The sequence below is a fragment of the Ptychodera flava genome, chromosome 8 (genome assembly GCF_041260155.1).
Source record: "Ptychodera flava strain L36383 chromosome 8, AS_Pfla_20210202, whole genome shotgun sequence".
Lineage (NCBI taxonomy): Eukaryota > Metazoa > Hemichordata > Enteropneusta > Ptychoderidae > Ptychodera > Ptychodera flava.
Window position 1 is genome coordinate 25,864,736 of NC_091935.1, and position 60,948 is coordinate 25,925,683.

The window sequence follows — 60,948 nt, forward strand, 5'->3', positions numbered from 1 at the left end:
ATCACCACTAATAACAATAGTTATAGGCCAAACCATGGCAGTGAAAGGGTTAACTTTCAGACTTTCACCAGACTGAGTGCACCCTCTCAGTCAATTTGATGTGCACAGACTCAAAAAAGTATATTCTCTTTGATTCAATAAAATTTATGCATAACTGATACATCTATTAAAGTGGGGCTGAGTCACAGTATTTTCAAGACATTCTTTAATTGACTCAAAGATATCTGAAATGTCATAAATTGCAGAAGACAAACAGGTCTTGCTATGTCTAATAAAAAAATGACGAGTTGATGTGTACATTGAATTGGTTATGAATGTGTAGGATCAAAGGCAACAGAACTTGCTGTTGGAAAATATCAAGAACTGAAAATTTGGAAAGCATGCATCAATGTCTGACTAGAATAAAATGCAGAATGTTATTTGATGGAAAATAATACTTACATATTTGTCATCAGGTAAATCTCATTCAAGGATTCATTGATTCGATCTGAGGGTTAAACCACATTTTATGTCAAAATCATGATGTGAGAGATAGGTCACCAGAGAAATAAAATTATGGCTTGCATGCAGGGTGAAAATGTAATGCGTATGACAGTTGTTCACATAAAAAATAGACGACATTATGAATAGTTCTGATGTAAAGATTGAAAATTTGCAAACTGAAGAAGTGTTTATCATGTGACATGCAGAATCTTGGGAATAAGGTCACAGATTTGACTGAATTCAGTTTTACATGTAACTTACTATAAGAGTAAATGTCTATATGACTTCAACATTGTGAAATACAATATAGAATGTGAGTTTGCTTTGTGATAACTGTCGATATCATCACACTTACCGTTCATTTTTATCTGTAAAAATCAATAAAAAACAGAAATAACATCAGATATTTGAAGTAAAATCTCTGGAAAGTTTGAGACATTATTACAAACCTAGGTACAGTTGGCAGAATATTGTTAACAGATAAGATGTGGAGGATTACTCTGAAGTAAAATACTCTATGTTGATCTAAGTGGATTGTGATATGGTAACACAGATCTCTGCTAATATTCAACATATAGTTGAATCAGAACTATTGTACACTTTAATTTTTCAAACATTACACAAAGTAATCCTCAGAGAATTGAAACCCTGTCCAGCATCATAAATTCATTCCCTATCAGAACATTTCACAAATTTAGAGTATCAAACAATATCATGACATATCGACACATACGTACCAGATCTGCTGTTGTGAAATTGAGGGTGCTCTTGACCTTGGCGACCTTGATGAAGACACTTGGTAAGCTAGACATGGCCACTGTGTTGTCCTTACCAGAGTACATTTGAATGAAGAACCCACGTGTGCTGTTGTAACTGATCTTCAACGGCAGATTGTGTTTCTCACTCAGCTGTTTCACCATTTCTGATAAATTTTTAAATGATAAAAATTGGTTTTAATCTGTTTGACTTTGGTGACATATGCACTTAAGAACATCCATATTTTGTCATTCTGTCTGCGATGTATTTAGGATCAAGGCAATGTGCAGTGTGCCTGATGAGCTAAATTATAAATTAACGCATTACCACAGAACCACAGATCATGGAGCAAAAGTATACATAGCAAATGTTCCACATACTTGCAATATTTCTAATGTGTTGTTAATGCCATTGTAATCATTTATTTATTCCAAAATATATTACATATCTAAAATTTACACTTTGATTTTCTTTGTACCTGAATTTCTCTGTTTTGAAGACTGCATAAAAAAATGAATATTTGAATGTCTTGTTTAATGTTACATGACATTTTACCTGCAATATCATCCACTATTTCTGTGTAGGTACGCCTGGCAACATCCAACAGACCTGAAAAGTATAAACACACACAAAGTGGTGATCGACATCAAATACATATCTCTCTGTACCACACATTGCATGCACTGTAATATCTAGTTGAAGAACTGTACCATAAAGATATATAATCTTCCCTGCAACTTTTACATGAAATGTTTCAAATTAGTATAATTAGTATATAACCCTTGTCACAACTTTTATCATGTAATGTTTCATATATGTATATAGATAACCTTAGTTGCAATTTTTATGTGTAAATACTGAAATATCACATGAATGACAGATATCTTTCACATATTCAAGACATTTTTAAGTAATGTATGTCTTTTTAATGGTCTATAAAGTCAAGTGGTATCCTTTGCTCCCATATTTTGATATTTTCTACTCTACTTCTGCGCATTACTTTTCAGTGTTAACTAATCCATTTATTTCAAAACAAAGTTGAAGACCTGATACAAATTACAGTTATACAAATTTACCGTTGATGTTCGGTTTGACAGCGAAGCATTTCTGGGTTCTCATATTCAGGGTTCCTTTCTGATATCTTGTGTCTGCATGGATCACTGTCTGCAGTTTCTCCAACACTGCAGAAAACCTCGCATCTCCTAAACACTATGGTTCAAAAACCAGTGAGAACAGCTAAGTTTCTAAACTGTTAATGTAAGGGGTCAATGGTGTGCCCATATTAATTGCCTAAGATTTTCCTTCTTCATAAACAAGAAATTAAATTAACATTGTAAAGAAAGTCAGCATATTGAAACTGATGGCCAACATGCTGACAAAATATGGAAACTGAGGATGTATGATTGGGTGAGAAATATATCACAACAGCTAGTACATGTGTATTACATTTAAGTATGACATATTTTCTATTTCTCTACAAAATCGCAGTTGGTGCAGTCCTGTAGCGGAGACCAGCAAATACCTGACTTGGATAAAATGGCAACAGTATTATCATACACTGTCTTGATTTTGATGGGAGAGAAATTCTACCAGATCACACACCAAATAATGCATTGTGACCAGTAATGAAGAAAGACAGATGTAACATCACTTCTCCCCATCTTCAGTTATCTGGTCTACAGGTCATTGTGACCAACTATACATCATAGAGACGTACTACCTCTTAGTGGGGAAGGGATCCCCTGACTGGCAAATTTTGTCACAAAATATTGCTTTTTATGGCAACAGAGAGTGTTACTCTTGGTGTCTATGCAGTGAAAAGGGAAGAGTTAAACATTCAAAAAGGCATAAAAAATGTAAGTGACAGTTTCATCACTTTGGGGTGTTTTGCTCTCACCGAATGGTAAGCTTTAAAGAGCTGATTGGTGGAGTCATTCAGTGCAGCTTGGAGTGGTTCTACCAACTCTAAGGTGTGTTTCAGATAGATTACACATGTTATCCGACTGTCAGCTGTCTTGATGTTCTCTTGCTTTGGAATCTGAACACACAGAGACAGCAGATGATCAACGTCAACAAACCTACTCAGTACTGGGAAGAACAAAATAGAAATAAAGAAAAATATGCATGAACACTGGGATGTCAATGAGTTTTACTCTCATTGCAAAAGCAACTTGACCCCCTAGCATTGTAGTAATTTGTAAAATTGTTCAGTGGGCCAAGCATTCTTCAGTCTTGTCTCCTTTTCAAACATTTCTCTTTATTCTGTCACAAAAAAGTTTGTAGCTGTTGTACCATATTACTTTCCACAGAAAAGTACATTATGAAGTTGTGGTGTGATGAAACAATTTCTAAAACAACATGGTGGATGACTACCATAAAAAAACTGTGATTGCTTGTACATGTACTATTGAACGATACTCCAATTTTGTGACCTATGATTGTTACCTGGCCATGAGGGCAAGTGCACTAGTAATTGTTTCCTGGGGACCTATTGGTCACCTTGAATACAGTCTGTACATATTAAATTGGTTAATGGGGAGTACGTGATATGCGGTTTCAGGTTTTTTCTGAGGTTTTGCTGTTTGATTTATTTGAAAACCTACCAGACTGGAGATTATAAAACATCTCCTCATTTTCCGTCAGTTCTGTCACACAGTCTTGGCGTAAGGTTATGGTTTCAAGATCTGTGGGGATATAGTGACAGTAGTGTAGACTCAGACATGTCTAACTCAATACACCAGGGTATTCATGTAAGAGTTTTGATTAAAAGAGAGGTACAACAACCATATTTGAACTTAAAATTGCAAACACATTGTAATCAAAGTCATGATTGGATAGAGATGATAAAATTTCAATTATTCTTTCATCATTACATTTACAGAAACATTCCAAGCTTCTAAATTATGTATGAAGGAAACCAGTATCATTCACAAGCTCTACTTTGCAGTCACAGCACAATGACAGTGGCTAAATCTCACTTTCAAAAGATGACCAAAGATGTATTATACTTACCACTAGGTGGCTGTAAGATGTTTGATCGTAACATTCGAGCTGTGCAAGAAATCACAAAAGTGCATGTGAAATTAAAAAGAAACAGTCTGAGGTCAACAAAGAGAGTAAATATGGACACAAAGAAAAGATACATGTAAATTTTCCTGACTGCAGTTTTCCAAAACAAAAGTGTACCTGTACCCTTTCATCAGTAGACATTTCATTCTATATTGATTGAGATAATTGCTAGTCTAAGAGGATATTCAACACATATGTGAAAAAAGCCACCAAACATAGGACAAGTAGGTATTGGTAGGTTTTATGCATTTTTAAAACAATCTTGAGTACAACACCATAGAAGTTGCTGTACATGGGAAAGTTATATTGACCCTATCAGCGAGTGAATGACATTAATGTACCATAGGCATCAACAGTTGCACAATCTGGGCAGGACTTGATGTTAACTTAGAGCTAAAACCATAGCAATGTCCATACATAGCATGCACACTATACTTCTAAAAATATCCTAGCTGGATTTGATACTGACCTCCCATGGGTGTCTTTGTATAGTTCAGAATGCCATACAATGTATGGTCGCTCTTGATATCACCAATGTTCTGAATTAATTCCAGATTAGTAGCAGTGCCAATGTCTGCAATGTACGGTATTAGTGAAAATACACAATTATTAGGAGCTTCTACAGTGATGAAAATTCGAGATTGTTGAATTGGTCAACCACATACAGATCAACTCCACTCTATATTTCAGAATTTCACTTTCACAAGAAATATTAAAAAATAGCTGAAGAGTCTGATTTCACAATAATGATGCTGCAAAACATGTAAAGTTACCTGAAATTCTTCAATTCAAAGAGCTACTTGACTACTGCATGTTTCACTGTACATATACCATTTGTCGCAGTAGTATTTATCATTTACATAATAATGTACAAATCCTTTTTTGAATTTTGTTTACTTTCTCATCTCAATCAATTTTTCTACATGAATCAGACCCATCAACTATTTAGGTATTGTGAAGGGCGTAAATACCAAAATATACAACTTCTTTCATAAAATCTTCTTCAAAAAATAAAAGTACCATGCATAAACAGTGACACATTAATAGTTGCACAGTCTGGGCAGGACTTGAAGTTATCTTAATGCTAAAACTACAGTATTGAGTACACGTTGTAGAAGTTAAAATATAAACTGTAATAGCTTCACCAAAACCAAAACTGATAAGGTAGTGTGTGCCTTGATAGTGAAAGACTTAAACTTTTGCTCAAACTTTCCTTAATGAAACTTACAACCATTCAGGTACTAAATCAGGAAAAACATCTAGGGTTACTGTGCAAAGTTTAGGTACTAGCATAACAAATTACCTAACATTTCCTGATATTTGAAATTCGAAATGGCTGCCATCCCTACGTCAACTCCATGGGGAAAAACACGCTTTTAAATTTTTAAAAAATGAAAGACATTGAAAAATTTTCCTTTGTCTTGAGCTTCAAAATGAACCCACACAAGTGGTATGTCACAAAGTAATGACGAAATTACAGAGTCTGAATAGCTGTCCCCAACGCGCAATTAAAGGTATACAGTCACCATAATCTGAATATGCCCATATATGGTCAAAGGGACGTTCCTTGGTATTCAAAATGCCCATGTGAGGGCGCTGTTTAAAAAGCGGCCAACCACTTAAAATCTGTGATTGGTTAGATTTTCTCTTTCCATGGTAACTGTGGCAAAATAGGAACTGGTGGCAGTATACCTTTAAACTACCTTAATGCATATTTCATCTTTCATTCTACACCAACGACTAACTTTAGAAATTAGGGTCAAATGTATTTGAATCTAATGGGAAAACAAGAACAAACTTTATGCAAACAATTTACATTTTTATTTAAATAACAGCTTTTTAAAACTTGCATACAAGGTATCAATAACAGTGATTAATCTCAGCATATTGGCTATCCTCAGATTGCACTCAATGACATGCTAGATATACAATGTGGTGTATCCACAAAAGACTATAACCAAAAATTCTTTAACCCTAATTATATAAAAATACTGACCTAGCTAACATCAATTAAAATGGTAATACTTGCTGAACCCTGACTTGATTAAAGTACTTGCCTAACATCATTGTCTGCTCACTACCCCTGAACACCACTTTTAGAGAGTTTGGTGCAAACACTACATTCTGGATAAATTCTATATACTTCAACAAGGCTGCAGTTGTAGCTAAACAGTAATACCTGCCGACAGAAACAATGGAATAACTGGTACTGCAATGACATAAGACAGACACTAAACGTAATTCGAGGTACTGTTAAACTGCATGAATTATTTCACAGGAATGGTACTAGTGACGTGTGTTTGAGTAAATACTGCAATACAAAGCATTTCAAATCTTTGTTGAGTGACAGCAGATGTGATCCGATTTCACTTACTTAGCATTGACCTCCATCTCCACTGTTTTGTATTCGGCCACACACAGATGTTTGATATACTGCAAACCTAATGAAACAACGAAATATGAATCCCCTGAGAGGTCAGTTACAAACTGAGATTAAAAATCAAGATATCTATTCCAGAAGAAAATGGAAAGGAAATAAACAATTCCAGTTTTTGAATCTAAAGAACATCTTTAGTAATTTGTGTTAAAATACATTTCTATGGAACAAGTTTATGAAGTGATTTTAAACAGAAATAGGTGTATGTCCTATAGAATTTATATTTCACCACTACTACCTGCAGAGATTTATTTTGCCTTCCAGCAAATCAAGTGGTAGTATTATGTTATTTCACTAGTACTTTACATGACAACTAACCATAAAACATATTTTTAGCTACGCATGCCTTTTAGCTGATACAGCTAGAGATAAGGGTACGCTCATTTAAGATGCAGCCAATTCACACATTTCCTTACATTAACAATGTTTTGTCAGCTACATTAAGAACCAAGTAATTCAATTCGAATTCAATTTTGCTAAAAATCATATAGCCAATAGAAATGTTTTACAATATGTTCTGCCAAATGATTGCTTGTAAATTCAAATCACATACGACATAGTATTATAAGTGGGTTGTACCACACCTTTGCTTTCATTGAAGTATTTTCTCTGCACAGTAGAGATGTTGGTGCCTTGGAACTGATCTGATATCAACTTGAATAATTTGGTCATGTTACCACTATCACATACAGTACTTGGCATTATAATCTGGAAATACAAATGAATAAATAAATAAATAAATGAAAACTAAATATTACAAAGAAAATACCAGTATACTAACATGCATATAGATATGTATCTACAGTATGAATTATACATGCATATAGATATGTATCTACAGTATGAAATATATATACATATAGTAGTTGTAGATGTGTATCAGTACCCATACATACATAAATGCCTACATACATATATACATACATATATACATACATACATACATACATACATACATACAGACAGACAAACAGACAGACATACATACATACATACATACATACATACATACATACATACATACATACATACAGACATACATACATACATACATACATACATACAAACAGACAGACATACATACATACATACATACATACATACATATATGAAAACGCTAATTCTTTCAAATGATAAAGTTGGACCATCTAATCAGAAAATGATTGTATAAGTGAAATTTTGTGTTGCTGATATCTGCAAAGAATCAGTGTTTGATTGAACTCATATTTCTGGATATTGAAACCATTCTTGAATAGTGATTTTCTACTAATTCTGCTGCAACATCAATGGCATTCAAGCAGTAAAGCTCTTCTCTCAAGAAGTCGAGCACTATTTGTCCAAAATGGAAATAACAATCAACATGCTGAGCCATGCTACAAAATGAAAGCATAGTTTGTTAAACGTGCCAGCTGGACAGAATGCCTAAAGAAAGAATGGCCATGGTTGCCTATAGCAACATCAGCAACATTACTTGATACTTGGTGCACTGTTGGTGGAATTTGCACTCTATGCTGTAATGAGCAGCTCAAACTAATGGTGTTCATTCCGTATTATGTGAAGATGAAGTCACAAATACATGCTAGAAGATAGCAATGTCAATAGAAAACTGCACTGAAATAATCCTTGGATCAATTGTTTGCATTAATTAGCACAGATAAGTACAGACCTGTAAACTTTTCGAAAAAAACAGCAAAAGTTCATGAATATATTTTAGCAGGATTCAACTTGAACTTGTTGGGAGCACTGCAAAATCAGGTAACACTCAATGTCAATAAAGTGGTTGATGCCACTGTTTTGAAAAGTTGTATCTAAAAACGTACATGATCAACTGGTAGGGATTATTAACGGGATCCTCTGGGCAGATTTGTTGAAGGGATCAACAGGGAAGGATTATTGAAGGGATCAAAAGAGAAGGATTCTTGAAGGGATTAACTGGGCAGGATTATTGATGGGATCAACGGGGGAAGGATTATTGGAGGGATCAAAAGAGAAGGATTATTGATGGGATAACTGGGCCGGATTATTGGAGGGATCAAAAGAGAAGGATTATTAATGGGATTAACTAGGCAGGAGTATGATAGGATCAACGGAGAAGGATTATTGAAGGGATTAACTGGGCAGGATTATTGAAGGGATCAACTGGGCGGGATTATTGAAGGGATCAACTGGGCAGGATTATTGAAGGGATCAAAAGAGAAGGATTATTGATGGGATTAACTGGGCAGGATTATTTAAGGCATTAACTGGGCAGGATTATTGAAGGGATCATATGGGCAGGATTGTTGAAGGACAACTGTGTTGGCTACAATGCCATCGCCCACCCATTAGGGTAATGCTTGAGCTATTTATCTCAGCTCCCAAATGAAAAGTACTGATTATATTAGTATCAATGTCACCTTAATAACTTGTATGTTGTGAATGGAGCATGTACCCAAGGGCAAAGATCCAATTAATATGCAGACAGAAGTTATGGGTGGTCATTAGACCATGCGGGACTGAAACTGTCAACACTGACTCTCATTTGGAAATGGTTAGTATAGTGCAAATTGCTCTCCTCAGAGTAATACAGCCAGAGGGGGTAAAGTGATCATATAGATCTTCAGTGAAAGAAGCAAATTAAGAAAACAAATAATGAAAATTTATACATCTTTCCTTTTGTACTTTATATTTGTTGAGGATACCCATTGAAATCATTTGCAATGAAGCGTTAGGCTAGCTGGTAGTTTTATACAGAGGTAGGCATATTGATAGCCCTGGGCCCATTAGCACTGCATGTGAAAGCCAGGTCCTGTATGCGGATCAACGCTCATGTTGCTTCTTATACCACTGCCACGTACCCATCAATAGAAAAAATAATGGTGAGCACCCAGCTATTTATGACATATTCTTGTTATAAATTGCAGACTAAACAAAATCTGTGGGTGCAGTAGATGCGTGTCAGGTTTATTTGATAGTAACCTTGGTCATTCAGCAAGTTTGAATGAATCTAACCAGAGTAGGGTATATTCAGTCATCATTTTGGTTTACTTTCATTTCTTTTCATAATCGCATAAATCCGGTCATGTTCTTTAGAAGTAGTTGCTTCAAATTGCTGCATTTCCACCATTTTTTCTATGGGTGATCCAAGGGGTTATGAAAAGCAACAAGAGCATGTCAAACCCTATAAAACTGCTTTGCGCACCGCCACTTGATCCACGGCTGAAACCAGGAAAAATCTGGAAAAACAACCGGCACCTATGAGAGTAATGATGATTTTTGCCACAGACTTGATAATTCAAAACTCAACCGATAAGTTCTTTATTTACTCTGAATACTATGCTGTGAATATTGTATGATGCATACCGTATGTTTTCTGTAACAAATAGTGGTCACAATGGTGAACAGAGAATAGAAAATAATCAATCAATGTTTGCTTTTAATGTTATAGGCAGGTTTTATGAGATGGAAAGTAAACTTGAGAAGTAGAGATCCACCTGAATCAACAGAAAAAAATGGAATTAAATTAAGAAGTTTGCAATTACCAAAATAAAACTCTAAGGTCCAATTCTACTGCTGTTCAATTCTACTGACAATTTTGAAATACTGTTTTTAGAACTCATGATCCCCTTTGTCACATTATTCACTACAAACACATCTAAGATAACAAATATAATTATACTTTGTTCATGACAAAATCAGCTTACATCTGCTCGTTAGCCACGCCAGTGGCTTTTACACTGTCCCGGAGGAGTTCAATGGCATTAACATAGTGTCATTGACTCCACCCAACAAGCTTGGGGTCTCGTTCACAAACCTTGCATCGCAGAGTAGGGTGACAGACTATCATGAATTTTAAACAAATGGAAATGGACACGTTTTCACCTTTTTTTCTCCAGGTATCTTAAAACATTAAACTTACAATGGTTTGAAGAGAAATCAAACACTATTCATGTTTCAGAGACGTAAAGTCAAAGTACAAATACTGCCCTAAAAGAAATGATTATCCCTGGAAAGAATCAACCTATCAAAGCATTTGACATTCAACTGATAGAGCACACATGTTTGTCAAATTCACCTAGCATCACTATTGGGCTACATGATTGGACAATTGAAACTGTGTGTCAGCCCTCTGAAGTTTAACTCTTGGGCTACATGATTGGACGATTGAAACTGCTTGTCTTAATATTGTGGAGTATCAACTTTCTGCTTTAGACAAGTCTGAACTCACATGACATGCTGGTGTGTAATTTTCTTTTTTCATACTTACACTGTAACTAGTTCGATTGAACTGCATGAAAACTCCAAATGCACATACAACACAGGCAGCTCCTCACAATGTGAGTAATTATTTTAGTGTCATATAATATGATAGTTGATGGAAACATCTGTTCATTTACAGTCCCATTATAATCACCGGGTGTCCAATGTTCTCAATAGGTTTTCAAAATCAGAAAATTATGTCATTTCAACACTTTCTATTCTGAATAAGTCAATTTCTTTCCTTCAAAGGTCACATTCCCACACTTTGTATTTGAATTCAACAGTCAATTTCTTACCTCTCAATATCACATTCCAACACTTTTTATTCTGAATAAAGTCAATGTCTTACCTCCAAAGGCTGCAGTATCTGTAGCTTGGTCATTACACGCACATAAGTCTGTGTATCTGAAAACTGTACAAGCAGATGCAATAATAATCCATTTTATCTTAGATACATTACTTACAAAATACACATCTACGGATATCCTTAAATGTGATGTGTTACTTGTACTTTTGTTTTATAGTTGAGATGTGACATTTTGATAATACTTGCATATTCTACTACAGACTGTAAGCACGTCTAGGAGACGTGATACACAATTGAGGCATACACAACAGGGGTACCTCTGTAAGGGTGGAAACAAGATAAATGTTACCAGGATTCCCTGGTTGTGTTAAACGGGTCTATGGTAAAATTGGGTAGAGGCATATGTTTCAGTGTCTCAGCCTAACACTGTACGTCACTGTGACTGGCTGTACTGAAAGTCTGCCCTAACTATCACTCAGCTGTAAATTTTTTCAACTGAAAGGGCAAACCGTACACAGAAAGTACCTGTGATACGATGAGTTCTGGTTTCTTCAAATCAATACTAGCCATGCCAATTTCTCCCCTGGCTTGTCCCCGGCCTTCCACAATTGCTGAAATTTAAGAAATATGAAAAAAAGAGATTGAATATACAGTTTTAGCCATGACAGCAGTGTCTTTCCTTAAAAACCCTACCCACTCAGGTAAGAGAAAGCAGCAATGCTTATGTCACAGTATTTTGCCAGTAACCATCCACTTTTAGGTTTCCTATATTTAAATCTTCAACAAAGTGATGATGCATATCAACAATACTTCTTTCATTCTGGTACCATACGGTATATGTCACTAAAAACTTCATGACTTGCAATAGTTATGACTTTGAACATAATTGGCTATTGTGATAGTCGTTATAGTAACACGCAGCCATCTTGGTGGACAAATCTACATTTTGAACAATGACACCCAGCCTTTCAGCAGTGTTAAGGGAAATTTCTTCCACTTAAAGTGTTGAATACAAATTCTCTTAACACCACTATCAATTACATATTAAAAAGATCAATGATCTGCATTGAATCCTAGTGTTTCTGTCCAAAAGATTTGAGCATCCCTTTACACAATAGTTTTCAAGTCAAGCCGATGTGCCATGTATACTTATGAAAAGATCCAACTATACCAAAATATACAAAAAGGTCAACTCAAAGTGTCCTTGTTGAATTAAAGGTACACAGTCATCTGTAATCTAAATGTGCCCATATATGGTCAAAGGGGTGTTCCTTAGTATACAAAATGCCCATGTGAGGGCGCTGTTTTTAAAAAGGGGCCACCCGCTTTAAATCTGCGATTGGTTAGATTTTCTTTTTCCATGGTGACTGTGGCAAAATTGGAACATGTGACAGTATACCTTAACAACACAGCTACACCAGATGAAATAATTGATTGTGTACTGGTCTCACCTACAATAACAGACTGCTGTTGTTGTTGTTGTTGTTGTTGAATTAACAAATAAGCTACACAAGATGGAATAATTGATTGTGTACTGGTCTCACCTACAATAACAGACTGTTGCTGCTGAGCTGGTGTTGCAGTGGTTGTGTTGATCGACGACGACCCTGCGGTTCTGCGACAGGAGGAAGCTGGCGTTCTGGTTTGGCCACTTGTCCAACCAGGTGTTCTGCTGAGACTGCTGGTGAAGCCAGGTGTTCTACCCACACCCCTCACAAATGGCGCAGGTGTCCTGCTGGTGCTGGATGCTGAAGCAGGCCCAGGTGTCCGACTTGAGGTTGACGCAAATCCCGGGGTTCTACTGGTGTTAAGTTCAAGTCCAGGTGTAGTTCTGGACTGACTGGGCAGACTGTACGTTCTGCTGGAACGCGCCGTCAGACAGGGTGTTTCTTTGGCTCTGGCACCACTGGTGCTGGAAGTTGCAGCCAAAGGCGTGGTGCTGGAGGCAACACCTGGTGTCTTACTGACAGAACCACCGGATGTGCTGGCACCAAATCTGTTGAATCTGAAAGACCAAATCTGGCATTATGAATGGATTGAGTCAAAAATAAATAGTCAGCAAGGGCAGCCAACTTGGCAATTTTTAGAATTTTAACCGCTTGGCCATTTTTGTGAACACAGTGCAGCAGAGTACTAACTAGAGGTGCTTTTACATGTAAAAATATTTATTCTTACATATTTTGAACAAAATTACAATGTTTTTAGCTGTTCCCATATGGTTGATTAAGCATACTGCTATTTTGGGAAGTAAAAACAACTATTACGACAAGCAAAACAGTAACACAGAGATCTTTCTTTTATTCTCTTTTTACATTTGTTAAAGTCTTTCTTTTTAACTACCCGTAGATGCAAAATAAAAATAATTTTATTCAATGATTCTTTTTTCATCCACAAATATTTGATTGAAGATACCGGTAAGTTCAGATTGCATTCAGATAGTACATTAGCAGATTTTTGAAATGTCCAAAATTTTCCTCTTTATCAAGGACAAATGATCAGTCAAATGATAACAAACTTCTCAAGCTAAGAAATCAGTCATGATATAGGCATTTTGAGTGACCTCTTTTTCAAATTTTAAGGACAACAATTTTTCTCTATTTAAAGATCCATTAGCTGTAACTTTGGTCAGTATTTTTATTTTGTTTGTTCTGTGTATCATCTGTAGTTTCTGGTATAAATCCTTGAACCATGGAGAAATTCCTAATATTTAGCTCATAAATATACCCTATATGAGTATAATCTGCATTGTTATTGTTTAAATTTTTTATTCAGGTCCGGATTAGAATACATATATCAACAATAACAATATTCTGGCTGTGTTGGCAAGCAGGACACCGGGCATGGTCATGATGATCGGATTATAGTAAAATTCTGTAGTTGATACATTGAAACAGAGTAGTGAAAAATAAGTCAAAAGTTACAGCTAATGTCCCTTTAACTTTTGACATGCCCAGACATTTTTGGACAGCTCACATGAACTACATACTACAGTCTGTGTTCAGTCTACCACAGTACAGAGAAGAAACAGAGCATAGAAACAGATAGAAAACTTCTTGATCAGTTGTAATCCTTTTTCCTTTATTTGATGTAATGATGAGTACAAGCCATGGAGGTACTTACTGTGACACGAGTACATGGGGATTGACCGCTGACAGGGAGTTATCACTGTTGACAGCACTGCTGGTGTCTCCTGGTGTTACCAACAGACCAAAATCTATCAGTAACAGCAAAGGAAAGAAAGAAACAGAGTTCTGTTACCTGCTATAGTCATTACGCAGTTGTAATTTAAAATCTCACCTGTAAAATTTACCTGTTTGAAATAATCTTCCATGAAAACAAGCCCAAGCTTTAGATTACATAGCCAGTCATGTGAACTAAATACGAACTGAGAACATTTTTCTTAACATATGTGGCAGTTTTTATCTATTTATTTATTTTTGATTTTTGTTTTATTTTTGTTTGTTTCTTCGTTTGTTTGTTAGTCCATCTATTTTCACAATTTGACATGTTTCATCATATTTTGACAGGCTTTAAGATTGTGCGCGCCTCAAAAATGAAACGATTAACTTTTGCTCAAACATTCCTCAAGCATGCAAACTTTCAACCATTCTCTTTCAAAAATCAAAAATTAATCAGGGGTCCCTGTGTAAATTTTGGTACAAGAGAAACACATTTACCAAATATTTACAGATATTTAAATTCAAAATGGCCACCATCCGTGTGTTATCTCCGACCCGTGGGGAACATAAAATTCCCGATTTCCACAAACGGATGTTGATGAAAACTTTCTTTACTCCATAAGCTTCAAAATGAGCCCTCACAAGTAGTTGGCCACATGAACATTGTAAAAGTTTCAGAGTCTGAATATCTGACCCGAAGCTAAATTCCGCTTCAGACCACATAAACTGTAAGATATACGATATGGATATGTGCTGCTACTCAACACAAAGTTTACTCGGTGAACAAAGGGAAGACATCAAGGGCAGTTACATAGTCTCCACAGTGAGACATTGAACTTAAGGAAGTCATGCTGCCATCTCTGCAGAGAGACATCAACTTTGTGAAGGTCATGCAGTCTCAGCCTTCATACACCTATAATCTTGCCAAAGAAAATTGAAATCATGTCATCCTTGTTCCCCATTCATGCGTCTGGACACTGAATCATTAACAATGATATGGATGGAGAGAAGTCTGAAGGCGACTGCAATTAATGATTTCGCAGGAGAAAACTGTTGTTCTTGGATATTTCTTAAAGGTAGAATGCACCTCAGGGACAGATATTCGAACTCTCAAACTTTTACAATTCTTGTATGATCTACCACTTGTGGGGGTTCATTTTAAGGTAAAATGCACCTATGGGACAGACATTCGGACTCTCAAACTTTTACAATTATACCACATGTTGGGGTTCATTTTAAAGTTCTTGGTGAAAGAAAACTTTTCACCAGCTTAGTATTTCGAAATTCGAAAATTTTTATTTTTCTCCATAGAGTTAACACAGGGATGGCGGCAATCTTGAATTTCAAATATCGGTAAATCTTGGGTTATTTGTTTCTCTAGTACAAAAATTTGCACGGTGACCCCCGATTTTTATTCTTGATTTTGAAAGAGAATGATTGAAAGATTCCTTGAGGAAAGTTAGAGCAAAAGTTTAAGTCTTTCACTTTCGAGGTGCATACTACCTTAAAGCTCTTGGTGTAAGAAAAATTTTCACTAGCTTAGTTTTTTGAAATTTGAAAGTTCATCTTTTTTCTCCATAGAGTTAACACAGGGATGGCGGCAATCTTGAATTTCAAATATCGGTAAATCTTGGGTTATTTGTTTCTCTAGTACAAAAATTTGCACGGTGACCCCCGATTTTTATTCCTGATTTTGAAAGACAATGGTTGAAAGATTCCTCACGGAAAGTTTGAGCAAAAGTTTAAGTCTTTCACTTTGAGGTGCATACTACACTCAGTGTGACAGTTTTCGGACGACCTCAGTTTTCGTACATTTAATGACATACTGTTCGTTGTACTCACTTCGCTCTGTATTGATAGCATTTTGCAAGTAATGTGACAGCATATTAAGTCAGGTGACGCTGCTGCCCTGTTTTGGATAGTTTTTTTTCGGTAACGGTAAAGCTATTTCGGGCCACAAACTTGGCGAAGTTAGCCACACCGTACGATACAAGGTGTCGAATGCCACACACACAGAGACAGTCCATGTCCGATAGCTAAGCGCCATACATTTCAAAATATCGTTGCGTCGTCCATGGATTAAACGTAACTAATTTATCACGAAATTTTTACAAACAGTTTTCTAAACACATCGAAATTGAAAATCGAGGGTTTGAAGTTTAGAAATATCAATAGAGCCCATATAATCATATTCCAAATACGATGTCCGATTACTGATATAGCAGTCCGATTACTACGCATGCAACATGGGGTCAACAATTGGCAACTTTGACACCTAAATACCACTTCCGTCGTGTTGACAGTGTGAAGATAAGCACAATAAAGTTTCAAAAGGTATGGTAATAAGATTTCGTAGTGCTCGTCATTTATGAAACGGTTTTGAGCGAAATTCACTACCCTGTCAGAAAACTGTCACACTGAGTGTACCTTAATGTGAGACAATGGAAGATTTTCTACCAGTTCTTTTACATCTCATCAAAAGCCTTAATTATAACTGTGAATAGATGTATCAAACAGACAACGCCTTTTGTCTGAAACCATATGGATTTTACAAGTAAATGGTACAGGTTATTGATTGATTAGAAGAAAAACAGCAACCTTGGTCTGTGATGACAAAAAATGCATTAGCTTACTATAAATACATTTGGAAATCGGGCCTGGACGACCACATGTGAAAAATTGTCGGTAATACCCCCGATCACTTTGGTGAAAAAAGATAACGGCAAGAAGATGGGTATTCTCTGCATAAGCTATTCATGCTATTTAAGCCACAACTTCATTCTGTGAGACACTTGTCGTGAGGAGCATTTGTCCAGTGGGGGTAAGTTGTCCAGGGGGCCGGTAGTCTAATGGAGGGCATGTGTCCGGCATGAAGTTGTCCAGGGGTGTGAAAGTACTAGAGTTGTCTGTCATCCCAATCCCTGTAAACTGATCCACATTCACTTATTGATAACAAAGAGTCTATGCCAAACCATGGTGAAAATATAGAGTTTTCACATCTACCCTAGTGACAGGTTATAGACACAAAACAGGAAGCAAAATTGCTAGTCTGGAAAAACATTACTCCAATATATAAATTTTAGCTTATATATTACACATAATTTTGGTGAATGTCAGCAATATTTTCACTCTTTGAAGTATAAATTTAAGCTTATTACACATATTTAAATTGTTCCTTTTATAATCCGTTCACTGCCCTATCATGCACACATAAAGATGCATGTAGATTCAGATATAACTATCATTATTATTATTATTTATTATTATTAATACTACTACACATACTGTTATTATTACAGGGTTTTCTCTCAACTGCGCAATCGTGCAAATTGCGCATTTTGAGCAATATTCTGCTCTTTAAAAGTTACTGACAGCACGAAAACTGCGTACAAAACACAGCAAGCAACTACGCCCATATGATGGTGACCCACGTGCATAGTCGCCTTCAAGTGTACACACTGCGGATTGTGTACCTCGACGTGGCTGTTATCATGGTTATGATAAATTCATTTTGTTTAGTGAAATGTAAACTTGTGATCACTTCGATATACCACGGTAACTTAATCGTCCAAGTTAACTTTGGTGGAGACCAATAGCATGCAGGATGTTTCAGCGGGCTGCAATATGTTGTTGTTTCTGCCCCTAAAATGTCAAGTCTACTGCCCCCATATTTTGATGAATGGGGCAGAAATTGCCCCTTCAGTGAACATGCAGAGAAAATTATGGTTGTCATTGTTTTTATAGCTCTTTCTGCTGTTGTTGTTGAAGTTTCAACAACCTTCACCATTAGTTGAACACCTTTTTCAATGTTCACTGCTACATGTATAAACAGACTCTTCTTACACACAGGTAGATAACTGCACATACGTGTGCGATACTAGGACTTCTAAGTTTCATCATGCCTACATCAGTACAATATCAAAATCAAGCAGACCACGGTTTTGCCTACAACTACACAGGTGGTGATATTGTCCATCTTCTTTGTTACATTATTCAACCTATCCACCCCCTAATTCCTTGTAAACAGGCCCACAATGACCATTGATAACAACTGCGTTTGGGCCGAACCATGTTGGTGAGATGGTCACATGTCGATATGGCTCTCCAATACTCCACATTCTCATCATCTGATGTAGTACAAAAAAATACCTTAGGACAGTTTTTGTTTTGGGAATTGTATGAAAGAGGTGAAGATGAAGTCTTGAATTTCCATCACACCTCCATAATCCTCTTACAGACCAGAACAAAGGCGATCCCAGGGATCGCCAGAAATGCCTTAGACTTGGTTCAAGTCGGTGAATTTTAAAAAAATAAAATCATTTATAATAGTTTCTCTTGTGTCTCTCCTATTTCGTACAAACCTATTCGGAATTTGGTAGCCCAGGCCAGGAAGCGATTGAATGCGTTACTTTGAGTCTGCGCAGTATAGTGAGTTAGTTTCTGCCGGATTCACCGACTTGGACTTCTTGCAAAGTACCAGCGGCCAGACGGACTGTGTACACAGTGACGTCAAGCAAATACAAAATGATTAGCAGCTCCAGCCATTATTCTGGCCAATAACACGCATGAACTTAGTGTTAGTGGCTTCTATTAGGAGCCTTTTGCTGGGCCTTTGGTTTTCGCACGGAACAAGCCGCTTGACAACTTCTTCTTTGATCCCAAAGATAACGTAGATTTGAACTGTTCTTGGAACCGCTGTAGGCTTTTAAGCAGAGTCGATGCCCGATTGCTGCATGATCTGCAACACACATGAGTGTGCAGAAATGGGTCAAGACTTGTATGGACGTCAAACTATTTCTTCACAGGACAGTGTTTTTTTTCCATCCTTGAATAACCGGCGACGATTATTGCATTTTGCAACGTAGGCCCCACAAACAACACAGATATTTTCACGCCTTTTCGGTGATACAATAGTGTACTGACTTTTGTGGGAGTGATCGCACTCGACATCTTATGAATAATTTATAAGTAAATAAAAACGTCATCTCATAAATAATTTATATCAAAGCAAACCCTGCAGGAAAGCCAAGTCTGTGATTCCGGGTAAAAACCCCTGTATGGCGTTCACCTCACTCATCGCGTCCACTCACGCATCGCGTTTCAAATGAAAGCAGAATACAAATCATTGCGTTCACTCCACTCAAACATTCACAAATCACAGACTTGAACCAAGTCCAGAAATGCCTTTAATAATCTGTGGACACTGTCACCAGATTATCACAGGATCAACTTTGACAAAGTCAACATTGAACACAGTTCAAGTGTATCTTATGCTATGACACAATGAAGGAGTAAAAGTATAAATCTTTACAAAACCATTGCTATGTACATGGTTTCATTTGTACCATTGTAAACTTAGACTCGGAATGTCCACTGACAGATATGTGTGAGAGTATTAAAATGTAAAGGCTAGTTGTAGAAGTGGCTCTGATTTGTAGGATATGTTTATTTTCATGACGACTTAGCTTACTGTATCGTGGTTTTCTTGCTTCTGCCATATCTCTTCACACTACACTAGATTTGTACACTTCCTAAAAAGAAAAATGAACAGGAATGTCAAACCAAATTTTTATTAAACAAAAGTATGCATCTAACAGAGTTTTGACAAACAGTTGATGTAAAAGATGCGAAAAAATGGTACTTTGAAGATTTATATTGGTGTCAAATACTTGCCTTTGCTACAAGTCTTTGTCCTGGCTTTATAACAGTAATCAATAGGGTAAGCTTTGCAATTTGCCCACTACAATATGTTTTTAATGTCATTTTGCTGAGAAACAAAGACTATTTGACGAGTTACTGAGGTTTGACAATGCAAACTATATTAAAATTTGCGAAACACTTCTAACAATAACTGTGTACCTTGAGGAAACCGTTAACACAGATACAGTATACCTCCACAGATATGTTGAAGGCATTGCTGGTTATCAAGCGATCGGGATGGGTACCGGATGGGAGGCTGAAGGTCGGATATGCGAGGCTTGGGAACGAACCTGGGTGGTGGTATAACACATCTGTACCACCACTAAGTCTCAGCCTTCAGGCTTCACCTTGCGGCCCTAACCCTAACGGCCTTCAGCTCCTGGCCGCTGAATGCTAAGAGCGCCTATGGGTGGGGTATTGCATTAATATAGCCCAGGGGAGGGTGGAAATGGATTCTACGGCCCTTTTAATCATGTTAGATCGAAGGCTCATTAGCAGCGCAGTGTAGCCGGGCCCCCAACAGCAAGTACAACCTACAGGGCCCATATGGGGATTGTAGCTAAAGCAGAGATTATTTTGTCAGTAAAGAGAGCAAGCTACTGTAATTCCTATGGACAATACACAGTCATGTGTGAAAACTGTAATTAGTAATGTCATCGAGTTAAGATTGATTTTTGAAATCGAATTTCGAAATGACTGAGACGGTGAATGAGAGGCTAGGCAGACGGCAAACGTAACTTGCGGATATGCGGTCTTTTTACCAGAATCCGTACTGACTAAAAAAATTCACAGTGACATCCAAATTATACAGAAACGAGTTAGAATTGCAGTTCTTACCATCCGACCAGTGAAAATGTAATCCTAACTGAATTCGATACTGTGTTATTTTGTCACATGAGGACCCCTCGACTTGACCCGTACAGGCTTTCTGTCGTCTGATTATGATGGTTGACTAGCGCCACTAACGACCACATGTAAGTATTGTGTCGAACTCAAAGAAAAGTTTCTTGCAGCATGTGATGTTTATGACAGGTAAAACTCCGTTAATTACCCCATCGAATGCTCCAGCTTTCAAAATACTTGGTAAGATTCAGCTCAAGTGTCTACCTGGCTTATAAATACTCTTAGAGCTATTTTACACTTTCCAGTTTGTTCCCGAATGGAGGCGCCCTAACACAAAGCCCAAACAAGCAAGTGGACCAGTTTTAAGGTTTTAGGGGGCCGTCATTATTTACGGTCTGGGGGTCGGAGGAATGTGAGGGGTGTCACTCAAAAATATGAAAGCTACAAGGGGGTTGCTCAAAATGTGGAAATAAAGAAGGGGTGTTACTCAACTTTTGGTGCAAAATGAGAGGGGACCCCCTCTCGCACTCTCCCCCTTGGGGTGTTCTAAGTTTTCATAGTAAAAATACATATTCAAAATACCTCTCAGATTGCACCATTGCAAACATCAATTTCTCAAAATTTCCCACGCAGGATAGGGGGTCTTTAGGTCTTTAGTATTTCTGTATTTTTGTAAATTTTACAATTATATGTATTGATATTTAAAGAGGAAAGTCCAGCGCCGTGGGCGCACAATAGGCAACGTCGTAGTGACGTCGGTTGATGGCAAACACTGGGCGGGATGGTTAAACACTTGCTTAGTCGTTGGCTTATCAGAGAAACATAAACTATCTTTTACACCAGGAACTACCGATTATCACCTCTGCCTGAATATTACGGAAGTGTGTAGGGTTCACACAATTCGAGACTACATTATAACTAGGGTGGAGTAGGCCTACTGGTCGAGGGGCTGTGGTCTGGTCGACAGCCTGAGACCTTCCTTGACTGTGATTTCTTCGCTACTAAGGTGACTGTATGCCGTACGTTGTGAGTTCGAATCCAATCAAAATTTACTGAATTCAAATCACAGTCGTTTTGCGGTTTGATAGACAGCGATGCGATGACCGCTGTGGTATGCAATAGAAATACATGTATAGGAAGTTATGAAACAGAATGGCGCTCATGTATCGCCGAGTTCGGAGACGAATTTCCATCATACAATTTGCTCAATAAACAGCAACGGTGTATGGCTTTCAATACATCTCTGAATTTCTGCTAACTTTTTTGCGTCTATGTAGATGTGTGCATATTCCGTTGCGATTTCAAATGGGACCCGGTTTTCAACCCCTGGTTTCAACCCCGGCTTTCATCAACACGGAACGGATAGTTTCTCACAACAGCAGCAGGTGATTTGAATGTGAAGGCGCTGTGATTGAAGCCAGTAGTTGAAATGGACAGAGTATTACGAGTTTCGGAAGGAAGATAGAAAACGAAGGTCTTGACTTAGTTCAGGAGAGAATTTCCTCGGGCACTGTATTGAGTTTAAATCCAGCCCTGAACATCTCGTGTTCGGTACAAGCGCGCAAACTAGACATATAAAAAATAAGGGGAAAGTCTAGCAAATAGATGATAGTCTCTAAGGACGGTAGCAGATTGTGATCGTAAGCAATCGTAAGTTAGAGACTTCTACTGTTTGTAGCTTTATGGCTTTTTTGGTTGGCAGTGATGTAGATAATAGCCGGTCACTGGTACTTCGCACGGCCGGGTTACACGCAGCTTGCAACGGGAAAAAAAACTTGTGAATTTGAAAAACAAATCTTCACCCATTCGTAAGGTTATTTTCCGTGTAATTTTTGCATTTCGAACAAATCAGAGGAAAGGGTGAAGAAATTTTGAGTAAAACTGATTTAAAACGTTACGACCCCCAGTTTAGAGTTTGGTATGCATGACCCGAAGTATAGTGAGCGCAGATTGCATATCCGGTTACCTCGGATAGGTAACCTCGGAAAACATCGACGACCGTTCGTAATATGCAAATGACATGTGACTGAGACGTTGTGGAAAAGTTGCCGTAGTTCCATAGATGAGCCTGCATATTTGCATTCTATACATACGCTGCTTGCTGTTCCGATATGTAAGCCAGAATCTTCAACAAAAGGAAACTACTAGTAATCTGTGACAATGGTCAGCCAAATATTTTGAAATACATTGGTAAAGAAAGTAAATGACGCTGATGAGTCCCCCAGGACAGCTGTGCAGGGCCGTGGTCGTCGTCGATGAGTACTCGAGTATGGATATGGATGATCATGGATGATCGATCTACAACGCAATAGTGGCAAAGATGTAATCGACACTGAAATTTCAATTCCACTCAGCTCAACTGAATTGAATCAACTGATATAAACATGACCAAACTTGTCACAATGCTAAAGGTACTTCCTCAAAATGTGAGCCAAAAGATTCAGTTTCGATGCCTGAAGGAAAAAATGAAATTGTGATTGCCTTCAAAACGACGTGTGAAGACTCTCAATGTTCATAACTTTTTACAGGAACACATACAAAACGTTTTTTTTCAAGACCACCAATCACTCCAAAAAGAAAATGCCGTTTCTTGCGTGTTCATTACATGTGTCGTATCGTTTACGTTGTATGTGGTTGTGTATGCGTGTGTTTAGGTACATAACGGTGATTTTAGTGATAAGTCAGTACGCTTTGTTTGTTGTGCTCGGCAGGGATCAAGATCGCCTAGGCCGCAATTTGAATTTGAGTAATCATGATTGGCAGCATACATTAACATTTAGAACAGAGGTCAAATGGACATTCTGGACCCACACTTGTGAAAATATGCGTTCTCTGTATTAAATAACAGTGTTTTTCAACGTTTTTTCGACATAAAGGTAGTCGCTTTACATTCACAGGTGTCATGTATGAGATTGGACGGAAATTAACGCCGTTCACCCGTCGAATTTCTGGAAATCTCGGAGCAAATCGAGTGCGTCTTACCCGTAGCGTGGCTTTTTCACATCTGCATAGTTTTACCATAATCCCCCTTTTGTAGGGGACTTTCCTCTTTAACTTTTATAAGTGGGGGTTAGTCAAAATCTCTGTGTCAGAGTGGGGGTTACTCAAATTCATCATGGTTGGAGGGGCGGGGTTAATCGAAATTTCAGTTTCCATTGAAATTCCTCCGACCCTCCCAGGCTGTAAATAATGACGGCTCCCTTAGAGCGGTAAAAAAACCTAGGAGGCCGGGTCAAGTTGTGCCGTTCAGAAAAAAGTAAATTTCGGATATTATTTCTTGAGCAGTTATTCAAAAAACAGTATGTGGATTTACTGGACTTAGTCGGGCTGTACATGATTTCGGGTTTCTCTCTTCTCATCGGATCAAAGGGCTATATCGAATATTCAGATCTCCAAATTTAATTTTCCATGACATTTGTCGAAAACAGTTAACAACAACAACAACAACAACAACAACAACAACACAACAACATAATAATAATAATAATAATAATAATAATTAGCTTATAATAATTATAATAACGTTGTTGTTGTTGTTGTCGTCGTCGTCGTCGTCGTCGTTGTTGTTGTTGTAGTGGTCGTTGTTGTGATCACGTTTTGCAGGACAATACACCAATTAGAATATTTAGTGCGGGTGGTCAGTGCATCCGGTGCACGGTGGTGATCGAGACACATCGAGCACACACTGCTATCCTACATTGTAGAATGATATACAACTGTAATGGGTCGCCCAACATCCTCATCGGCAAATGAGCCTTCAGTTCATTTGCTCAATAAAACATCAAGGAAGCCTTTAATCGTTATCGATGTGACGTGCATAGAACTTCGTCATTCTTGCTAGATCAATGAATAGAACTTAAGGTAGTATGAGCCTCGACAGTGAAAGGCTTAAACTTTTGCTCAAATTTTCCTCAAGGAATCTTTCAACCATTCTCTTTCAAAATTGGGGGTCACCGTGCAAATTTTGGAACTAGAGAAACAAATTACCCAAGATTTACCGATATTTGAAATTCAAGATGGCCGCCATCCCTATGTTAACTCTATGGAGAAAATTGTTCGACTTTTCAAGATTCAAATGAAATTGACAGTGTGATAAAAGTGCTTCATTGATGAGACGTCACAGGGGGGGATAAAGGTGTCAGACGACAAGGTGATAGCTATTATTAAACCCGGCTTTATCGTTTGACATTTTTGAGAAAAAAAGATTTTTTTTTATAATAATCCAAATACACGTTAAAATATGACAAGCAGGAAATACCGAGATATTTTTAAACAAAACTGTGATGTGATCGGAATTGAACCAAGACCTTTTCTAGGCCAGGGTAAAAATATTTTGAGGCACGGCGCAAAACTGTAAACAGCACTTTTACTGATAACAATCCAAATGATATTTTATTTTCTCAGTAACCCTGTTAGCCAGAGGACTGGAAGACAGGTGGTGCATGTGAAAGTTAAATCGCTTGCCAGCTAGGGTGTCTGGAAGGACAGTCACAACGGTTCCGGAAGGCTGGACAAAAGTAATTTTGGCGATTAACACGGGGCGAAAGGGAAGCATTAAACACTCAGTTTTTGCCTAAAGTGGCCGGTTTTTTCATTCTGTAAGAAAATATAATGTCGTCGCGACTACACAACGTAGGAGAGTGATTTTTCCGTGTTTTTATAAGGGTTATATTGGACAAACCGACGGCACGTTTTTTTTCCTACCAAGACTAGTTCACGTGTGTCCGCCTTCAAAGTTTGATTGATCTGATATTATATATTATTGCCTGAATACACGGGTTTTATTTGCCCGAGAGCAGGTGACATGTACAATTTGCCCTCCTAGCGTCGGGCAAATTGTTACCTGCTATATAATATTTGTATTACATGCCTCTAATGACATTTAGTTATGTGCAGGGCATTTTGAAACAATTATACCATTACGACCAGCATCAAACAGATTTTAACGAAAGTCCCAGCATCAAACAGATTTTAACGAAAGTCAAAATAGCAGTGCGCGCATGGATATTTTACATCTAGCGTTAAGACGTCTACTTTGACGGCTTCATTGGACCGGGTAACCATGGAGACCGGTCAGTACATCGTTCACCGGCCCGCTAACTCCCCGGATGTTCCTATTCAAATCAATGCACTGATTTGCTCTCACATCAAGGCATGTAATAATGATTGAAATCCATATCTTGTACAACTAAAACTAAAGCTATTTCATAACTAATTTTAAAGATTGCCTTGGAATCCATTTTTGTAAAAAGATACTGAGGGAAATACCAGATTAAATTTTACTTTCGAAAATTTCGAAAAAATTATGAAATTATATATATATATATATATATATATATATATATATATATATATATATTATATATATATATATATATATATATTTTCACAAAGAATAAAAGATTGCTTCAGGCAAAAATGGCATGATAATATAACAGAGTCACCTAAATTAAGTCTGTACTGTAAATTTAAATCGCTGCCCGAGCCGGAAAAGTATCTGAGTCATCTCAACGGTATTAATAAGATTATTTTTTTTCAAATTTTCGTTGTTGTAGTCATAGACTGAATGTTGAAAGGGGACGACACCTAAAATTGCCACTTCAACAAAGAATTTGTATGCATTGTAAGATTGTAACTGACGTTGAATTTGTAGAAAATGAATTTCACTTTGTTTTTATTTGCCCACTTTATAGTGATATAAGAACATTACTGACAACATTTCCATCCGATGAAAATCTTATTCGTATTTTATCTTCGCAGAATATTAATGAGATCCAACAGTTTGCCACTTTCCTGAGAAGAGCATTTAAAAGACGAGACGAAAGTGTAACAGATTTAATTTAAATATGATTGTAAACTATTTCATCATTGTATTGTATGAAATTTTAAATATTTATTTAAAGGGTAACATACTTTACAATTACTCGGTAAATATACGATTATTTCTTTTTTTTTCACATTTAGTTGAATACATAATCAAAATATCCCAAACTTTTTAGGTATGTCTTTATTCAAAATCTAAAGAAATCACACGATCCTATGGGAACTAAAATACCTTTACAGAGCATGTTACGAAGTTTGATCTTTAACAAGTATACCATGCTGCATTAAGGTAGTATGCGCCTCGAAAGTGAAAGACTTAAACTCTTGCTCAAAATTTCCTTAAGGAATCTTTCAACCATTTTCTTTCAAAATCAAGAATAAAAAATCGAGGTCACCATGCAAATTTTGGTACTAGAGAAACAAATAACCCAAGATTTGCCGACATTTAAAATTCAAAATGGCCGCCATCTCTGTGTTAACCCTATGGAGAAAAGTAAAATTTTCGAATTTCGAAAAACTATGACGGTGAAAAGTTTTCTTACACCAAGAGCGTTAAAATGAGCCCCTACAAGTGGTAGATCGGAAAAGAATTGTAAAAGTTTGAGAGTCCGAATATCTGTCCCCAAGGTGCGTTCGCGCCCCGAAACTGAAACTTTGAGATTTAAACTTTTATTCAAAAACCACTCTCCTAATAAAGCAAGAATAAAAATCAAGTATTACTGTGCAAAGTTTAGCACAACAGAAACAAATTTCCCTACACGTGCCGACATTTCGAAATTGTCCTAATATCTGCGCCTTTGCGGCAGATAAGCTTATTCAGACTCTCGATTATTAAAATTATTTGCTGGTCTACAGGTTGTGAGGGCGCGGTATTCAAATAACCCCCTCCAAACACCCGATGCTATCATTGTGCCACACATACTGTCGGTTCACGAAATAGCATGCTTGGTGACTTTTTTCTTGTCCTGCGTGTACAGCCGCCCTGACATGTGTTACTAGCCAGCAGAAAGTCGATTAAAGAGGCAGAGAAGTGAGACTGTGAATTGGTCCGAGTGACTCAACATATCTGAGCACATTTCTTGTACTTCTATAGATCTGTCCGAGTTTGAACTTTGGTTATGTGCGGACGTATGGGTTTATTAACCCGCCTATGCAAATCAAATATTTTTTTTGTCTTTGTAGATTTATTTAAATTTGTATTTATGTCCTTGTCGACTCAATGCTATCGGCCTAACTGTATTTGACTTTTCGAATAATCTACAAAACCATGACAAACGTGAGGAGGACTAGTGTAGTTATGGCTGACTACAACTTTCACCTAGATGATATTTCAAATTACACATGTAAATTATGTCGACGTCAGTCGTGCATCTCGCTGTCTGTTCTACACTTCACTGATTCAGTGCAGACGACATTTTAAGGCGGGTATTAAGTAGGAACATAAATAGTCATACATCTCATCTGTGGAGTCTATGGATTCACCCTACAATTTTTCGTGTAGTCCGGGGTTTTTTATCTATTTTAATATTAGAACAAATTTGGATTGGAGAACGACACAGTTCTTGTCGGTATTGAAAGCCTATGGGAGTATAACTGTTAGCCAAAAACATAGCAGAAAATTGTCTGTGCACAGCACTGTGGACGGTGACTGTACTAAGTGGGGAAATGGTCACATGGTTGTTATGAGTAAAAAACGGTCAGTTACTAATCATTATTTATAAAAGATCTGTGCAAACGTGGCAGGAAGCGAAAAATTAAAACCAAACAGTTACATGGAGGTTAATGCAATACTCAAGCCAATTGAGCGAACACCTGGCTGGTCGAGACAATGGTGCCTTGGATATGACCTCCAACAGAGCCGTGTGAATTGGGTATAAAAGCGGCGGACCTCAGTTAGGGATTTGCATAGGAGGAACGCGACTGCCAGAATCAACAACCTGTCTGCAGGAAAAGAGGACGCGTCGCAGAACCAGCAGTGAACGAGACATCTTCAAATAGCATCAGCGAGGAAACTTTTCATCATGTACATACAATTTCTGTCCTTCGTAATAGCTGTTGGAATCCATTTCACCGGTGAGTTACAAATTACCACTATAACTTCTGCTTTGGGGGTTTTGGTTTTCTTTCTTTCACCTTTCCAACGGTCTTTTCTCATGACCAAAGTTGTCAAGAACGACACCTTTACTTACAGACTACGGACAACTTCGCGTTGCCTGGCCAAATCTGCGTTCTAATGAAGCATGCATGATACAATTTACTGTATTTTGACCTACGGTATGTTAATCTGTATCAAATAATGTAGTATTCTAAAACCGGAATAAAAAAAAATACTTCAATATTCCTGCGCACAACATCTATTTATTGTTAACTAATTATTGAGCTATCAGTAAACATTTCTTCAAGTTGGAAAATGTTGACTTCATTTCGTACTGGCTGTGGTTTCGGAGCACGCGCAGGTCGCTTGGACAATAGCCATATGTCGTGGATGATGTATTGTATAATTCATTCAGGCCAGCGAAGTGCTTTACACGTAATTTTTTTATTTCAATTGGCAAGCGAGGGAAATAGATGGGAAATATTTTTGCCGTTGTCCATAACCGGAAAAACGATCGCGTGTATGGAAATACTATGGAACTAACAACAAGTGGTTTTTGACTCGGGCATTGAAGACAGACAATGAATATCATGGCCTCGTTAAAGAAGTCATCTGGCCATGACATTGAACCGGGTTTACCATGGCCGTCCCGCCTACTCGAGCCAATAGATAATGGTGTAGTCTGACTACAATATAGTGCAGTCGACTACTATTCCATTGTTGGGCATAAACTTGACATTGTAGGGTGTCACATCTGATCACAATGCCTATTGTAGTCACAAGAGTCCGTGACATTTGTCGGTCATCCCAGGTATTGGGAACTGTCGCGGTCAGGTTTGGCCATAGACCGCTCTGGAGTCTATCGATTGAACCATGGAATGACAAAGAGTCAAGACCTTGGCAATGGCGCTTTCTTACAAATTGCGCTTTAACCCTCAAGTTCACCACCATGGTTTGAAGCAATCTCAAGTTGGACCTCTATAGAGAGGACAATGGGGTGAAAAGGTTAATGTACACGTCTACCGCGGTTTGGCTTTTCCTGCGACAATCTGTGCATCTTTCACGGGTCACGGTCATTGTCATTCTATAAAAAAACAAAAAACCGCGCGTAAGTCCGCGGCCCTTTAATCAGTCTGTGTTATGAAATTATAAATTGAAATCAACAGAAACGCGTTATAAATATATTATCAACCAATCAAGCGGATCGGATGAGCTTCTATAACTATTAACACCGAGAATGTGTGGTGATTGTCTGAGTTGAGACCACGAACAGAAGGATGAAGACGCCAATCACAGACCATTCCCATATATCATAAGACCAGTAAGGCCCACTGAATCCATCAAACACCCCACATCAAATATGAACACACAGGGTCTCTCTGTATCGGTACTGTCAGCACTGCTTCCACCAAAACGACAAGCTTTGTCGAAATGACCCTGAGTATCTGCGGAGTGTGTACTAAATACAAAAACAGATTGACACAATCGATCAGGTCGCACTCCGTTAAACAATTGATCGAGGAGACCAATTGTCTTACTGTACACAGTTGAATGTGAACATGCTTGCTTGTCAGAAATCTCTGGCAGTAAATATGCCGTCAAGAAATAAAAAGAAACGGGTGATGTTGCTCTTCGGCTTTATACCCCGGTTGAAGTTGAAGTACAGCTAAACGTTTAGGCGTGATTCGAATATCATCCAGGAAATGACAGGGATAATAAACTTTGCGATCTGTATTCGACATGAGTATGAAGCAGCATCTTGGTTGAAAGAGCATCTGCCGCCCTTGTGAAGTACCGCCTGTGAAGGACAAACTGAAGTTTCAGGTCGGCTGCAACTTAAAGATTGGAAATTGTTTCGACGAAACACTGTGCATGAACCAAAAAAATAACTTTGATGGCGAATAAGAAGCACTGGAAGCTATAAACTACGTTCTCACGCAAGACTTTGAATAAAAACATACGAAGTTTCGGCACCGTTGTCGTATAATGATAAAGGATGCGAGCAACACAAAAGATATTGACAAAATGAAACCCTGCATTTGTACAGCAAAATGACCTATTACATCATCTTGTATGGACATTAAACAAGTTGTGAAAAGTCCTGCGCCCTTGTAAAAAATCCGCTGGCCATGGCACCGGATATAGTCACCTGTTGTAGTCGCAAGAGCTTGTGACGTCCGTCAGGTCAGCTCAGGTTCTCGAAACGGTCACGGTCAGGTCAAACGATGACGTAACGAGGACAAAATAACAACCCTTTGTTTCACTCTGTTATAATTGTTCACGTAGTTCTTTATCGCCGATTAGCATGCCGACATAACTCGGTAGCAAAAACCGCAACTTCCCGCTACATTCTATTTGTCTTTCAAGGTCACAAAGATGAAATATCAACACATTGTGCCCTTAGCCATCGCTCCGTCGAGAATAGCTTTAAGGTAGAACGCGCCTCCGAGACAGATATTCGGAGCGACTCTCAAATCTTTACAATTCTTTTCTGATGTACCACTTTTTGGGGGTCATTTTAAAGGTCTTGGTGTAAGAAAACTTTTCACCGGCTTACCTTTTCGAAATTTTATTTTTCTCCATAGAGTTAACCAGTTAACACAGGGATGGCGGTCATTTGAATTTCTCATATCGGTAAATCTTGGGTTATTTCTTTCTCTATTACCGAAATTTGCACGATGACCCCCCAATTTTTATTCTAGATTTTTAAAGAGAATGGTTGAAATATTCCTTGAGAAAAGTTTGAGCAAAAGTTTTAAGTCTTGCACTTTCGAGGCGTATACTACCTTAAATCAAACGGTCAAAATAACAAATATTCTTGTTTCTACAGAATTTGGCAAGCTTCAATGTTTTTTGACTAAGACCCGGTGAAAACATGACAAAATGGTGTATTGACGCGTCGTTTCTTTGATATTAAGTATAGATCAGGATGTAAAAGAGTAGGTATATGTATTGGTAGGGTAACCTGAAAATACTTTCTTGGCCTAAAAAGAAGAGAGCAATAGACATAAAGATCAGACTATCATTATAGCATATATTGAGACAAGTGAAATTTACAGATTCGAACGATCACAATACAGCAAACTCAAAAAACGCAAAGTCTGCAAAGTTCTGAACATTAACTGGTGACATGGCCTGTTTTGACATTGCTTGCGCAAAATTGTCAGCTGGGAACGAGAGTGAGCTCGGGGTATGGGCGATCCCATCGATCGAATCATCGAATGCACTCTGTAAAACAATCGATCGCACAGGCCAGTGACTAGTCTAACTGTGTACCGTTGAATGTTAAGTGTTCGAGGTTCATCAGTAGGGCTCCGGTGGTAAACGTCCTCTCCGAAGATGAACAGCGCGCCGCTTGTTTGGCTGATATCGCTCTTCGTCTTTACGTTGGCGGAGGGAAATGATGTCACGTCTGGTGAGTACGACCTTATGCTCGGCTGTCGACTTATTTGTGAGAATCGATCTTTGAATTATAAGAATGTTTCGTTTTCTGTCATTATCCCACACTTGGAAATCGTTCAGTGTTCACATTAGACCGTGGGTAGACTCGAGCTGGGTGTATCGGCAGGACGACTTCACGCTAATGGGTGAAAAGCTAACGATTTTAGTAGCCGCACAAGTGAAATTCGTACTATGACTAGTGAGCATCGGATCAGCGTATTGGAGAGCCGGTACAAATGTCAAGCAATGTAAAATGCAGACAAATTCTTAAGTTCATCCCGAACATTAAAATTGATTCAAATGCAAAGTTTTGAAGACTATGAAACAGTGAGATTTATATGATCATTTCGGTGCATGCAGCGTGCTGTACACGTTAACGCATGCACACAAGCATAAGGACGCAAAATGTTGATATCAAAACATGTTCAGGGATGCAAATATTTGTTGAATAAAAATATTTCAGGGTTTTCACAGCATACAGCAACACGAAATACAATCTTCTGTAAAGCTATTAGGATTGTTTCGTGGATTCTGGAGTCCCTCTCAGGCATCTATGCTCGTGTTTCCCGCCGTGGCGAAATTGGTTTTCAAGAAGGAAAATCCTATCATTATAAGTTGCAATTATTCAGACCGGAAAACTGTCAGAAAAGGGAAAATCTGAGTGTCCTCGAGTCAGAATTGGTAAATTACCGCGAAGTGTGAGTACCTGACCTTTTTAATGCACGCACAATGTCATACTCAAAATAAAGCAGTTGTTCAAACTGTCATGGCACTGCAAATTTAGATTTAATTTGTACATCAACACATCTTTTGTGTTTATCGGCGCAAGGGTAACGCTTTTCACCTTGTGCGTACGCTTAGATCGCATCTGGCATTCAACATGTGCAACCACGTCACGTGGTTATTCATCCACTCCGGGCATCGTCATTGCCGGCCCTCACGTGTTTTTTGTTTCGGATTTTGTCAAGTTCATTTGTAAAAAGGGCGCGCTCGATCGAGCACAAGCCTCGAGAAAACAATGCAGGCCCATCAGTATAGTTTTTGAATAATTAATAACAGTCATGACCTTCGCAATGACAATAGATTCTGTAAACATTCAACTATTGGCGATTTCTGTTGTTGTCCCCTATCCCTCTTTTACCGTGTTTACATGATATTTTGTTGACATTTCTGCGATCTTCATGGACTAATGACAAGAGATGTGTGCACGAGAACCAAATTAAACACGAGGAAACCTTCGCACAGAAAAGCCTTCATTCATTCATTAGTGTGAGTAATGGGGCTCTTTGAGATCGATTTGAGAAGACAAAAACTTAACAGCGTGAATGCATTGATGTTTCAAATACAAGTTATTTTTAAAAATAGAGAATGCTTGTACTGAACCCTTTGTTGTCGAAGGCTGCATATTTGTTATTTTTCGGGAATATACTAACAAAGCTTGTCCGTCAGTGATGTGAAACAGATAATAAATTAATTGAATTCCAGGGTCGAAGTCGCGAGTTTTCATGTCAAGCAAATCTGAAACACCTTGCAATCATCCGTGAAATGAAGTCAATTCAGGATGGATTAAATGGAAAAGGCAGGTTTATGGTTTATCAGACCATAGACCACGTTAAACGAGACGCAAGGGTCCATATGGTCACAGCTGCTAAATAGTTCATTACTGCAATATACTATATTTTACTTTGCTTGCTGTTCAGAATTTTGATGAACGTGTGCATTGTACACCGCTGTTTCAGCGTGTCTCACGATTCTGGACAATATGACTCCGATAGCAGGCTTCTCAAGTTATAGAAAATGTGACAAAAACACATTCCCTTTATTTTTCGATAAAGTATGCCACAGAACTACCAGCGTTTACCATCTCGCCCCATTTGAGAATGAAACAATTAATGTCAATATCATATTTTCCAACTACCCTCTTCCTACGCAGGCGCCGCAAACGTTGGGAACAGTTGTGAATTTGATGGCTCATTCGCTACCTGTAACTCCAGTTTCCATAGCTACCACGTAAATACGCAGACCTATGTGGACAGGTGCAAGAAGCCCCCAACAGCATTGGTAGATGTAACGGTAAGTAAAGTGATAAACAAAGTTGTAAACAACATAAACAGGTCATTAATAAAGATTGCTTTTGTTGTACGTTTTAAAACTGTAATCTGACATCGTCGTAAGCAGTTTAAGAAATCGATTCGCAGTAAAATATATTGATAATGCTATTTCTCATGCTGGTCTTTCCCTTCTGTGTTGTAAGGTGCCGCGACTTGCAGTCAGTCACCAATACGAATTTGAAGAAGGCGAGCAAGAGCTGGACATCGATAAATGGATTGGCCTGAGAATACACGTCTTTGTCCGACACGAAACCCTTCACGGTGTCCGGGTCCAGGTAAAGTTCAATATGGGAACACGAACTTATTGCACTGACAAACAGAAGGACATAGATAAGCCGAAGAAATGTGGATAGCTGAGAGGTTTTGCCATCGAGAGAGAGAAATTGATAACGCATTAAAATTGAAATCTAAATAACACTTACTGCATGGTTGCCCGTAAATGCAAATAGCAACGACTACGTAAGTCGGTCCTACCATTAAAAACATGGAAAAATTACAACCTGCAGAGCATATAAAGCTTTTCATTTTGATGTCAGACTGCCTGCCTCTCTATCCATCTACATTCTTTGTCTTTGTCTTTATGTATGTATGTCTTTATGTATGTATGTATGTATGTATGTATGTATGTATGTATGTATGTATGTATCCGTATGTGTGTGTGCGTGTGTGAGTGTGTGGTGGATTGATGGATGGATGTAACTTGGTGTATCACGTTGTGCATCATTTCAATGTATACGTATGCGAGCCCAGAGTGCGAGTATTATGGCCGAGTTTGCATACTAATACTTTTCAACTGATGTCGTTCACAGGTGGACTATCATATTTACAGCCAGCCAATGGGATTGCTTTATGACCATATGTTTGAAGTCGACAGATACAAGTGCCCAGAAATGGAAACAGGTGTGTTTGATACAAAATGTATATAAAAAGTCATGTACGCTGCAACTGGTGGGCTTAAAGGCAGCGCGGCGCGTCAGGGGAAATTGCATTATGCCTTATACGGTTTATCGGTAGAAAAAGAATTGTGTACATGAGGATTTAAGAATTTCTTGTTCATGCTGTTTATATATGGAGACGGCCAGTTAGGCGAGAAGTAGAAGTTTGCATTCGCCTAGCATCGAATGGGACAGCAAGAAACTTTTTGACATTGAAAATTCATGAGTCAGGTTGGTTAATGGTTATCAGCTTTATTTCACAATAAAGTCATGACTTTACACAATTTTAATGGGAGTACTGTAATGTAAATAGCCAATGCAAACAACAACCTTATACAAGAACCAGGGATTAGGGACTTCCCCTTTAAAGGTATACAGTCACCTGTAATCTAAATATGCCCATATAGCAGTGGTCAAAGGGGCGTTCCTTGGTATTCAAAAGGCCAGTGTGAAGGCGCTGTTTTTAAAAAGCGGCCCCCGCTTAAAATCTGTGATTGGTTAGATTTTCTCTTTCCATGGTAACTGTGGCAAAATTGGAACAGGTGACAGTATACCTTTAAAGCCTACTGGCAAAACTGGAGGAAAGTCGAGTGGAGGAACATATACATTGCTAAAAACTGCTGACTCCCATAAAAAAGGGCAGATTATGTTATGGAAGTCTAAACGAAATGGTTAAAGTTTTTCATATTGAAAAAACATAAGCTCATAGGGGCACGGTTCGGTAACTTTGTCCAAAATTCGCTCGGCCAAGGTGTGCTCGGGAACGCGAGCGCCTATAGTAGTATAGTAGAGAAAGATAGGCGCTCGCCTTTCCGAACACCTATGGCTCGACCTAGAGTCGGAAAAGCCAGACAGTGCTCTTTGTTTAGTCTCTGTTAGAAGAAAAACGTCGAGCGACACCCGACTTTTATTTCTATGAAATCGTGTCAACAGTGGCATTCTCCGGAGCTTGCTTTAAAGTGGTAAGGGTAACAGAACGAAAGTGCACAAATGCGCCACATATTTGTCAGAGTGCTCGTAACAGTCTTTACGGCCATGGGGAGATTTTTGCATGTCAATATAAATGCATCATTAACATATCTTTTAAATGTCTGTATCACTACAAAATCTATAACACAGTGAAGAATTGTTCGGGAATAACTGTCAAGAAGCGGTGCCATGTTAATTTCGAAATTGCATTTGATATTAGTAAGTGGCGGCCTCTCATCTCTTCAGAATTTGATGTAAAAGATGGAAATTTGTGTTCATTTTTTTTAAATTCCTGTTTTGGGACTTGCCAGTTTCTGTACTTTTACAAATAGACAAAAGGCAATATGCGTCGCTAAAGCCGTTTATCGACGGAACAGGTATTAATTAAGCTCTCATAAACATTAAATTGTTGACTCTGTATCTAATTTATCGTTTCAGTGAAAAAATAGTCGATAACAGTTTAGTGTAAATCCAAATTGTCCAGAATGCTTGAATTAAATGAACCGTGACAGGAATTGCATTGAAACTCAAAAAGGCAATGTGCCTACTGCATTTAAGGTAAAAGCGCCTCGAAAGTGAAAGACTTCAATTTTTGCTCAAACATCCCTCAATGAAACTATCAACCATAGTCTCACTAAAGCTAGAATAAAAATCAGGGGTAACTATGCAAATTTTGTTACTAGAGAAATAGATTACCTGATACACCAATATTTGAAATTCAAAATGGCCGCCATCCCTGTGTTAACTCTATGGGAAAAAACAAATTTAAAATTTTCGATTTGAGAAAAACTATGGTTAGACGGTGAAATATTTTCTTACTCCAAGAGCTTTAAAATGAGCCCCACAAGTAGTAGCTTACTAGCGAATTGTCAAAATGTCAGAGTCCGAATTTCTATCCCCGAAGCGCATTCTACCCTAGTACGATTCTAACTCCCGTAGAGGTTATGGAGAACCAAAATTTCTTGAACAATGTAATGAATCTGAATTTGAAGTAAAGGCCACTGCGCTGCACATATTTTGAAGCAATGTTGCAAAGTTGTGTTATTTTCTTTCATTTCGAAATGCGTTATTGTCCAAACTGCTATCGACCGTAAATGTAGAATTTTAACCGACTATCAAAGTACTGGGTAGACCTGTATCCATGTTTGACAGTTTCGTGATGCTTGAACGTGATTGGCCTTTATCACGGTGCATAAGCCACTGGCGCATGGCGATCGCGAGATAAGATATCTTAAATATTCATATGGGCGTCTAGATATCGATGTTGTCCTTAAACTTTGCATTCCGTTTGGTTAGCTAGTGATAGGCGCCCACGGCGACACGCATCTTCCCAACTATGTAACCATTCGGATTCCGAAAGTAATAACTAGTGTTCTTGCTATGTGACTGCAAGATTGTCGTATGTTCCGAGTCAGACGTGACATGTTATTACAGAAGAACAATACATGAAGTCAGATTTGTGACTCTAAATTAAGGGCGATCATTTATTTTAGCAGTATATAAAACAGCAAAATTATCACATATTTAATGACCATGTAGCCTATAATCAAAACACAAACATGGCAATCAAGACTTTCTACACGTTTTTAAACCTCGAATCTCCTTCCCTACGACGAAAGAATGAGTTGAAAAACCAGAACGGTTATAATCGTATTTGCTGTATAATACAGTCTTTTCGAAGTTAAAATTGCTGAGAAGTTTTTCGAGGTAAAAATCTGAACGTGGATTGAGCACGGTTTTCATGACATAATCGTCACATATACGGATAGTCGGTGCGACTTCACGCCCAGTATATCGAAATATAGCTGAGCCCCGGCCCCATCCCACCTAATAACTTTCATTTGTCATTTGTGTATTAAATTGTCCAAAAATCGCCATCATGTAGTATGATAAAGATAAGACAAGTATCTGGGTGTATACATAAGCATCATGGTCTGTATACTTTCCTTGTGCTTACGATACGATATTTATGTTTAAAATACATTACGAGTTGTGTATATACTATATTCGAGTACGTGATTAATAGCAGCACTGTGATCTCAAAACTCACTAGTTCTTTTTCTTTGTTTTGCAGTTCCTGAGACTTTGAGCAGTGGTGTGAAAGTGGCGATTGCCATCGCTGTTGTCGTCGTCTTCGTGGCCGTTATTCTCCTGCTATTAAATATTTACCTGAGGAAGAAAAAGTCGGCTGCTCTCATCGACTCAAACTTGGTCACTAACATGGAGCCGAATGCGGTAGACCTGCGTTCTCACTTCGCTGTGAAATTTGACAACTTGCAACTGGGAACCGATGAAAGCGCGCCGCCTATCGAGCAGGTAGTCACGATGGCGAACGTCACCAGGCCTCGACCAAAGCAAGGTGCTCCCGTGTCCAGCCTTGGCGAACCAGCAGCTCCTTGATCCACGCACGACTTGACCCGCTCGCTGCTCTCAATAGTAAAATTCCGTGATTGAATAACTTTTAACGATGCTATAGTTGACTAACGATGTGCAACAGCTACTAATAAGTGGATTTGCAAATTTATTTTGAAATTCCATCGGCTGAAAATCGATGACGAAGGAACTGTTATTACGGTCACCTCTCTAATCCAATGCTTGATAACCCTTCACTAGGCAGACATTTTTCAAGAGAAGGGTACAGTGGGGCGAGTTTTTGCCGCTACTCGATGTGCGTGATACAGGTGATAGCTACCGTTTCTTACACTATAGGGAAAATTGCGAGACTAGAGCGAGAAAATGACGCTTTCTCGCAATCAGTGAGAATCTGTTCTTATTCTCACCGCTGTCGGTGAGAAAATTTTAATCTCCACTGGAGATTGGTGAGAAATGCACTCCTTGGCGAGAATCAAGTGTGAGAACAAATTCTCACCGGTGAGAATGGAAATTCTCACCAAGTACAGTGAGAATTGAAATTCACTGGCGATAATCATCAACACTCACAGTTCATTGGCGAGAATCATCAAGACTCCCCATTCATTGGCGAGAATCAGAATGAATCAGAATGAATGGGGGGTCTTGATGATTCTCGCCAGTGAATTTCAATTCTCACTGTACTTGGTGAGAATTCCCATTCTCACCGGTGAGAATTTGCTCTCACACTTGATTCTCGCCAAGGAGTGCATTTCTCACCAATCTCCAGTGGAGATTAAAATTTTCTCATCGACAGTGGTGAGAAAAGGAACAGATTCTCACCGATTGCGAGAAAGCGTCATTTTCTCGCTCTAGTCTCGCAATTTTTCCCTATAGTGTTACTTTAAGCTCTGTATTCAATGCGCTGCACAGACGATGATACACAAATAGCTTCGCGTTTATCATTTACAAAATTTTATCTTGTCTGTAGATTATGAGTGGATTGCTATAAAGAAATAAAACACGTGGTTGCTTACGCGGCGCTCCTGCTTCCATTGCGACAGACCACGTATTGGCCTATTTCACGATTTTTTTTTTCAATAAGCTTATGGGCCACACTGAAATACTGTGCTGTCTATTTTGCCGTGAGAGTGGATACATGTTTAGAATAAATCTTTCAACAATAATGACATATAGATGACATAATTATCAGGGAAACTTATTAACCCATTTTTTGCTCACGTGTTGACACACGTGGGCATATGTCGCAGCGATGTCTGTCTGTCTGTGTGTCTGTGTGTCTGTCTGTCTGTGTACTCAATAGCGTTGATCGCAATTTCAGGTTTGTTACTAAATATAGCTGCAAGTGCGCGACTTTCGCATAAACATGCTGAAATTCGGACAAATTTTGTCGTATGCGCGGCTGTTGTTGCAGCTTGTAGTCTCAGTCATCAATTCATACGAATAAGTGTGACGCTAAATAGCCTTTCTAACACTCGCAGGTTTATTATCGTCGTTTATGCGGAAAATACGGACAAATGTTTATTTATGCATAATAATGAGAGAGAACAGTGACGTCATTTGCGATCAGCGCTATATCTCAAAAACGTCTCATCAGATCAGAATCAAATCTGGTACATAGATTCAGTTTGCAAATGGCAAGAACTGATTAGTTTTTGGTGGGTGTGGCTTGCTTACTTTTTGCTCATTTGCATAATTAATGATTTTAGAAAAAAACTGATATATATTGACAACGACTGCACACAATTTGATGAGATTCGCTACAAATGTTGATCACACCAAGATATATCAGCTTTGAAAGATATTAAGGGGTGACCTGAAAGATAATTACTAATTTGCATGTTTAATGAAATTTCCTAATTAGGAGTATATATCTGGATTTACTTGATCAAAATTGACAAAACTTGGTATGCATATTGAAGATACTATGATTTAACGTTATTGAAAGTCATAAGCATTTTACTTCATCCAAATTCTAATTTGCATATTAATGACCTTTTGAAATTAAGGCTATATATTGAAGTTACATGACCAAAATTGATGAAACTTGCTTTGTACATTAAAGATACTATGATAGAATATGATTAAATGTCATTAAGCATTTTTACATCAGCTAATTCCTAATTTGCATATTTTATGAACTTTCCTAATTAGGGGTATTTATCTGAATTGACGAGACCAAAGTTGATGAAACTGGCTATGTACATTAAAGATACTATGATAGAACATTATTGAAAGTCATTAAGCATTTGAAGTTTAGCCAATTTCTTATTGCATATTTAATGAACTTTCATAATCAGGGATATTTATCTGTATTGACAAGACCAAATTTGACGAAACTTGCTATGTACATTAAAGATACTATGATACGACATTATTGAAAGTCATTAAGCATTTTTAGTTCATCCAAATCATAATTTGCATATTTAATAAACTTTTGAAATTATATAAGGATATATATTTGAATTTACATGACCAAAATTGATGAAACTTACATTAACGATACTATTATGTAGGCTAACATTATTGAAAGGCAATAAGCATTTTTTCTTCAGCCAATTCCTAATTTGTGTATTTAATGAACTTTCCTAATTAGGGATATATACTTGGATTTATTTGATCAAAATTGGCATAACATGCTATGTACATTGATGATTATACCAGGTTATATCAATATTGGAAGTCATTTCGCATTTAAGTTTTCATGTCAGCTAATTTATAGTTTGCATATCTAATGAGCTTTCAAAGTTTGGAATATATAGTTTGAAGGACTTGACCAAAGGCAATTACACTTGCTATATAAAGTGGTGATACAATGACAGCAGTCAAAGAAATTAATATTTTTTCAGCTAATTACATATTTGAATACTTAATGACCTATAGAGTTAATCTGTGGTGAATTATGTTCATTATGTTGATCATAATACTTTCAATGAAGTTGCAAACATGTGGCAAAGGTTCAAATTTACACATAACTGCAATATATAATGAAACACGTGAGCATTTACAATTCACATCTGGTTGTGTATAGAAATTTACACATAACTGTAATATATAATGAAACACGTGAGCATTTACAATTCATATCTGGTTGTGTATAGAGGCACTTTTTGTGACAAGATAGGGTGTACGTTCCACGTGTGTTTCCTGCAAGTTTGGTGTGACAATACTTCACTTTTCTCCGCAGGCTTTAACTTTTTCATGTTTTTATGATAATAAGGTTAACCTATAAAAACTTAGCGTATTGTGATTTTTGACATTTATCAAACGCATTAGGCCTAATTCAATATTAGTCGTATATTATCGTCATCACGTGAAATGTAAAATATTGCACTTCAAATTTTCTGTAAAATATATATATTTTTTCTAAACGTAGGGTTATTTCGTAATAAAATGAGTTTTATATGAAAACAAATGTGTGTATGGTGTTGTACGTACGTACTCCCACATATTGCTGCAGTATCACATATTTTCAGACAACTTTTACCGCCCCAGTCACCAAGGGTACAGGAAGGAGGACACATTAAACTAAAACGATTGTCTCTGTAGCAGATGGTTTATATTGTATGGAATATCGATCTGCTATACAAATTTTAAACTTAAAGGGATATAGTCGTCGGAACTGCACTCAAAGGTCGTATGGGACCCATACGACCCATTGCAACAATGTATCCAAGGCACAATGGTGATTGATGACAGTTAAAACATGTCTGTCATAATCTATCATCGTATAATTTAAATGTTGCAGCTATGATGATGAGGTGCATCCAGATATCATGCACGAAATACATTGTTTGTAAACAAGAAACTCGCACAGGCGCAGTCCCGACGACTATATCCCTTTAATTTTCATGGAAACATCTGCAATACACGAGCTATTTCTGTTTTAGTTAACTTAAGGGGTCTATTACGAATATTTTTCATCCTAGGGTGGTCATACAACATGGCGGACATCAAGTAACATATCGTACGAGTTTACGGGATGGCTCAGAAAAGTAGGCTTTCAGCGACAGGGATTCTCCGTTTCCCATAAATCGGCGAAAGAATTAGGTCTGTCCGCTTGTCCTGTCTTATTTGAATAGAGCAGATTTAAAGTCACCCTCAAGCGGAAGTCATCGAGTCACGAGTTTCAAAGGTCTCGTGGTTACGACGGTGCAGTCCGGCGTTACCCTGAACAGAAGTGGCACCCCAGCAAACCCGTTCGTCTGGGCACAGACTGTGGTCTGGGATTGCTTCACGGAAACCCTTTCTGTTTGTTTTACCGATTACAAGCGATTTGGAAAACAGCACAACTCGCAAGCCAGTCTGAAAAGTTGAAGATCGGCGTTGCACAGTGCAGCTGCATGAACGACGTGAGCTGTATACTAAAGTTTAGTTTTAGCATGCAGTTCAAGTTGAGGTAGTTACTTGTGTAATCTTCCGACAAACCCCACTGTAGTCGTCCACCCCGGAAGCGGGATGAATGAGGAGTGACCTCCGTGCGGCGTGGAAAGAAGCACAGATTATGCTGTGAAAGAAACGTGTCTAAGCATGGCCATGTCAATGAACAGTGACAATGAGAGTGGTGGAGACCAGGCTGAGAAAGTCAAAACGAAAATCATGTCCGTCTGGAACAACGTGAAGTATGGTAGGTGAAGGCAACAGGGTCTTTGAGCGTAAGTCCCCCACGAGGGACTTCGTGATGTCACACAAACACCAAGTTGCAAAAATGGCAATTTTGGTTTTTTACTCATAAAATATTAAAGGAGTTCAATTTTCTCAAATTGGTCTACCTAATAGTCCCACCCCATCACATTATGATCCAATACACATATTTGTTGCAACCGTACATAGGAAATACTTAAATGAACAAAATTGTTGTAAAAGAATATCATACAGACATATGTTGTCGTCACTACATCAAATCTTTAGATGAATCATTTTTAATTTTGCAAATCAAAACTACCAAAAGCTTGGTGATCAGTACTGTTCAGGTGAAGATCAGAAAATATGATGTGGTTACACTGTGGTATTACTGCATGCACAGTGTGCACTGACAACATGCATATTATGTGTGTGTGTGTGTGTGTGTGTGTGTGTGTGTGCATATATATATATATATATATATATATATATATATACAATTACATCTTATACATGTACATGTATTACACACATATCCATCCAGTATATAATGTAAATGTCCAGTATTTTGATAGGCAGTTTAATGCAGCAGTCAATGTAATCCCTGGGGGGCCCCACCTTGGGCGATACGGGACAAATTTGGATAATCAGACTGTGTTTGCCATGAAACCATGCCCGAGGGGGTGGGGCAATTATCTGATATTGATCCTCCAGTCACTTTTCACGGACAAGTGCAGAATTTATGAATGTCCCACCCCTTGGGGTGTGGGGAAATGTATAGGATTTACTTGATTTAGGTGGGGATTTTCCAGATTGTCTTGCCTCAGGGGGTGGGACATTTGACAAATTTCATGACTAATTTCCAAATCCCCCACTATGCCCTGAGGTGGGGGTGGGGGGGGATGGGGTTAGGGGTTGACATTGACTGCTGCATAAATGAAAGACTGAACTTTATTGTGCCACGTCAAAGTATACTCAAATATTGATACTGTCAGCAGATTTAAAACTGAAAACACTCTGCTCCCTCAATTATTAACACGGCATGTTTCTGAAAATAGCTGAGAATACAACCATCAATAATCTGAAACCATGGGTCATTCCATTGTCGTTGAAGGTTGGATGGTGAAAACACAGACGAATTTCAGCTACCAGACGCCGATATGGATGCTGGGTGAATGCTATCACCACAGGCCAGATGGTAGGTTGTCCAACTTTTTTCCTCTCCTTTAAGATGGCAGCCATTCATGTGCAACGTCTATTTTATCAGAACAACTATTTGGTACAGACTGATGGATAGCAAAATGAGGAGAAAATGTGAAGTTTGCAGTTTGGTCATGATTACAAATTTACATTGTGAGGATGGTGTTTTTCCAAATATTAGGACATGATGATGTGTATCCCTCAGAAGTTATCTTTTCACTATAGACCTTCAAGGTTTTCTCTAGAGTCTATGTTTTACTCAAACCTATTGCTATCAATGGTTACTGTGGACTGTTTACTTGGAATATGGGGTGAATATATCATATGAGATAATCTGAAAGTGCAGTATTGCTTTGTGTTACGGTAGTATTCTCCACTGTTTTTGAATGAATCACTCAGGAAAATTTGACCTGTTAGACACTGACCAGTTCTTATACATAAATTCTGCCAAGTTTATACAAGATGTAAGGCACTTCAATCAATATGGCATTTTTAAACAGAGCATCTTTCCCAATCTTGAATGACACACACTTAGAGAAGACCAAGATGAAATTATAACCACTTATCTCTGGAACCGTACAAAACAGTAGTATTTTACTATGGGCTGTGACAACTGGTTTATCTGTTCTGAGAAAAAAGGATCAAAGCAAATATATAGATGCAATTTGTAAAAGAAATATAAGTGAATCCATTCCGTACACTTCAAGCAACAAAAATATTCCTTGTAAAACGAATCCCATCCTCTGGTTCACATTCTTTCTTTCTTCCATTTAGATCCTCCGGAATCTGAACAATCTGCTGAGGATGGTACTCTCTCTCCTATGGAAAGGTTCAAAAGAGATTTTACTTCCAGAGTGTGGCTGACATATCGCAGGGAGTTCCCGCAGCTTGCCGGCTCCAACTTCACTACAGACTGTGGCTGGGGATGTATGCTGAGAAGTGGACAAATGCTCCTTGCTCAGAGTTTTGTAAATCATTTCCTCGGAAAAAGTAAGACGAAAATAGATACTGCAACTTTACAGTGTAGCTTTGTTGTGTAGTTTACTTAAAACATGTTGAGTTACAAGCAAATCCAGAACTCTGTGGTCCGAGACTACCAACATTTTTTGCTCAGATGGTTGAGTTTGCAACATACAAGTGAATACTAATGCATCTATTCCCTGATAAAGAATATATGCAAGACATGGCGAGCTGGACTTCAGGACCGGCAAACTAGAATACAGTACTAGCAGATTAGACTGCAAGACAAGCAAACTTGATTGAATAACTGGTAAACTAGACTGAAAGACTAGCAACTAAACAACAAGACTAGCAAACTAAACTGCAGTATTAACAAAGTAAATGCAGGATTAGCAAACTGGCTGCATGACTAGCAAATTAGACTGCAGGACTAGCTAAATAGACTCCAGGATTAGCAAACTAGCTGCATGACTAGCAAATTAGACTGCAGGACTAGCTAAATAGACTCCAGGATTAGCAAACTATCTGCAGGACTAGCTAACTAAACTAGAAAACAAGACCAGAAAACTAGAAAACAAGACTGAAGGACCAGCAAACTAGACTGCAAGACTAGTTGACTACAGGACAAGCAAATGAGAAAGCAGGACTAGCAAACTAGAAAACTAGACTTTAGGACCTGCAGACTAGACTGCAGGACTAACAAACTAGACAGCTGGACTTGCGTTGGGTCAGTCTTGGTACCACTAATACCCAATACTAGTAGGTTATCAATGTTAAGGAACAAGGGAACTACTATTTGAATGACTTCAGTAAAAGTATCAATCCGTGTGGCTTCTCTAGTTTTGTTCTGTATTTCCTAGAGTTTGCATGAATGTCCAGTTTTCTCTCATCACCATAGAATCCAACAATAGACTTTGTTATATTTCACAAAATGACATTCAGTTTGGTTTTATACTAGTTTAGAAGTAGAAACGTACAGATTAACACATCACAAGACCTAAACTTACTGGAAAGAATGTCAAAATTTAAGTGTCTGTCGATTTCCTAAAAATCAAACTCTGTAAGCAAGAGGAAATAACAGAAAAATTCAAACAACCCATGGGTTAGACGTACATGCACGTGTTTAATGATGAATATTCCCAGTAGATGACTCACGATCAGTTGATTTTCATTAGTATTTGTTTTGTGTAAACAAACACATTTATTTTGGAAATTGAGTGCTAGAGGAAACGCCATCATTTCAACAAAACAGCACTGCAGGGTCAAGTACGTACAGGGAACTACTGATAAGAATATCACAACAGAAAAATTCTAATGAGTGTTACATTCAGAAACCGTCAATATTACAGAGTTAACTTTCTTTATCCAGACTGGTGCATGTATGATGAACAATCTAAAGAACAGGAGGCATATCACCGGAAGATTGTCAAATGGTTTGGCGATGAACCCAGCGAACTCAGCCCATTCTCTGTACACAAACTTGTCAGTCTGGGCTACCAGGCTGGTAAGAAAGCCGGCGATTGGTATGGACCTGCATCGGTGGCATATTTACTCAAGTGAGTAACTTTTTTGCTTAATTATTTTGATGTATGGTACAGTTTTGAATGTGTATGAACTGTGTTGTTCCAGCCCTACTTGTATTTCTATCATTAGAATTCAAATGCAAGTCGAAGTCCTCTTTTGAATCTGAATTATCTGTGAAAAATTGCAATAAAAATGGCTTAACGAATGTCTTGTAGTGTTAAGAACTAATTTGAAAATTAATTCCACAAATTATGTCCATACTTTTGCTATGTGGAAGTCCATGACAGTTAGGCATTAATATATAGTCAGTCATCAATGTACAGTATGTAACAGTTAGACATCAATATACAGTACTGTATATGACAAGTTAGGCATCAATATAAAGTGTATGACAGTTAGGCATCAATATACAGTATATGGCAGTTAGACATCAATGTACAGTATGGTATAAGACAAGTTAGGCATCAGTATACAGTATATGACAGTTAGGCATCAATATACAATATATGACAGTTAGGTATCAACATAGAGTACTAGTAATAGTAGTATATGACAGGCATCAATATACGGTATATGACAGGTACTGTGTTATTTTTCTGTTGCTACTAAGATAATACTGACCTACAAATTATTGATAACGAAATTGCCATTTTCCCAAATATTCTGCTGTCATTAGTTGGATGTAATCAGTCAAACATTTGTTTCAGAGATTCTAAAACCTACAATCTTAATTATTTTATTTTATTTTGACCTCAATAACATCCATATGATATTTCTTCTCACATTCACATAAATACTCTTTCTATCTCTCTCTTTATTGTTCAACATTCAAACTTCATTAAGTAGGTATGTGTCTACCTCTCTCACTCATGTACAAACTCTCACACACTCAAAGGTGAATATTTCACTGAGAAGAGAATGGGTTTAAAAGGTACTATATTTTGCTCTATGTTCTGTTGATAGGAGGGCAATGGACATAGCGCCAGGTTTTGATCCTTTGTTGAGTCAACTCTGCGTGTACGTTGCTCAGCACTCTACAGGTCAGTCTCATATTTTCAAATTGATCTTCTATAGCCAGCGATGTAAACATTTCAATGTCAAGTGTTCACAAACTGCAGTTGGACATGAACTTGCCGGAAAAATAATATCCCTAGTGAATTGAATTGAAACTCTTATACTTTAATAGGGGCCTTCTTCTCCTTCTCAAGGTCAAAAATAAAATGTATCCTTTTGACTAAGGTTCCCATCTAGTCCTGTTGCGGTGTACATTACAGTATTATCCCATTGCTAATTGTGGTTCAGCCCTCTACACAAAAAAATGAGATGAAGAATGAGTTATATTTAAATCCATCGGAATAAATTTATCCTATGATCATGCCAAACAAACGAACTATGTCATGAATTATCGTTTATCATTGACAGTTTACAAACAAGACATAATCCAGTTATGTCGGAGTCAGGGCACACACATGACGGACACAAGCGGCAGCCAGCAGTGGTGTTCCGTTGTCATTCTGGTTCCGGTGCGGCTCGGCGGCGAGGAACTCAATCCGGTGTATATTCCATGTCTCAAGTCACTATTTACACTACAGAACTGTATAGGAATAATTGGTGGCAAGCCTAAACATTCGCTGTATTTTATAGGTTTTCAAGGTAAGAGACAAAAGATTTTTGATAAGGGGATAAAGTTTATCCAAATCTTATTATTTTCTACTCCTTTCTGAGCTGTAAGTTACAAAGAGCTATGGTATTTAATCAAGATTCATACAAGTTTCAACTTTCAGTTTTTTCAGTCAATTTCCAGGGAAATCGAGATCATTGTTTTTATTAAGGCCAGTACCCAAAATGTACAAGTAAAAGAAAGTTATGCATGGAATGATGCGCAATATGATATTTAGTTCCTGGTTGAAACATAGAAGGTACTTTCACTTCACACAATTATTGTCCCCATTATTAGATAACTGAATCAATTCCTGCAGTTCACTTCACTTGGACAGTGACCACTAAAGAGGTATATGTCATATGTCAACATTTATGTTGTAGCGTTCTCTCAGGTTTAGGTTTCACTTCTTCACCCCTCGTTTTCATTTTAATGGGTAGATCTTACCCATTCACCACCATGGTTTGGCCCAAACCCATTATTTTCAATGGTGAGTGAAGACCTGTTTAAAGAAAATTAGGGGCGAACAAATTAAACAAGGGAAGGGTTAAGGGTTTAAAAATCAAAGTCCTTGTTTTTGTTAAAGGCCAGGGACTTGATACCAGGGATCAAGTTAATGCCGTTCACCTTTGACATTCACGGGCGGGATCGAATGTTTATGTCTTTGCAAATTACGGTCACGATTAGTGTGCACAGGAAGTTGTAAACAGGCCAACGTGTTGACATGCAAACTACAGATTGTACGTAACTGAATATAACGGCGAGACCAGTACAGAAACAACGTTTCGTGAAGCCCGCGGTGCTTGTAGCAATAACAGGTGTACTTCAACTGTAATGACAAAGGTACAGCACCACGCCGCTGCAACTAACGACGTTATTACTAGGGCTTGACAATTTTTTTTCCAGTTCACTCGTCCGTCGGACAAGTGGATTTTCAATTTCACTTGTCCTCAAAAAATTTTGGCCGCTACAGCTAACACACAGCATCGTACGCAGGGCTAGCGAGAGAGTTGCCGACATCGACGGTTATTTACGAGAAGTGAATAAAAGACTGGCATTTTTGGAAGCGATCGAGTAGCTGAGGTAGGCAGGGATACGACTTGGGCCCAAGAACGCTGAATTTCGGCAGTAATTTGGCTTTTTACGTCAAGTCCCGAAATGGATTTGAAGTCAACGACCCTACGTACGGGTCTTTGTTGCAGGGTGTTGGCAAGTGAAACCGTATCGGGCTCAGCGGGACCCACAAATTTCCACAATCATTGTCGCCGTCACGATCTCATCTGTGATGCACCAAACAGTCCAAATGCGGTTGACTATTACTCGTGAGACCTTATCGATTCAACGCTAAACATGCCGCATCCGTCATTTCGCTTTCCCATTGGTTTGGCAATGGTGGGGTATATGAGACTCGATGAACAGAACATTTTGGAACCGTCATATTTCAAGGCCACTGTGCTATCCATTTTGGGAGATAACATCTACGGCGTTTTTCCTCATCATAACGCTTATGTTTGGATCTTTTGTCAGAAACATCGTTCTAATCATTACATCGAGTCGTCGATTCTCAGACGATCCCACTCACGCTGGCCCTCGTGGTGCCGTCGTAAATCATCACAACGTCGTTTCTCAGAGTTACACAATGCCAATCGTCGTAAACACGCGCCTCTTTGGCAACATCTTTGCTTGACTTGTGTGTAGGTCTGCGGAGCAGAAATAACGCTCTGGCTCGCGAAAATGCACAATCAGGTGCAAATATTACCGTAAAATATTCATATTTAGCCTACAGCGATCACTCCACAAACTATCTGTCAACAATGTTCGTCTACCTCGCAAGGCCGCATAAATGATTTTGAAGTAATGGACGGTCGGCAAGTGAATCTCAGAAGAACGTCACAATTGTATCTAAAAAAGTCAGTGATTGACATTTAGTTTGTGTGAATTACGACAACGCAGATTGGGCGACACGTGCACAAACCGCAACTTAGGTTCGCGTTGATTGCGCCAGAAGTTGTGTAAACAACTTGTCCGGCGGGCGACCAGATTTTATTTTTGACTTGCCCGAACGTAAATTTCACTTGTCCCGGGCGTCGGGCGATAGGAATTGTCAACGTTCCGAATTACTCGGGGGCCCGGGCGCGGGCTTCAACTGTACAATCATTACAGCTAAACAATAGCGTAGACGTCGTGCCATTGCCAATATACTCTGCTATTTCCGATCGTTTCGTCTACAGAACTACTAAAAGCCCTCTCACTAAAAAAATAATTACGGTTTGAAATCGTTGAATTAATCGTAAATTAACATCGTGATGCATTAATCTATAACCTTGTTTATAGAAATAATAAAATGTAACATCACCGATCATAAGAAACGTGATGTTGAAGAACATATTTCTTTGAACAGAAGACTACAGCGACTATTTTCTGTATAAGTACCGGTATAATCTATCTTTAGCAAACTTGCGAATCAAACATCTGAAGAGTTACTTCAACACTTTTGGTTTTGTTCTACTCTTGTTATAAAATAAGTGAAAGTTCGAGAAAGTATCTGTACATTTTCGATATCTGTGCAGCGCAAATGTATCCATCCGTCCTAAAGACCATGATAAGTTCGCGACTGCATAAACCACCTCTCTCTCTCTCTCTCTCTCTCTCTCTCTCTCTCTCTCTCTCTCTCTCTCTTCCAAGTCTAGCCACTTGATGTTTATCTTGCCAACCTTTATTTAACGGTTCAGGATCGGGTAAACTTCGTAACTGGAGACATGTCGCGGCCTGAAGCTAGTTATCACCATCGAAAATCTGAAAGCGTTTCTGCTTCCGAATGGACGTATTTAAATGCACAGGTGACTCAGTGTGTAAAATATTGAATGACAATATGAATTTCACCGTTAAGAAAGTCTATGACTTTCAAACTAGTCGTACAAACAACAATAAACATGGCACATCAATGATACCGACGTATTTTTTCCTCAAGTATTTGGCTTTGCCCGTGTGCTGTAAAGTTTAGTATTTTCTGTAAATCGATAAGCCTTTCGAACACGAAAGATTTGGCTATCTGAACCTCAAGAGTAGCTACGCAGCTCGAAAATTATCCTCCGAAACAGGACAGGAACATTGGTCAAAGCCGGATTTCGTATGGTAGCTATGGAAACACGCTGTTCATTCTAAGAAAGCATGCAATGTACTGCGTACTGCTGATGCTCCCTTGGTCCGTGGACTGTGACCGTCCCTACACACCGTCAATTTCCTAACAATCACAGGATTCAATCACGTGTGTCTTCAAATTTTGATACATTAATTCTACCAATCATCAACCACAGAACACATAAAAAACAATGGTCGCGGCTATGGGTTCAAGGACGTTCACGAAGAGACACCATCATTGTCGAAGAATTGTTTAGACTAGTTTTATGGAGAATATGAACAATCTGCGTACGGTCGCACATCAAACCGACAAATGTACGCTTAGATTAAGATATGATGTCCGAAAAGTTTTTTTATTCAACTGAGTCATCGCCCTTATTATCGCCTAAACATCCCCGGGTTTTTTTTCCGAGGAGACTGCAACATGAATATCCCCTAATGCATAGGGTACCGTCACGGCTGTTCATCCAATATGTTTATTCACTGTTTCGCAAAACATCTCGTCAGATATGTGCTTTGGCGAACGGGCCAAGTTTTTGTACGTTGGTCAGAAACTAATGACAATATATGTTTGGATATTACATCTGTCAAATTAGGACTGAGTATTGAAGATGAAAATACTTTCATCGATCGACAAAGAAGAGAACAATGAGTCAGTGAATATCGAATCATAGACGGGATAATCGAGACAGTCCACTGTCTATGGTTTTTAATCAATTGTGAACGAGAGTATTTCTTTTAATTGACTGACTCAACCAGGAAGGAAATTTTATTCAACTTGAAAAAAGTCACCGTCTTTGCTTGACATCGGATTCCATGGCAATGGAACAACACACGATGTCGTTTAGGTCATCAAAAATGTTTTAAAACGGCAAGACGATAATAGGCCTAATAATACTTTTCACGACAGAAAAATCTAAAAGAACTTGAATCTGAACTTTAAATGACTAGTTCTGTGGAAGAAAGACGATCGGAAATAACGGCGTGTAGCCTACGACGTCTACGCGAGAACGCGCTATGGCTTGGGTGGCATACTAGCAGTCACAGGGGCTCGAGCTGGGTAGTCTGCTCGCTTTTCGGCTCGATCTATCGATCCCGTAGTCGACATGCCGGCACTGCAACCTAAATGGGTGTTTTAATAGGTGGGCATATCGACTACGGGATCAATAGATCGAGCTGAAAATCAATCTATTTAGCAGACTACCCAGCTAAAGAGTGCCTGTGCATGCGGCTTTGCACTACGGTCGCCCCATCTAATTACAATGCTGTGCGTATCTAACATGTTGACATCGCAAACGTTTACCGATTCACACCTGTATCGCGTCCTTTTTTGATTGACAGCTTGCAGACCTTTGTTGTGGCCGCTTGCCACGCAAGTTGAAGACAAAGAGAAATACATTCATCGACCAAAATCAGCTTTATTTATGCTCAAATCAAAAAAAATTATCTATATATTCAATCACTAGACATTCATAGTTAGGTACATGTGCATGGACGCCTAAGTTTCTTCGCCTGTGACCATTTTGGCATGGTTTTTACGGAGCGATCGAGCGTGACGCCACCCAAGCCACGCTTTGCATGAACTAACTCCAACAGGGGCAGCTTGCTATTTATACCCAGCCCTGGCCTTTAAGGCCAGTATCCAACTAAATTTTACCAGGTCTCCTGAGTCATGTTACTGGGATCCCTGATTATGTCAATGCAATCAGATTAGGGGACAACAGAAATGGTACCTGGGTTCCCCCACTATTTATTATTGTCCCAAACCTGTACACAAACACTGAAGGTAGTATTTATTGTTTAACCGTCTTCTGTTTTTTGATGCTGATGTTGTCGGCTAGAACCATATATAGCCAATCCCCTAAAATACTTACTACATGTACGTCAATAATTCGTTTGCCAGTTCAGGTCCATTGTTTTCACATAGTGAGTTTTGGCGTTTATATAGAGAATGAGCGATGAAGCATTTTTAACAGGAATTTTGGATTGAAAGATTATTTTAAATGTTCTAGCATGGAACTGTACCTTGCTTGCAGAGCTTTACACAAGAGTTGTGACCTGACCGGCTAATTTATTGCTTGTAATGCCTTCTTTGTTTTAATTTCAGAGGACAAACTAGTTTATCTAGATCCTCATCTGTGTCAAAATGTTGTCGATATGCGATCAAGAGATTTCCCCCTTCAGGTAATTTGTAAAATTATGTCGTTACCCGTAATCATTGTGTAGCAATATGATTAAATCATAGCATTGCAACTTGGTAGCAGTTTTGATATGGAATATGGCAGCAGTATTATTTAGAGTTTTATGATTTATCAATATTTCTGTGTGAAGGCTAAGTTTCTTGTTCTCCCTGCATAGACAACTCAAAGTGACATAAAAGTTTAGAGAAAAAATCACACGGCATGCACAAAAGTTACCACATATCAGAAACCAGATGTCGTATGTTAGTTTCCTAATTAGCATGGTCAATTCTGGTTATATTTTGATTATTAAAAAACATTTCTCTGATCTGTTCATATCTTTCAGTCCTTTCACTGTATGTCACCCAGAAAGATGTCTATTCACAAGATGGACCCAAGCTGTACCATAGGTTTTTATTGCAAAACGCAGGAAGATTTCACAGAGTTCTGTAAATACACACAAGAGGTAGGCTGTACATGTGCATACAATATAGCTGTGCCATACCTTGTCCTTTTGGTAATGCGGAATATACCGTTGGGAAAGTTTTCAGAAAAATGACTGTTCCCTGATCCTATTCTCATTCTCAGCCATGTTGGCCCTTGTATTAGAAAAGGAATTATAATTTTTACCATAAATAAAATTTGTAAATATAACCAACTTACTGACCATTACTGTTTTCCATAGATTTAACACAGGGAATGGTGACAGTTATAAATACATGTATTGACAAATTCATGCACTTTGTCAAGTAAACTCTTAGTTTTGATTGTCTATCTGTCTTAATAATGCTTGCCCTTGCCGTTTTTCAGTCATTACTAATACCACCGTCATGACCGTAATCAAACCAACTCTTTCAGTGTTTCTGTCATTCAGGAAAAATGCTGTTGTCACTTTGACATTGAATGGAAATTGACGTGTCAAACTTGCATATTTTGCCTCTGTGCGAATATATGTAGCAATATACAGTATCTGATCATTTTACTGGACAATTAAAGATATGTGAAATGCTACTTGAAAACCCCATTTTATGAACATGGTAACTCTTCACCATGTACATAGTTATCACAGAGATACTACACCTTGAACATGAACATCATTATAAATTTTCACTGTTGGTTTCTGAACATATTTATTATAACCCCCCCCCCCCCCCCCAGCTATTGCACAATGTCAGTACACAACACTTGTTTCTTGTATCCCAATACTCTGTATTTGCAGCCAGATACATGTCTAATCCTTACTCAGTCTACAGCATCCAATTGCTTACTGTTCATTTTGTCTGATTTTTATCGCATGGATAGGTTCTGGATTCGACAAAGCACGCAGGGGACTACCCAATGTTTATCTTCAGTGAAGGTCGTTGTCAGGAGAACGAACTGCCGGCGCAGCATCGCAACACGCCAGACCGAGTGCTCAGGGTACGCCGTGTAGATGGAGATGGCAAACCGTTATCAAAGCCCGAAGAATTTGTCTTCCTTTGAGATTTAATCTCAGTGATGCTGCTGGGATTGATAAACTATTGCTGTTTTGCATGTGAAAAGATTATGTAAATAGTCTTTAATGTCTTAAAAAGTGATTACCATCCATGTATATCTTAAAGAAGCCATTCTTGTAATGGATATTTGACCAGTACATTTGATGACAACTCTAGGACGAATTTGATGTACATATGTAAAGTTTAGAGTTTTTTTATGTGTAATTCAAGTATACTTCATGTAGTAAATGTGTGTACATGTCATGTCCCTGCAAGGCTGAATATTTTTTTTGACACAGTACAGAAATTGGGAATTTTTTGACTGTAATGTTCACTTTCTATGGTAAAAGTCTAATAGTACTGTTTGAATCTGGTTCAGAACGTGTAATGCTTGTACTTCATGTGGTCTCCAATCATATCAACCTCTTTTCTCAGCCATAGAATGGTTCAGTCCTTTTGCTTTTAGTTGTTGGTTGGATCCATGCCTAAGAGAATAGGGATGAAAATGTCATAGACAGCAGAATTCCGTTTCATCAACAAAACACCTTTATGGTAATGTTTCTGATGAAAGAAAACCTAGTGTTGCTAGACTCATTTTCGCCGATTCAAAAAATGCGATGTCGCTGATGTGAATTTCAAGGTCTATGCACAGGGGTATATTCAGGGATAATAAATACTAATATGATAAAAACCAAATGTTTCGTGGTCTACAAATTTTTTTTTTCTGTCTGCCTTTCTCTTACCTATATGCTGTGCTCACTTGAGACGTGACAGACTGTGCACTGTGTACATGTGTGTGTGCATGTATGTGTAGTAAAATGCCCCCCTCTTTCGGTGAACTCTTGCTTCCGCGCATGACCTGAATCCGTTGTGGGATTATCAAGTCCGAATCAGACTAGATAATCCTGCAAAATATTCAGGTCACACGCCGAAGCATGAATTCACCAAAAGAGGGCGCATCTTACTACGCACGCGCTTACGCACACACTCATGTACAGTCCGTCACATCTCAAGCAAGCAGAGCGTATAGATAAGAGAAAGGCAGACAGAAAAAAAAAAATTGTAGACAACAAAACCTATTTTGTTTTTTAGCTCACATTTGTTATACCAATGTGAGGTTCTTGTATAAGCTGAATCAGTTCATTTGCATCCGATTTGCATGTCTGTATGTACGTATGTATGTATGTCCATCCACATCAAAAACACCTAAACCGCAGCACCTACTGTCTTAGTATTTGGTGTACAGGTGCACCTAGGGATGGAGATGTGAATTTGTTCAAATGAACTTGACAGTGTCAAAAATATGCAAATGAGGAGAAAAAAGAAAAAACACTGCAAATTGCTAAAACTCTGTAACCGTTGGTTAGATTGGGTTTAAACTTGGTGTGCAGGTTCCTTTAGGTATTCTAAATTAGTTCTTTAAAATTTGAGATGAAAGTTGCATGTTTCTATTTTTGGGGTAATTTTTTCAGTTTTTAGTCAAAAAATGTTTTTCTCTGAAACCACTCATCTGATTGCTTTGAAAGTTGGTATACATGTTCCTCAGGATGACCTCAGTCAATTTTGTACAAATTGAATTGAAATTTTCATATTTGTAATTTTGGGGCAATTTTCCGAATTTTTGGTCAAAATTTTTTTATTCAAAAACTACTAATCTGATAGCTTTGATATTTGGTATACAGGTTCCTCAGGTTGATCAAAATCAGTTTTATGAATATTGTGAAGATATCTCGAAGTTTGTATTTTTGCTGAAATTTTTTTTCTCATTTTAAGTAAACTTTATTCTTCTCTGAAACCTCTAGCCCGATTGCTCTCAATTTGGATTAGGTGTTTGCAAGGGTGTTACCCTTCTAATTGTTGAAATTATGACAAAATTGGAAATATTACTGTTTTGGGGCAATTTTTGTCATTTTTGGGCAAAAAATCTTAAAAAATATTTTCCTTTAGAGCCCCTGGATGGACAGCTTTTATATTTGGTGTAGAGATGTCCAGGGATGACAATATGTGGAAATTGTTCTGAAATATACAAATTTGTATTTTTATGACAATTTTGTCATTTTTGGTCAAGAAAACTTGTTCTCAAAATTACATGTTTGATAGCTTTGTAATTTGGTACAGAGTCCCGAGGTATGTTATTAGATAAATTTTCTGCTCAAAGTGTTGGGAAACCCCCAAATTTTTCTATTTTAGGTAATTTTCTCAGTTCGTGACCTTAAATGACCTACACCAACCCAGGATATGTTGTGAGAGAGTTTTGAAGGCTTTGAACATAATTTTGTCATATTTAATATCAATTTGTAGTAAAATTTGATCCAGAAAACAAAGTTGAGGTAAATTTTTTCATTGAGAACCAATTTTTGCAACTTTTGCATGTAAGACACACAAGAACTGATGAGAAATTTGGATCCAGGATAATTCCAGATGTCGTAATCCCCCCCCCCCCCCCCCCCCACAGTGGAAGGCATTTCACTATCTGTAACTGATTTAAGTGTTGTTTACACTCAAATGATAGCACTCATAGCATTAATTAAAACATCCCCAAGGTTGTAAATACATTTCCTGCCAGCTGGTCTTATGTAAGGGGTGGAACATTTGATATTCAGGAGGGGGTAAGGGCTAGAAGATTGATGAGGTAGCATTACTTTTTACCAGATCCCTTGTACATTTTTTCCCACTCTTTATTTTTTCCCCAATCTCCCACCTTTTCTTTTTGTCAAGCTTCTCTGGCTAATTTTTTGTTGACATTTGCTTTATGTATGTAGGATCTGCTTGTCCCATTGCTATAGAAGTTGATATGCATGTTCCTAAAGATGAACTCCAGTACCTAAGTTGCAGACCTTATTTGCTTTTGTCATTCTTGTTTTTCTAGTTTAAATATTTCTTGAATTTACCAATTCAAAGCGAATGTGAGCACACTGTCCTTGACGGTATTTTTATCATATTAGTATTTATTGTCCCTGAATATACCCCTGTGGTGTAGGTAGCTAATCATTGTGGGTTGTGTTAAAAGTTGATCTAGTGACACTGCATCAAACACAAATGATGCAACTGCAGAAAGAAACAGTATGGGTTAGTCTGTAGAGAAACAAGACACACAGGTTCAGTGTGAGCAGTTGCTTGAACCTGACATATTATTTTCAAGTACTAAAGTGGGATGCATTCAGTGCTTATTAAAGGAATGGTTTACTGCAACCACAACAAGGTTTCTGATTTACTATTAACATTTCTTTGTTCAAGATATGTTCAGGATAATTGCCATGGTACATGCAGTAGAATACTTCCTGCCTTTTTATATCATTAGCCAATTTCTTGAGTCCACCTAGACGTGATACCTTCTCCTATGTATCAGTGTTTGCAAAAATTGCATCATCATCGGGGTAATTTCCCAACACACTTATTGAAAACTAACCATTGTGGCAACGTTCAATTTATAGCATTGTATGATTTGAGCCGTTATTTTACTTTGTAATTTCCACAACTGCAATATTTTCTGAAAACCGAACACACTTGTTGTTTTTCGCCTACATTTTAACACTTACAAAGAAGGACTGCTCAAGTATGAACCATTCCTTTCACATGGATTATCCATATGCAATATTATTCCCGGCATAACTACTTTGCACCAACTCGTTTCTGCTGCCAATTAATCATCATGGCACAGAGTGCAACAAATATTTAAGCAATAGTCACCGTGTTATCATACTTGCATATTATAATGTTGTCGTCAGCATATCTTTGTGTGTTCCTTTCTAAGTGGGGATGATTTGAAAGTCCTTTCAATAAGTTAAGACAATCTTTCCTGAACGTCTATTATCGCATTGTGTTATCAGAGACTTTCAAATTATTTTATAGTTTTTTACCAGAACAGTGAAAGATACCAAGTATTCTGTGTTACACTGTCTTATTTGGATGTACAATATCTCCTTGGCTGTTTGTCTGCTGAATGTCATGTGATCCTTCTGAAAAATTGCATATTCATGAGAAATCATGTCATTTACATTATGCAAACCGATCAAGTCGATCCATGGAATTTAGTAATTACTGATTTGCTCTTTTTTTTTGATTTTCATGCAATTTCTTTATTCCTGTGTATCTGAAATGTATCAACAGAGAACAAGATTGTGTTTCTACATTTGATAATTATGAGTTTCATTGATTTTTACTAAATGCAGACCATTTATGAAGGTTACAATGGAGATAGTATTATTTGAATTCTGGCCCTTTCACTTGTGTGTTTTGTTGTTTTATCTTCACAGCAGATTTTTGAGTGATCGATTCATTCATTACAGCTTTCCACAACTCCCAAACACTTGTACTAGGCACTGGCCTTGATTGGCATCATACTGTTGACTTTAGAAACCAAGTGAAGTGTTCACATGCACACAACGTGAGTTAATACACCTTTGTCCCCAGCCATCATCTCCTAATATTTTATTTGCAGTTACGCTGTACTGGTGTGTCCTCTAACACACAAAGGCATAGAGCTGATTTGGGAATCCTAGAGATTTCTTTGTATCAGCGCAATACCTGTATGTGTAGAATGTGAAATTTTCATTTGTCAGAGAGAAAATAGTTCAGAGTAAGTTGTATGGCAATTTAGCTTCCAGGGCAAAGTGGCACCTACAGATGCCTTCTGAATTGGGGTTGCCATTTGTTTGGTAGAATTTTGGTCTTAACTGTGTACTGTATAATTACCTGAACTTTGACTCATTGGACAATTTCTTCTGCCAATAAATATTTTACAGATGTTGTGGTGCATCGCCATAGCAACTGTTGCCAAGGAGGCAAGGAAATGCATCCCATAATTGCATTCTTTGTCACTTCATCTTTTAATATTTTGGACTCTGCATACAACAGATGAAAAGGAATTATTTTCTTAGAACAATTAATAGCTCTCTTCAATGCCAAAGCCACATGAAGTAGCGTGTCTATAAAGGATAGTTGTGGATGGGATGGTCATTCCCTGCTGTTGAATGTATTATTAAAGAGGCACTCCCACTTTGTAACATTTTTAAAACACATTTTTTTAATGCCAACGGTCGATATTTGACTTGGCGACTGCACGCGGATCGCGAGATATCGATAAAAACATGTCATTTCCCGAGCGTATTTTTCACATCCCGAAGTTTTACGATCGTTCTAATTTTGACTCGAAATCCCCCGAAGGTTTGTTGTTGTGCTGATTGACGATATTCTAGGGAGTCTACAATAAGTTCGAACGACGCAATTAATTTACTTTCCACTGCAAAGATTTTATATACAGTTATTATGCTTTACCTCAGGTAAGTTTTCTAAAACTTCTCCTTAGTTTTTGTCGTTTTCATTATTCTAAATCGGTTGTATTATATTTTTAATCAATACCACATAAACATCAATTTTTACATGTCAAATATTAGCCGCCTCCGATGACTACATTTTGTTGTCTGCC

The 60,948-nt window shown here is 38.0% G+C and overlaps 3 protein-coding genes across 4 annotated transcripts in view; 2 read left to right on the forward strand and 1 right to left on the reverse strand.

Annotated features, from left to right (window-relative positions):
• Nucleotides 1-21,108, reverse strand: part of LOC139138887 (mutS protein homolog 4-like) — a 27,534-nt gene extending 6,426 nt beyond the window's left edge. Inside the window, exons 1-18 of the mRNA XM_070707466.1 lie at nt 21,008-21,108; nt 19,941-20,001; nt 14,412-14,505; nt 12,836-13,296; nt 11,817-11,902; nt 11,334-11,396; nt 7,330-7,453; nt 6,683-6,749; nt 6,366-6,487; nt 4,778-4,882; nt 4,252-4,290; nt 3,843-3,923; nt 3,137-3,327; nt 2,316-2,448; nt 1,795-1,848; nt 1,221-1,405; nt 839-851; nt 442-487 (exon numbers count right to left, since the gene is read on the reverse strand). Coding sequence (XP_070563567.1) covers nt 442-487; nt 839-851; nt 1,221-1,405; nt 1,795-1,848; nt 2,316-2,448; nt 3,137-3,327; nt 3,843-3,923; nt 4,252-4,290; nt 4,778-4,882; nt 6,366-6,487; nt 6,683-6,749; nt 7,330-7,453; nt 11,334-11,396; nt 11,817-11,902; nt 12,836-13,296; nt 14,412-14,505; nt 19,941-19,968 — 1,892 coding nt within the window. The 5' untranslated portion in view covers nt 19,969-20,001; nt 21,008-21,108. The remainder of the gene's footprint in view (nt 1-441; nt 488-838; nt 852-1,220; nt 1,406-1,794; nt 1,849-2,315; nt 2,449-3,136; nt 3,328-3,842; nt 3,924-4,251; nt 4,291-4,777; nt 4,883-6,365; nt 6,488-6,682; nt 6,750-7,329; nt 7,454-11,333; nt 11,397-11,816; nt 11,903-12,835; nt 13,297-14,411; nt 14,506-19,940; nt 20,002-21,007) is intronic.
• A 7,613-nt stretch (nt 21,109-28,721) lies between these two features.
• On the forward strand, nt 28,722-42,163 carry LOC139138889 (uncharacterized). Of its 2 annotated transcripts, none has more exons than XM_070707468.1 (5): nt 28,722-28,909; nt 34,306-34,445; nt 34,627-34,758; nt 35,293-35,383; nt 38,462-42,163. In XM_070707468.1, the coding sequence occupies exons 1-5, from the start codon at nt 28,858-28,860 to the stop codon at nt 38,785-38,787; spliced, it is 741 nt and encodes a 246-aa protein (XP_070563569.1). In that variant the 5' UTR covers nt 28,722-28,857; the 3' UTR covers nt 38,788-42,163. The 2 variants fall into 2 exon arrangements, with proteins under 2 accessions (XP_070563569.1, XP_070563568.1); XM_070707467.1 differs by lacking the exon at nt 28,722-28,909 and adding an exon at nt 32,194-32,346 and having other exon boundaries at nt 38,462-38,891.
• Nucleotides 42,164-42,659: 496 nt separating this feature from the next.
• LOC139138890 (cysteine protease ATG4D-like) lies at nt 42,660-60,317 on the forward strand. The gene is made up of 9 exons (XM_070707469.1): nt 42,660-43,384; nt 44,495-44,578; nt 45,355-45,570; nt 46,910-47,096; nt 48,028-48,104; nt 48,487-48,717; nt 53,973-54,049; nt 54,392-54,511; nt 55,348-60,317. The coding sequence occupies exons 1-9, from the start codon at nt 43,288-43,290 to the stop codon at nt 55,525-55,527; spliced, it is 1,269 nt and encodes a 422-aa protein (XP_070563570.1). The 5' UTR covers nt 42,660-43,287; the 3' UTR covers nt 55,528-60,317.
• The last annotated feature ends 631 nt before the right edge of the window (nt 60,318-60,948 follow it).

Coding starts and splice junctions, on each gene's coding strand:
- LOC139138889 (XM_070707467.1), top strand. CDS start 32,271: ATGAACAGCGCGCCGCTTGTTTGGCTGATATCGCTCTTCGTCTTTACG. Junction 34,759..35,292: donor TTCACGGTGTCCGGGTCCAG/GTAAAGTTCAAT, acceptor TGTCGTTCACAG/GTGGACTATCATATTTACAG. Junction 35,384..38,461: donor GTGCCCAGAAATGGAAACAG/GTGTGTTTGATA, acceptor TTTGTTTTGCAG/TTCCTGAGACTTTGAGCAGT.
- LOC139138890 (XM_070707469.1), top strand. CDS start 43,288: ATGGCCATGTCAATGAACAGTGACAATGAGAGTGGTGGAGACCAGGCT. Junction 47,097..48,027: donor TCGGTGGCATATTTACTCAA/GTGAGTAACTTT, acceptor TTCTGTTGATAG/GAGGGCAATGGACATAGCGC. Junction 54,512..55,347: donor TCTGTAAATACACACAAGAG/GTAGGCTGTACA, acceptor TCGCATGGATAG/GTTCTGGATTCGACAAAGCA.